This window comes from Orcinus orca, chromosome 8, assembly GCF_937001465.1.
Source record: "Orcinus orca chromosome 8, mOrcOrc1.1, whole genome shotgun sequence".
Classification (NCBI taxonomy): domain Eukaryota; kingdom Metazoa; phylum Chordata; class Mammalia; order Artiodactyla; family Delphinidae; genus Orcinus; species Orcinus orca.
In genome coordinates this window covers 1016346-1084467 of record NC_064566.1, presented here as the reverse complement: position 1 = coordinate 1084467, position 68122 = coordinate 1016346, and the positions used below count along the sequence as shown (strand labels likewise).

The 68122-nt window shown below is 59.7% G+C and overlaps 3 protein-coding genes across 8 annotated transcripts in view; all 3 read left to right on the top strand.

The window, feature by feature from the left end:
- The window catches only part of DUSP8 (dual specificity phosphatase 8), a 16920-nt gene extending 11793 nt beyond the window's left edge, over window positions 1-5127 (top strand). For both annotated transcript variants that reach the window (XM_049714018.1, XM_049714019.1), the window contains exons 4-7: window positions 369-535; window positions 1039-1198; window positions 1322-1445; window positions 1694-5127. In XM_049714018.1, the coding sequence (XP_049569975.1) occupies window positions 369-535; window positions 1039-1198; window positions 1322-1445; window positions 1694-2738 (1496 nt within the window). In that variant the 3' untranslated portion in view covers window positions 2739-5127. The remainder of the gene's footprint in view (window positions 1-368; window positions 536-1038; window positions 1199-1321; window positions 1446-1693) is intronic.
- Window positions 3770-5127, top strand: LOC105748422 (uncharacterized). The gene is given in 4 exon segments (XM_033402560.2): window positions 3770-4166; window positions 4169-4283; window positions 4285-4457; window positions 4460-5127. Coding segments are annotated over 4 exon segments (915 nt in total). The 3' UTR covers window positions 4690-5127.
- An 11901-nt stretch (window positions 5128-17028) lies between these two features.
- Window positions 17029-67787, top strand: MOB2 (MOB kinase activator 2). 5 transcript variants are annotated; one of them, XM_049714044.1, is made up of 5 exons: window positions 17029-17054; window positions 57776-57936; window positions 58682-58775; window positions 66344-66468; window positions 66942-67787. In XM_049714044.1, exons 1-5 carry the CDS (start codon window positions 17044-17046, stop codon window positions 67244-67246), a joined length of 696 nt encoding a protein of 231 aa, XP_049570001.1. In that variant the 5' UTR covers window positions 17029-17043; the 3' UTR covers window positions 67247-67787. The 5 variants fall into 5 exon arrangements, with proteins under 5 accessions (XP_049570001.1, XP_012391541.1, XP_033258462.1 ...); XM_012536087.3 differs by lacking the exon at window positions 17029-17054 and adding an exon at window positions 17951-18098; XM_033402571.1 differs by lacking the exon at window positions 17029-17054 and adding an exon at window positions 18525-18543.
- Window positions 67788-68122: the final 335 nt, after the last annotated feature.

The following is a 68122-nucleotide window of genomic DNA, read 5'->3' as shown; positions in this document are numbered from 1 at the left end:
CAGGAAGACCCCCGTGGCCTCTGAGCCCGCCCCTCTGTGGGCCCTGCACGTGCAGGGCCCATCATTTTTATGGGCCCTGACTTTTATGGGCATCACAGCGGCGTCCTCAGCGAGGCCAGCCCCTGATTAGTGTGAGGAGGAATTAGCGCAGAGGCAGGTGATGTAAATGTGCCGGCCCACGCCCCCGCTGCAATGAGAATGGCCTTCCAGTACCAGCACGGAGACCAGGTGCTCAGGCCAGAGGCTCGCCGATTGGGCTGGGCGTCCGGGTGGGTGTGGCTGAGCCGCGGTGGTGGGTGGGTGGCCTGGCTCCCCTGCCCCAGCCGGCCCACCCCGTGACGCATGTCTCTCCGCTTCTCCTCCTGCAGGGGGCTTTGCCACCTTCTCCTCCTGCTTCCCCGGCCTCTGTGAGGGCAAGCCTGCTGCCCTGCTGCCCATGAGCCTCTCCCAGCCCTGCCTGCCCGTGCCCAGCGTGGGCCTGACCCGCATCCTGCCTCACCTCTACCTGGGCTCCCAGAAGGATGTCCTGAACAAGGTGCGTGCACCGCCGGAGTCCGAAGCAGCTCCTAGGCTGGTCTGGGGGAATGACGGATGCACACAGGTGTGGGGGAAGCACGGGTTGGGGGCGCGGGAGGACCCAAGGGGGCCTGGCAGGACCAGAGCAGGGCTCGGGCAGGGCCTGGCCAGGCTGGGTGGAGAGGCAACTCCCTGCCCCTTTGGCAGTGCAGCCCACATGCCAAACTGCTGATGTCACTGGGCCCCTGGCCAGCCCTGAAAGAACCCCGTGTTTTAAAAATGGTGACGAGGGAAGAGGGTAAAGCCACCGCCCAGGCAGCCCAGCCATAAAATTCCTGGGAGCCTACGGCAGGCCAGGCCACAGGTGGGGCTCTCAGGGCCCGCCAGCCTCCTCACCACCCCCTCCCCAACTCTCCCCTCCTCCCCGCATGGGGCCTGCAGGCTCCCACCACAAGAGCATCCCAGCTTTCGGGCCTCCTGCCCAGCCGCACCCCCTTGCAACCTGTTCTCCCACCCTCCCAGGACCTGATGACCCAAAACGGAATAAGCTACGTCCTCAACGCCAGCAACTCCTGCCCCAAGCCTGACTTCATCTGTGAGAGCCGCTTCCTGCGCATTCCCATCAATGACAACTACTGTGAAAAGCTGCTGCCCTGGCTGGACAAGTCCATCGAGTTCATCGGTGAGGTGGACAGCACCCTCCTGCCCAGTCCCGGGGGAGGGCTGGAAGCAGGGGGCCAGGGGTCCTGAACCTGGGGTCGGGGAGGACTGCAGCCCCAGCCCTCACCTGGCCCCCCGCCCTCAGATAAAGCCAAGCTGTCCAGCTGCCAGGTCATCGTCCACTGTCTGGCCGGCATCTCCCGCTCCGCTACCATCGCCATCGCTTACATCATGAAGACCATGGGCATGTCCTCCGACGACGCCTACAGGTAGCCCCTCCTTCCCGCCTGGGCCTGGCCCCTCCCCTCTCGACCACTAGCCACTGGATGGGCCCAGCAGTGAAGGGCACCCCCCTTTGGCTGCCCCAGCTGCAGATGGGGGCCTGAGCCTAGCCCTGGCACACTTGGGTCTGCACGTCAGCTCTGTGCCCCGGAGTGGGCAGTGGGGGCAGGGGAGAGTCAGGTGGGCAGCCTGGCCTGGCGGGAGCCCCACCCCCACTGAGCGGCTCTCACCCCAGGTTCGTGAAGGACCGTCGCCCGTCCATTTCGCCCAACTTCAATTTCCTGGGCCAGCTGCTGGAGTACGAACGCAGCCTGAAGCTGCTGGCCGCCCTGCAGGGCGACGGGGCATCCCACCCTGGGACCCCAGAGCCCCTCCCGGGCCCTGCCGCCCCACTGCCGCCGCTGCCACCACCTACCTCAGAGAGTGCTGCCACCGCGAGCGCAGCGGCCATCACCACCAGGGAGGGCGCACAGGTGGGGGGTGGGGAGACCCCCACCCCCGCCCCCGCCCCGGCCACCAGCGCGCTGCAGCAGGGCCTGCGTGGCCTGCACCTCTCCTCTGACCGCCTCCAGGACACCAACCGCCTCAAGCGCTCCTTCTCGCTGGACATCAAGTCGGCCTACGCGCCGAGCCGGCAGCCCGAAGACCCCGGGCCCCCCGACCCCGGGGAGGCCTCCAAACTCTGCAAACTGGACAGCCCATCGGGGGGCGTGCTGAGCCTGCCCTCCCCCAGCCCCGACAGCCCGGACGCGCCGCCTGAGCCACGCCCCAGGCTCCGCCGGCGGCCCCGGCCCCTGGCCGGCTCCCCGGCGCCCGGCCTCGGCCTGAACTTCGGTGACGCCGCCCGGCAGACTCCGCGGCTCGGCCTCTCGGCCCTGTCGGCGCCCGGGCTGCCCGGCCCTAGCCAGCCGGCCGGCCCTGGCGGCTGGGCGCCACCGCTCGACTCCCCGGGCACACCGTCCCCCGACGGGCCCTGGTGCTGCAGCCCCGAGGGCGCGCAGGGCGCGGGCGGTGCGCGGTTCGCACCCTTCGGCCGGGCCAGCGGGCCGGGCGCGGGAGGCGGCGACCTGCGGCGGCGGGAGACGGCGAGGCCCGAGGCCCGGGACGCGAGGACCGGCTGGCCCGACGAGCCGGCCCCGGAGACACAGTTCAAGCGCCGCAGCTGCCAGATGGAGTTTGAGGAGGGCATGGTGGAGGGGCGCGCGCGCGGCGAGGAACGGGCCGCCCTGGGCAAGCAGGCCAGCTTCTCGGGCAGTGCGGAGGTCATCGAGGTGTCCTGACCGCGGCCGGGAGCGGCCCCTCCGCGGGGACCCGGCGCCCCCAGCCCTTCCGCTGCCCTCCCTCGGCTGGGCCCGCTATAAATACATATTATATATAATGCAATGAAAGGTAAATGGTTTTACTGCGATTTTTATCGAGAAGTAAATATTTCCATTTTTTATTTATTTAAGCTGTTCATTCTGGCAATGACTTGGCAACAGTGCGGGCGGTCCTCGGAGCTCTATTTTTACTGTCTGGTATTTAAACTGAAGCCCACGTTTCTAAGCAATATGAGGCCACCTTCAGTTGCAAGCTGGGGTGCCAGGCCTGGGGTTCCCCCCTCCCCCCTCCCCCAGGAAACACTGCTGACCGTTGCAAAGAGGCTGCTGAGCTTTCGTGCACTTTTTACATAAGGGGAAAAAAAGATGAAAAAACCTTTGCCACAAACTGAGCCGCAGAACCTCCCTGCCCCTCCCCCGCCCCACGACCTCCTCTCCTCCCTCTTCCTTCTCTGCTCCTTTCTGGGCACTTCACCAAAGCCATAGGTGGGAGGAGGTGTCCCGGGAGCGGAGGAGGCACCGCCAGCCCCCCGGCCACCTCCAGGCGCCAGGTCTCGGTGCCCTAGAGGGCACCCCCACCGCCCATGCCCCCGGGCCCGTTGCCTGGCAGGTGTTGGGGGCCCAGGGTGTTCAGAGGACTGGGGTCTGGAAGAGGGGAAGAGCGCGGTGAAGGGGGCTCCCGAGTGTCAGATGACATGGGTCCACAGGGCAGGGATGCAGGTGGAATGCCCCCACCCCTGCCCGAGGGGAGGCTGCTGCCCTCTCCTCCGCTTTGGGGGTGCCCCCTAGCGCCAGCTGCCAGTGGGAGAGCCAGCAGGAGGGGGAGCTTGGCCCCTGGGGGGTGGCAGGCTGGAGGAGCTGGGCCGCCAGTGCTGGCTCGGCTGGTCAGAGGGGGCAGATAGATTTAGGGGCTTGTTCTGCAGGTGGAGGTCCCTCCAGGAGGAGTGGCTGCCTTGCAGAGGGAGGGGGCAGTCAGCGCCTGGCAGACCCTTATGCCTCCGGGGGTGGGGGCCTTAGCCTGGGAGGGCCGCCTCCACGTAAATATCCCTGATGTGAGCAGATGCAGGAGGTGTCCCCCACGTCTGCCCAACCTCCATAGGGGCCTCGGAGGAGAGAGACCCCTGTACACCCCTCTCCTCTCCTCTGAAGCCTCCCCGGTATCTTCAAGGTGACATGCCAGTCCCTACTCCCAGGTGGCTTTTTGACCCAGGTGGGCCAGCCTGGGGGTGAGGGCAGGAGCAAAGCCCCAGCTACCCCTCCTCGGTCAGTGGGACCCAAGGCTTTGGGAGGCAGGAGTGGGTGTCCCCCAACCTTCAGATGTCCTAGAGTGTCCAGGAGTGGGGGCTGGTCACCTTGGGGAGAGGCCAGGGGCTTGGCAGAAGGGGTGGCCTGGGCAGGACTGAGTCCTCAGGCAGGCGTTGCGGGGCGGGGGGGGGGGGGGGGCGTGCCTGCCCCCAGCTGCCCTCTAGCTGTTTCTTCTACTTGTTCTTCTTTTGACCCCCGCCTTATGTCCCGTCATCCCCCCTTTGAACAAAATTTCTGTTCCTGTTCCCTGTGTCCCCACCCCGTCCCCCAAGAGCATAAGCTATCATTGTTGTATTTGCAATCTATGGACTAGAGGTTTAACTATTTATTACTATTGGTTAATTATTATTATTATTATTGATCATGTAAATTTGCCTCCTGTCTATCGCGTTGTGTTCCTGAGGTGACCCCGGGTGTGGAGGATGCACTGGTCCCCACTCCGCGCCCTACCCCTAAGCTGTCCAGGAGACAGTGCTCAGGGCCGCTGGTTGGGCCCCACCACCCTGGGAGCGGGTCCCACGGCCCGTTCTCCCCGCCCTCCGTCCTTGTCCAGGGCTGGAGCCGCTGTGGCTTCTGTCCTGGGGCGCATGGGGGCTGTTGCTCATGAGACGCTGGTCGAAGTGAGCAGCTGTGATGAGAGAAGGTCCCGTCTCGGCCGCCCCCTGCCCCCCGTGCTGGCGGCACTGGGCACCGGGCAAGAGCCCCTCCCTGGTCACTTCCACCCACTGTCCCAGGCAGGGAGGGGAGGGGGCAGGGCCCCAGCTCTCTCCAAGTCTCTCTTGGCCCTCCCACCCCTCCTGCCGGCCCAGTGCCCCGGCATCAGGGGTCCCCCAGAATGGACCCGGCCCCCTCCTATTATTTGCTGGAAAGTCCAGCAGAGGAGAGGTGGCAGGTCCCCCCGCATGGCTCCCGGTCCCTCTGGACGGGGCTGCCCCACCTCAGAACCCCTTCCCAGCGCGGCCGCTCTCTCATCCCTGTCCTGTCCCCTTCTTTTGTATTTGGAAACGACGTGTTGTAATAAATCCTGAGATGGATGTTTTCTCCACGCCTCCGGCTGCCTCCTTCTTTGGGCTGGTGGGCGGTGGTGTAGAGGGGCTTCCTGGGGCCAGGAGGCTGGGGTGTGGGGCCTGGAGAGTCAGACTGCCCCCGACTCACTGCTCAGAGCCCCGAACCCAGAACCCAGTGGGCCTGCTGTGGCGGAGGGGCAGGTGTACGATGTAGCGCAGCCTTTTTTGCTGTTTCAGGCTACTGACAATTTAAATAACTTAGAACCGTATAAAATGGAGGCTCAGTTTTCCCCTCAGCTGCCCCCACCCCACTCTCCAGAAATAACCACAGCTCCCTGCACACCTCCGTGTGTGTGCACGCGTGAGCAGCGTGTGGGTACACGCACGTACGTACCACACCACAGCTTGCCTTCCCAACAGAAATGGGGGTCTAGCTATACAGAGTGTCTACAACTGGCTTTTACGCTGTTGTTTAAATTACTCGTTGAAGGTTCAAGGCCCAAAGGCACACAAGGGTACCTGGTGGGAAGTACTGGTGTGTGTCCCCAGCCACCGGCTTCCTCTCCCTGGCACCAGCGCCCCCCTGCAGGCCTCCCTCCCTCACTGCCAGGGCTGCAGAGACTGCAGTGTCAGTGCGGCGGGGCTGAGGCTCCCCGGCCCACGTGTGTTTACAGCTGCAGCTCTGAGCGTCCGTGCCGTGCTCTCATGGGACACATTGTAGACCTGACTCCTCTGGGCCATTCCAAAGTGTGCCCGGCCGTTACTGTAACGACGGCTCTGACACGCTGAGCGCTAGCTCTGTGCCAGGTGCCACTCTCAGCATTTCCGGGGACCCTCACCTCCCAAGTCTCTGGGCAGCCTCCCCAGCAGGTCTGTGCCCTCAGCCCCAGCGTCCTCTGGCTAATGCAGTGCAACCTCCCCGCAGGGGGTCTGACCCTTCCGGAGGTTTGGCCTGCTTATCCTGGGGACCCTCCCCCTCTGCAAGCAGGCAGGTAGCCCAAACCAGGGACACCGGCCAGACCTGTGTCTGTGCATGTGTGTGTGGCCACACACACGTGTTATATGAGCACACACACGCGTGTGTAGTAAAATGTGTGGTCTCAAGAAGCAAGAGAACGTGCAAGGGCCAGGCCGGGAGGGTCCTTGGAGCCTGCACCCGCAGGAGTCCTCAAAGAGGCCGAAAGCTAGAAACACTGACTGCCTCTCTGGCAAGGCTATTTTTAGCTTGAGAACATCTATTTATAACTCTGGCAGCCCCCTGGAGTCAATGAAAGGAGGACTGGAAAAAGCTGACGGCCGTTTGGAGCAGCACCTAACCCTGAGGGAGGTGGGGTACCCAGCAGGGGCCCTGGGGCCAGCGGAGGACTCCGAATCCCCCAGGCTCCCAGGGGTCAACTTGCCCAAGTGCTGAACAAGCCAGGTAGTGAGGCTAGATCTGAACCCTGGGGGCTGGCCTCCCCCCTGCTCTCGACCACCACAGTCTGGTCCCCACCACACCAGGTCTCCTAGATGCTAGGCACCCCTGCTTCTGCCTCTGTGTCTCCCCCCTAGGCCAAGGGCTTTAGGCACCTGATGGCTTTGGGATGCGGGGGTGGGGGTAGATGGGTGGCATGGGATTGTCTGCGGCTGGTCTCAGCCTATAGACAGCGATGCCATGGGCTAGGGATGCCCACGGCCCCTGGGCCTGGGCCTGTCTTACTTGTGGGCGCCCCCATAAGTAGGACACACATCGCGGCAACGACCATCAGGGAACTTTGCAAAAACAAGGTTAACTACCAGGCCTGGGCAGTACGCCTGGGGTCACACAGAGAGGTCACCGGTAGAGAGAGACAGAGTGTGGGCCTGGGCTTCTGCTTGTATTGGGTTCGAGTGGGGGGTGCCTAGGGTTTCGCGGGTTCACTCTTTATTGGTAAATTAAGACATAAGAGTGGGAATAAGGGAAGGGAAACACGGGGTCACACAAGGGGTCAGTTATCTAGGTCACCCAGGGCTTTCTTCATGGGGACCCTCACGGTGGGGCGGCCTGGCTCTTTAGCTGTGTAGTTGGCATTGTGTTTATTCCAGATAGATGCCTTTTTTTTTTTTTTTTTTTTTTTGCGGCACGCAGGCCACTGTTGTGGCCTCTCCCGTTGCGGAGCACAGGCTCCGGACGCGCAGGCTCAGCGGCCATGGCTCACGGGCCCAGCCGCTCCGCAGCATGTGGGATCCTCCCGAACCAGGGCGCAAACCCGTGTCCCCTGTGTCGGCAGTCGGACTCCCAACCACTGAGCCACCAGGGAAGCCCCAGATAGATGTCGTTGAAATGAATGCCTCAGCATGAAATTTGATGCCTCAGCAATCAAAAGCTTAGTGTTACAATCAAAAAAGCTAATTATCAGGCATTTACACTACAGGGGTGGGTGGATGGGTGAGTGGGTAGATAAATGAGTGGTGAGTGGATGGGAGGGAGAGCGGATGGATGGATGGATGGATGGATGGATGGGTGATTAAGGAGTGGATGGGTGAATAGGGGTATATGGATGGCTGGGTAGGCGGTAGAGGGATGGGTAAATGGGAGGAAGGCAGGGAGGGAGGGGAAGAAGGTGGGTGAGTAGTAACCTTCCATCACACCTAGTGCACCTCTATTAGTCGGCCGTATATTAAAGCTGTGTGCTTACCTCCAGCCTCCCACTGGACCATAGGCATCCTGTCCTTGCTAAAGAAGGTGCCCAGTGGGGCTTCTCTGGTGGCGCAGTGGTTGAGAGTCTGCCTGCCGATGCAGGGGACAGGGGTTCGTGTCCCGGTATGGGAAGATCCCACGTGCCGTGGAGCGGCTGGGCCCGTGAGCCGTGGCCGCTGAGCCTGCGTGTCTGGAGCCTGTGCTCCGCAACGGGAGAGGTCACAGCAGTGAGAGGCCCGCGTACTGAAAAAAAAAAAAAAGAAGGTGTCCAGTGAACGTTCAATGAATAAACCATAAACTACCAGTGTCGGAGCTGCACACCACTGTAGAGACCCAGTCAACCCTCTTCAAGACCCAACTTCTCCAATGTCCCCCAGAGGGTCAGGGTCGGCCTCAGTGGCCCCTGAGGCCCCGTCTAGCTCAGACCCTGCTTCTGTGGATGGATCTGTCGAGGCACTGCTGGGGCTCAGAACTGCTGGGGCTCAGAGCAGGGCGAGAGCGAAGAGGGTCGGTTCTCAGTAAGGCTGTGGGGGGTGGCTTGGCCTCCGGAGGCCAAGCTGCATGTGGAGAGGTTGGGGCATGTGTAGGGAGAGGGCAGAGGTGGGACTGTGCCCTGCTGGGAAGCTGACCACCTCTGGCCAAGGGATGGGAAGGGACGCATGGCTCTGCGTGGCTCTGGACGGCAGGTAGGCTGGGGGTGGGGTTCATCTCTTCTGCAGAAAAGTGGTCCATCCTGAGCAGGGGAGAGGCCCTCTGCCATCCAGGAGAAGCCATGGAGGCTTCGAGGTCTGAAGAATGGAAATGGGGAGTTGGTGTCCCATTCTCCCAGAAAGGGAGGGGGCTGGGTGCTGGGCAGACAATTGGGGGTGGGGCTGACTCCCAGCAGGGCTTCTTGTGGGTGCCTAGCCCACCCAGTCAGTGGGGGCTCATGAGGCTGAGCCCCCAGAGAAACCTCATCGTTTTTGGCAGGGGCAGGGGTGTCGAGACTAGTAAAAGGCAGTCCCAGGACCTGCTTCTGGCCCAGGGGTTGGGGGTCTCCAGACATGGGGTCTTTTTGAAAGAGTGGTGGGGGCCTGATTATGTGGTGATGGTTTTAGAAGGGAGAAGGGGTTGGGGGCAAGAAAGAAGCGGCTCCCCCTGAGGACGGGACCAAAGTTGGTCTTGGGCAGAAGGGAGGGAAAGATGCTGCCATAGGCGACCAGTTCCCAGAGCAAGAGCTGGGGAGGGGGGCGGGGAGGACAAGTGAAACCCCGCCCCCACCCCCCCACCCCACCCCCCCACCCCCCCCGCCAAAGACAGGAAAGCTGCGGGTCAGGGTAATGCCAGGGCCAGGCTTGGCCAATTCTAGGCAGGTCCCTGGGGGAGCTCCCTCCAGGCTTTCAAACTTCCCGGCCTGGGGAACTGCGGGGGGGAGGGGCTGGGGAGGGGGAGGCCTCCGGGAGGCTGCGGCAGGCGGACCTCGGTTTCTCAGTCTCTGTGCAAACACCACATGTGAGACCAGAGCTGCGAAGGCCTTTCCTCAGGGCAGCCCAGCCGGGCAACTCTGGGAACAGAGGGAAAGCTGCCCCTTTCGCCGTCATTTAAGTGAGGTACCACGCCCACCCTACGCAGCACGTGCGCTCCCGGGACTCCTCGCCGGCGCCTCAACCCCAACCAGGGCACGCTCCCCGCTTGCACACCTGGGGCCTCCGCGGGGTCCCAGCAGGGCAGGTGACTGTCCGGGATGGCGGTGTTGGCACCATGGGCATCCGGGCGGGCGGAAGCCAGACTCAGCCTGACGCAATTGGCGGACGTAGCTATAAATAGCGAAGGAGAGCTTGAAATAGACGTGGGGGGAAGGGAGAGGGTGGGTGGTGAGGGGCCGGAGTCCTGGAGAGCGGCGGGAGGAGAAAGGGTCTGAGCGCCAGACACCAAGGGAGGAAACAAAGCCCCACTTTAGAGCGCGCCCGTCCGGTGGGTGTTCACGCCCGGAAACATTTGCGGAAGCAGGGTGAAGCCCAGGCAGCCCAATGCCCACATTGGCGGGGGAGGGCGGGGGTCTGGGACAGGATGGTGACCAGTGCCGGCCACAGCTCACGGCCTGGCTCTCAGCCTTCGGCTCCCAGGTGACCTGAGGGCAGAGCGGCCCCTCCTCCCGATGCCTCCCAGGACCGGCAGAAATGAGATTTCGTTCCTCTGCCCCTTCCCCAGTCAAGCCCCTGGCGCTGGAGACCCCTCCAACCACCCCCCCCGCCCCCCACGCACACACACTCCGCAGGGACCCGGCATCAAGGGAAACTAGGCCTGGCAGGAAGGAGGCTCCGCCCCCTGCACCTTTATCTGAACCGTCTACCAGAACCTCCCTGGCTCAGCGGCATTGCCCACCTGCCCCAGGACACGCTGCAGCTTATGGGGGTCCCACGTATCTCGGGCTCTGGACATCTAGGCCGATACTGGGCAACCACAGGCCTGCAGGACTAAGACCCCACGTGGGCCCAGAGGTGGAAGAGAGAACCCCAGGCTCCCTCCCCGAGTATCTCCCCCCCACCCCCGCCCCTGCAAGTGATTTCACACCTAGTTTCAGACCGCACTCTCTCTGAGGTTCCCCCACCCAGGCGCCAGTCCCTCCGCTCCTGGCCTCTGCTGGGGGTCTGCCATGGGGAGCTGGGTGGCAGGCGTTAGGGCAGATCAGGAACAGAGGGTGGCGCGGGAGCTGCTGATAAGGCCCTTCCCCGTGAGGCAACCCTAACAGGAAACTCCAGGAAGGGCAGGATTTGGGGTCGAAGGACGGGCTGGGGGAGGGTACGGTCGGGGGCCTCACCTCACCCAGCCGGTGGCTGGCTGCCCTGCTCCTCCCCGAGGGGAAGGATGCGGCTGCACCGCCAGTGGGGGGACCGTGGGCGCGGCCCCACCGGCCAGTGCGGGGCTGTCCCGCTGGGCGGCGACGTCAGCCCAGGTGTAGGGGCGCCCAGAGCCTCTTGGCTGGGGCGGGAGCAGCCGGCCTCTGGGCCCTCCGGAAGCGCCCCCATCACACTCCGGCCCCTGAGGTCCCCCTCCTGGGAGCCCAGACCCCACCCGACCGGCGCGCACAGCCGGGCCAGCCCCGGGCTCCCGGGACCGGGAGGCTGGGTGTGGTGGGTGCTCCGCGCGCTCGCACTGAGCTCACGCCGGAAGGCCGCGCCCACCCCCGGACGCCGCTAGCCGGGCCCGCCGCGACGTCCTTCATCCTCAAAGCGCCGCTGCCCCTGGGCTCCCGCCCCTCCGCGCGCCCCGGGCCGCGAGTGGAGGGGGGCGCGGTGAGCACCTGCTTCGCGCCAAGCCCGAGGGCATCGCGCCCCAGCCCCCGGTCCGGCCCCAGGTGGGCAAACACCTGCCGGGCGGGGACGAGGCGAGCGCCCTTCCCTGCGTCCCGGGCCGAGCCACACGAGAGTAGGCCTGCCCGCTCAGGGGGCGCACGGTGAGCTCCTCTCTGGCCTCGGGCTCCCACCCCGCGCTCCCGGAGCCGGGCGAGCAGCCCGGCAGCGCCACCTGCTGCCCGCGCTCGGGGAGGGGCGGCCGGTTCGCGGGCCGGGACCCCCAGCCTCCACACATCCCGGGGGCCCTGCTGGCTGGGAGGAAAGCGTGGCTTGGGAGTTCGGGTCTTCAGCGGTCTCCAGCGCCACGGCTCCTTGCCCCCACCCTCCTTCTGAGGCCTCGCCCTTGGCCCATCTGCAGCCTTACCTGCTCCGGGCCTCCCAGCCCCACCGCCACACCCTCAGAGACACCTCTGCCGTCAACAGCCACAGCTGTGTCTCCAGCCAGATCTCACCCTTGGCCTTCAGACCCGGAAAGGCCCAGGTGCTGGGTGCCATCTCCAGTCTAGCTGGCATCTCGTCTCCCTCCCCTGCCCCTTGCCCACACGCCCTCCCCTCCCTTCCCCCCCTCACCCCACGGCCCTCCAGTGAGCAGCACAGGCTGTGGCTCTTGCCTGTTGCTTCAGTTCCACTCCCTGCACCCTCATCGGGATGGTGACGCCCACGTCCAGGCCTCCAGCCTCTGGTCTCCTCCAGCGGCCCCCACCGCACTCACCTCCACTGAGCGGAGCACCCTCCTTCTGCAAGTCCTTCTCTCTCCCTGGAAGGTGCCCCTGCCCTGGTCTGCAAGTGTGTCCATGCTCCCCCAGTCTTAGGTGCATGGCCTCACTCAAATCCCCCCCATTGCTGAGCAGATATAGACACTTGTCCCCCTCCGTTGGGGGTCTGCCTCTGCCCCCACTGCCCAGCAGGGCGTGGCACTGAGAGTCCCTGATCTCTGCCTTCATGTTCGCGTGACATTCTCCTGTGTGTGTGTCTGTGTCCAAATATCCCGCTTGTAAGGACACCGGTCATATTGGACTAGGGCCCACCCTCATGACCTTATCTTAACTAATTTCATTTGGAAAGACCCTATTGCCAAGTAAGGTCACCTTCTGGGGCACTGGGGGTCAGGACTTTGGCATATCATTTTGGGCGGGACACAGTGCAGCCCATGGCGGGTGTCAGCAGGTAGACGTGCACACTTCAGGATGACCAGGAAGCCCCTCAGACCTTGCTCACGGCACTGCTCAGCAACCTGCTCTGGGAACAAGGCTTTATGGCTGCAGAGCCGGCCTCCCCCGCTGACTAAATGGGGTCTTCGCAGATCAGAGCAGGCACCAGGTTGATCAGTAAAAGCCACTAGGTGGGGCTTCCCTGGTGGCGCAGTGGTTGAGAGTCTGCCTGCTGATGCAGGGGACACGTGTTCGTGCCCCGGTCCGGGAAGATCCCACATGCCGCGGAGCGGCTGGGCCCGTGAGCCATGGCCGCTGAGCCTGTGCGTCCGGAGCCTGCGCGTGCGGAGCCTGTGCTCCGCAACGGGAGAGGCCACAGAGTGAGAGGCCCGCGTGCTGCAAAAAAAAAAAAAAGCCACTAGGCGCATCTGGAGACCCCCGATCTCGTAGCCCCCTCCCATTGGATGGAGAAGGGTGAGCCAAAGCAGGCTCGCGGCAGGGCTGGGAGGACAGCCCAGTCTCCTGGCTCTTTCCTGGGCCTGCTCGTTTCACGGCTACCAGCCAGGGGCCATGGGCCTGGCCATGGGTTAGGGGTGCTTAGCCTGTCCTGCCCCAGCCAATCCAGGGACTCGAGCTGGGGAAGGCTGGATGGAACAGGGCAGAGGCTGGGGGGGAGGGGAGAGGCCAGGGGCCACCGGCATTAAGCATTAGCATGGCCCCTGGCCAGTGGTAAGTGCCCCAGAAGTAATCCCAGGTGACAGTGATTCCTGTTGTCTCTATGGATACCTGGCCCTGAGCAGCAGTGCCCACCCCCTCAGGGCCTAAGCCAAATGCCCCCCAGAGGGGGCAGGGGGAGGGGCACTGGAGCCTGAAGGCAGCTCGGCCCTCCTGCCACCGCCAGACAGAAGGGCCGCGGGCTGCTCCCACGGGTGACGTCCTCCACCGTTCCCAAGTCCCAGGGAGGAGAGCCCCTCTGTGAGGCAGAAGGTAGCGGGAAGACGGCAGGCTTAGGAACAGAGGGTTCTGGAATCCCAGCTCTCCGCTTGCTCACTGGGGGACCCTGGACAAGCTCCTGTCCCGCTAGGAGCCCTGGTCTCCTCCCTGCAGTCACTGCCCAGAAGGGCGTGAGGCTGAAGTGAAGGCGCGTGTGTAGGGCAGCCAGCCCGGCAGCGGGGTCTGCAGGAGGGCGTTCTCTGCAGCATTGGCTGGAGGCTTGGAAGGACCGATGCCTTGGGAGGACCTTGCAGCTCCCAGGGGCTTGGCTTTCTGAGGTGCCTTCCCCAAAGCACACCCCCAGGCTTGTCTGAGACAAGCAATGCTGACCCTCTGCAGCGGGAGGCCAGCCCTCTCTGCTGCCCTCGTGCTGCTGTCACTCACCCTCAGCCTCACTGGGGACTGTCCCACACGAGAACCAGCTCAGGAGGCAAGAGGGAGCCACTGTTCTCCAGCCTCCGAGGTGTAGGAGAAAGTGTATCCTTCCGGCCAGGCAGCCCGGCACTGGGAAGGATGCTCTGGACCTCCGACTGGCCACGTCCCCCATCGGCTGTTGGACACAAGGGAAGGCAGCCAGAGGCGGGCCCTCTGCCCACAGCATGGGCAGTGAGTGGGCCCATGGGACGGACAGACAGGGTCAGGCCGGAGACAGTGAAAGCGAAGGAGGACCCAGCAGGGCGCGCCTTGCGCCCGGGGTCACTGTTGAGAGTCAGCTTTCTCCGCGAAGACTTGCCATGTGGTCACTGTTATCCTGGAAGCCTCATCCTCCGCCCCACAATGGAAGACAACTCCTTCTGGAGGATTCCTGCAGGTCCCCAGTCTACAGCAAAGCATAATTGGGAAAACCAAGCCCCTCGTTTCCCTGCCCAGGAACTCCCTGCTGGCACACAGCTCCAGGCGCCCCTCTGGGCAGAATCTGGGCAGAAGGCGGGTGGCTGGTGGAAAGGACAAGGTTGAGGGTTGGCGTCTGCATCAGTGTCCTGTGGCTGCTGTAACGAAGGACCACAACTGAGTGGCCTACGGCAACAGAAATTTGTTGTCTCACCGTTCTGGAGGCCGGAAACCAAAATCTTTGGTGTCAGCGGGGCTGGTTCCTTCTGAGGGCTTTGAGGGAAGGCTCTGGCCCACGCCTCTCCTTGGCCTGTGTCTCTTCACACCATCTTCCCTCTGTGATCAAATTGCCCCTTTTTATAAGGACACCGTTGGACTAGGTGCCCATGCTATTTGCATTACAACCTTATCTTACCTAATTCAATCTGCAATCTCTCCGTTTCCAAGTAAGGTCCCATTCTGAGGTACCGGGGGGTTATGACTTCAACATACCTCTTTTGAGGGGTTGGGGGGGCACAATTCAAGCTGTAACAGCCAGAACGCCTTGTCCCCGTCGTTGGCGTCCTCATTCTCCAGAGCGCTTAGCACTGCCTAAAGTATTATATGCCTTGATTGTTTTCGTTGACTGTGTACTCCCATTAGTCTGTAAGCTCTGTGGGGGTTACTTCCTGTCCGTCTTGTCTGCCGTTGCATTCCGAGCACCTACGGAGGGCCTGGCACATGGTTGGCACACAATACTTATTTGCCAAGTAGATGGATGAATGGAAAGAGGACTGAGTGGAACACTCTGCAGTTCCACCTCCCTGCCAAAGTAGTAAGACCACAAGCAGAACTGAACCTCCAGGGAAGTCACAGAGGTTGGTGCCGCCACCAGAGAACTGCAAGGCGCAGAGGGCCTGTCACGTTCCAGTTTCACTCATACGTGTTGTCTGTGCAGGAGATGGAGGCTGTCGGTGACTGACAGTGGGTTATTGCAAGTTTAAGGCCCTGATTATGTGGATAGCTACAGCTGGCCTTCCAGATGTGGTATCCTTCCTGGAACCAGTCAGTACAACAGTCCCCACCCTACCCCCACACCAAGAGCACCAGGAACGGTGAGCTGTCCTTTGCCAGGGTTAGGGGTGCACCTCCACCATCTCACTGCAGGGTCACATCAGCACTTACTCCCTCCACCATGGTTTAGTCCACACAGAGTCTGATTATGTCAGGATGCCACACCGTTCCATCACATGGACGATGTCCCGTTGATAGGCTGCAGAACCCAGGACTTAGTGATATTCTAGACACTAAAATAACATACGTGGTTGCCAAAGGGATAGACCCCATGAAAATTTGGGAACTTGCCACACCTAAGTGAAATTTTAGAGGTTCAGTAATCTGGACATCCCCTCCAAAGTGAAGGACACCTTGAGCACCTCAACACTGGGAAGAACACACACATTTTGATGGATATATCTATCAGCAATTGTCTTTAGCTTCAAGTAACAGAAACTGGAAAGAACAGCGACTTGAGATTTTTTCAATTAAAGAAGTCCAGAGGTAAGAAGTTCAGGATTGCTGTGGAGGTTCCAGAGTTTCAGCAAGAACTCAAATTCTTTCCATCTTTCTGCTCTGCCGTCATTAGCATGCCTCATGGTCCCAGATGGCTGCAGAAGCTCTAGCCGTCATTTTCCTATTCTTGGCAGGAGCTAGGAGACTGGGCCAGGTTGGGGTGGGGAGGAAAGACAAAAAGGATTTCCTGGAAGCCACCCAACAACTTCCACTTCCATCTCATTGGCCACCCTGTCTACATGGGAAGCTGGGAAAAAGAAGGAGGAGGGGGAGGAGGAAGGGAGAAGAAAAGCTATGAACATTGGGCAGGTAACGTATCATCTCTGACCAGTGCTCACTGAGGGTGCTAGTCTCATCTAGTTCGCAAGAGACCTGAGGGTTTGCCAGCTTTGAATGTGCTCCAGACTGAGGAGAAGATTTAGCTGAGGCTGCAGCACATGCAGTTCTACCAGTTGGCACTTATGACTCAATGGATCCAGTGGTGCTTGGTGGAGATCGTGGAGCTCTAGTGGGTGAACGAGATAGGAGGGCCCCAGGGTCTTGGAGCAAAGCCACATCCTCTTACAAAATAAACCATGATTCTTTGAGATGTGAGTTTTGACTTGCCACTGGGCTCCACTTCAGACCGTACATAAGACCACGGGACGTCTCATGACTGTGTGATCTGAATGGCCCATTATGGACTGGGTGACACAAAGCCATAAAGTGGGGTGTACCCAGCGGTAAACCACCATCGGGGGAAGGGGGATGGACCTTCAGCACAGGTAAGCAGCCTGTGCAGGGGGATCACACTCCCAATACGCTGAGTCATAGCTCCCTGCTTCCCCATCTTCAGCCTACACCTGTGACCTTATGAAGTTTCTTAGGGCACTATTATTCCCATTCCACTAATAAAGAACTTGAGTCACAGGGACATTAAACAATTTCTCCAAGTCACCCAGCCAGTAAGTGGAAGAGCAGGGACCCGAGGCCCAGGCTACCGCGGGGACGTGGGATGGGGGGCTGGGGGGGGCGGGTCGCGGGGCAGGAAGATGGATGCAATCTGGGGGGTGGCCCAAAGCTCGGGTAACAGTTTAGGGAAGATTACAGCAGCCGGATGCAGGCAGGGTCCCCAGGGGCTCATACTCCTCGGGGAAGAATGGTCTGGGTCACTGTTCTAGGTAGAGATGCAACCTGCAGATGGCCGGCCACAGGCAAAGTCCTAACTACCCTGGCCACTTATCCAGCTGTGGAGACGAAGGCCCTGGCCCATATCTGCGTGCTTTTCCTCCCCGAGATGGGACATGCGACAGGACTTCCCCTCGTCCCTCTGTCTTTCCTCATTATTTCTTCTCAGGTGGCTGGTGGTCAAGTGCGCAATTTTCCCCCACAAGCTCCGTGATCAGCAAGGCACCAGAGGGAGAGAGGCAACCTCCGCACAGGGGGCAGCAGCTGATGAGACTCAGGTGGGGCCGTAGGGTGGGGCGGGACCAGGGCCGAGGGCAGCGGCACTGGGCGGGGACGCAGCGTGTCATCCGTCCCAAGCGTCCCATGTGTCCCAAGCACCGTCTCCTCCATTCTTGATCTCAGCCAGCGGCTTCCACCACCGATGTGGTCCCTGGACAGGCACCCGTCCCTCCAGGCATCTGCCCTGTAGGGCAGCCAAAGCCCAGCGCCTGCCCCAGGCTCTCTCCTTCCTTGGGGAAGGAGCCGCCCCACAGACCTCTGTTTGTCTCGTTGACTGTCCCCGCGTCCAGGGCCCCATGGCTGCCAGGAGGATGGATGGAGGGGTGTCGCGGGCTGGTCTCCGCCGCCGGGACGGGCAGAGAGTGGGGCTCAGGTCACGGGAAAGGCCGCCGGGATGCGAGGGCGCGGGGCTCAGAGGGTCTCGCTCCCTTGGCCGAGCCGGGAGCGCCCAACACCGTGCCGGTCCTGTCCCCGAAAACTTCCCCTGCTGCCAGCTGACGGCTCAGCCTGACATGCGAAGCTTACTGAGCCTGGAGAGAAGCCAGTGGCCGAGGCGACCCGAGGAGGGGGGAGGGGCTGCGGCGTTCTGGAGACATGGGGCGGCCAGGGCGTAGGGGGCAGTATGGGGAGCAGGGAGACAGCGAGATGGGAGGGGACATCCCGGACGTGGGGAGACATCCAGGGTGTGAGGGGACAGTGGGGTGTGAGGGGACATCCCGGGGTGTGAGGGGACAGCGGCTTGTGTGGGGACATCCTGGGGTGTGAGGGGACATACCGGGGTGTCAGGGGACATCCCCGCGCAGGCTCCAGTAGGTGGGTGGGGGACAGGGCTGTAGGGGGGGGGGGGGGGGGCGACAGGGGCGGCCCGGACTACGTTTCCCAGCAGGCAGCGCGCTCACGTCACTTCCGGCGGCGCCCGCGGCGCGCGTGTGGGAGTGAGCGAGCGAGTGTTTACTTCCGGCCGCCGCCGCCGCGAGCTGAGGGCCGAGAGAGTCGGGCGGCGGGCGCGGCGGTCCCCGCGCAGCCATGGACTGGCTCATGGGGTGAGTCGGGCGGCGGGGCGGCGGGGTGGCGAGGCTGGCGGGCCGGGCCGCGGGAGGGGCCGCGGGGCGCGCCGCGGGCTGCACCGGTCAAGGGCGGCGGGCCGGGCGGCGCGGGCCGGGCCGGCGAGGGGCGTCCCCGGGTTGGGCGCGGGGCCGGGGCTCCCTGGAGCGGGGTCGGGGCCGGGCCGGGAGCGGGGCCGCGTCCGGCCTGCAGTCGGCGCCCGCGCGGCGTGTCGCGTCCCGGGAGCCGACCCCGTGCAGGCGGCCACACCTCGCCTCTGGCTGTCGGGCGGCGGGGGAGGTCGGACGGAGGCTGCTCTCGCCGGTCGCCGCGGCGAACTTGCTTCGGGAAGAGATAACTTTGACGCCGGCAGAGAACAACCCCTTGAAAAACGAGGGAAAAGAAGCAAAACAACCCAACTCTGCCAGCGTCCGCCGGGGCGAGGTCGGCGGGGCCGGGGTGCGATCGGCGTCTCCGCGGGCGGCTGCCGCAGGGCGGGGTAGGAAGGAAGCATCAGCACCGGAGCCTGGGCTGGGCTCTCCCTCTCGTCGGCGTGTGTGTTGGGCTTGCTGGAAGTTAGATAAACGTATAGAACGTCACGTCGTCTTCAATAAGTTATTCTCCCTAAAAACATCATTTTTTTCCTGTTCTTTCTCTTTTTATTTTTTACTTTTTGAGGATCGAGAGGGGCTGACACTTTTCACCCAGTAACGTGGTCCGCCATCCGATCTGTGCCCAGCTCTGGTTTGTATAGCACCCCTCTGGAGTTAGGTTAGTTACTCCGGGAGCTTGGGGTGGGAGTGAGGGAGCGGTTGCTGTGTGCTTGGCCTCGACCGGTGGAAGGGCTTGTCTAGACACTGAAGTTCGGGAAGGGAGGTGAAAGGTCCGATGTACGTTTCATGTCAGTGTCTGTCAGGCCCTTTCGGGGTGTAGGCAGAGTGGAGGGTGCTGTCGGCGTAGTCAAGGCCATGAATGAGACCCACCCTTCCTGGCAGGTTGGGTGGAGTTTAGTGAAGGGGGAGACCAGACAGCGTGAAGGGTGAATAAAGAGGCCAAAGAGTTGCTGAGTGTGACGGGGTAGACCTGGAGCCAGAGTGCAGGGCTGAGCGTGGCATGTGGGTGATGCAGGCGGCTAGCCGCGGGGCAGGGCCGCTCACCTGGCTTCTTGCAGAGGCAGCACTGCCGTCGCAGCCCCACTGCTTGTTAGCAGTGTGACTCTAGGTGGTTACTAATTCTCCAGACCTGCTTTTAAAAAGTCATCTGTAGGGTGGAAGTCATGGTCCTTGCAGCATGGTGTTGTGGAAGGGTCCACTAAAGCCTTTACCACAGTGCCTGGCATTGGTGGATGCTGGTTACTGTGAGTAAGGAGAGATGCTTGTAGGAGGCCTTCGTAACCCACGGGCACCAAGAGTCGAGGGCAGGCAGCTGTGTTTGCTTTAATTTGAGCCATAGATGCTTGCTTTCTGTGTTTATCAGGAGCGACTGCTTTGGAGGCTGCCTGGCCTCCCGTGAGCCGGTTTCAGGGGAGTAGGCTGTTGATTGGCTGAGTTGAGTTAGCAGGGCTTAGGGTCGGAGGGACCAGCCCGATCAGCTGGGCTGCCGAGGGGGCAGCTGATTGTATTTTGTCTGTGTGTGGTTATTATGTGCTCATGCCCATAAGAAGCAGGCACTCTGTGCCTGGAAACTGACCAGCAGTCCGTTTTTTTAACTGCCTGAGGTCTGTGCTTTATGGACTGTATTGTCATCATTGTGAACAACCAGAAGTTTACCACAGCTAGGCTTAGAAGGGTCTGGTTCTCCAGGCGCTTGTCAGGACTGTCTGGGTAAGATCAGCGGAGCACTTACCTCCCTGTGGGGGGGAGGCCGGGCCCAGTGTTGGAGGAAGACAGCTTTGAAAGGGACAGGCTTGGAGCTGCTGCTTCTGTGGTCTCTGGGGAGGGAAGGAGCCGACTGGATGTAAAGTAGGCAGTAGGCAGTTCTGAAAGGGAACTAGAGATCTCCAGAAAGGGGTTAGGATGGAGTTTGCTTATCTTCGTGCATGTGTTTTTAAACTTGGTGGATTGCATATCAGACTTGGTGAATCATGAATTCTTTAACATTTCCTTAACTATGAACCACCCCCCTTAAAAAAAAAAAGTGGAACAATCTCAGTAGTCAAGTTCTGATCTTCTCGAGAGCATGTTTCCAGGGTGGTGTCTGAGTATGCTAGAGCTGGGAGGGCCCGGGTGGCCCTCTGTCCCTCCCACAAGTTTACTGAGCATCTGCTGTGAAGTATGAGGATGCAGAGGCCTGGACTTCACAGCTGCAGAGGGAGTGAGCAGCAGAGACCCCAGCTCTCCCACTCTGGTCCACCTGCCACTCCACCTGGCCCCTCTTGTGAGGAGAGCCACCCGGCGGCGCGTGAAGGGCCTGGCTCCTGCCCGACGCCCTTTACATGCTTAATGCTAGGACTTCAGTTAATCCTTTAGCCAGGTTTCAGCCTGGAAGAATTGAGGAGATGTGTGATTTTTTTTTTTACTGTTTCTTGATATTTTTATTAATTCACATCATTCCGTGTCAACCGGTTTGTTTGGAATAGAGTTCTCATGTTTTTAATGTTTTTTGTTCTTTTGAGAAGCAGTTTCTCTGCATTTGTCCATCACGGGGACAAAGTATGGACTCAGCTGTAGGCAAACGGTGCGTCCTCCTCCTCGTCTTCTGATCACTGTTATGACCAGAAGAGTGGGTTACAGATGTTCGAGTGAGACCACACCTTCCCTGTCACTGAAAGGGCCTTGCTGAGTAATGCTGGCAGCCTTATCTTCAGCTCTCCCTGCCGTGTGTGAGGAAAGGGAGGCCTGCAGGAAACCTGCTCAGGGAAGCTAGAAAGAAAGCCAGCATGTTACGACTTGCTGCTGGACTTTGCTGGCGCTCATCTGCAGGAGAGTTTTGCGACGAGCAGCTCGCATCCGTCGTCTTACTGTATGTTTCCTCTGCTTGGCGTTGAGCACCAAGGTGTGTGGTAATTTTTTTCCTCTTTTTTTACAAAAGTAATTTCTAACTTGAAAAGGGTTGCACTTCTTGTGTAGGTCACCTCTGGGGTCCTTGGCTCTACCCATTCTGGACAGCAGCTGACAGGGTGGCACCCTTGCCCAGAGCAGAAGCTGCATGAGCTGGGGCAGCGCAGAGTGTGGGAGTGTGGAGAGAACTTTTGTCCTGTCCTCAGCTGGCAGTGGCAGCCATCTGTGAGTGGACGATAGGCGTGTGGTTTACATTTTACCCGACAAAGCTGGGTCCAGAAGCTTCCCAGCCAGCATCTGGGAATATAGAAGAGGAAACACACTTCCTCTGCTCCTGACTGGTGGGGGCCTACGGGGTGAAGTTTGCAGGGACCTGCCCGCCCGCGCCCTCTAGCCCAGCCCGCACCCTGCGAGCCCCTTGCTGGGGCCGCTTGGGCCTTGACGTCAGCACCTCCTTTCCTCCCCGGCGGCAGATTGAGGTGGCGTGAGGCGCAGGGTAGGGCTTCCTGGCTCTGGCCAGAGGAGACAGGCCTCCCGGCCTGGCGATTCACTCCACAGGGCGGTGGAGTTGGCGCTCTCGGGCAGCGCCCAGGGTGTGCTATGCGGTCGGGGGCTTTCGGGCCTGATGGGTCTGCCGGCAGGAATCTTGCACTCAGGTGAAGGGGATCCAACCCCGTGGATGCCACCTCTGCGGGCATTTGAACCGGGTGTTGATGACTTTCCCTTGGCACTTGGCCTCTGGGGAGGGTGTTGCGGTGGCTGGCAGTCAAATCCCGTATGAGGGCACCCAGGCTGAGCTTGCTCGATTCTCTAGGGTTTGGGGTTTTTTTTAACAGTCTCCTTGAGGTATAATTTACCTACCATAAAGTTTACTTGCTTTAAGCGTACAATTAAGTAATTTTTAGTAAAATTACAGAGTTGACCATCACCACAGTTTAGTTTGAGAATGTTCACCTCACCCCCGAAAGAAATCTCATGTTCAGGGTGCCCCGTTCCCTCCCTGACCCTAGGCAATCACTGATTTACTTTCCATCTCTACAGATTTGCCTATTCTGGGCATTTCGTGTGGAAATGGAACGGAATCACAACACGTGGTCTTCTGTGACCAGTTCACTTAGCTTAATGTTGTGAAAGTTCGTCGGTGGTGTTGCTGGTGTCAGCTGTCCTTTCTGTGGCCAAATGGTATTCCGTGGTGTGGAGATAGGCGTGTGTTGCCTCTCCACGGACACCTGGATTGTTCCTGCTTTTTGCTGATCCTGAAAGATGCTGCTGTGACCCAGCCTCTTCCAGACGTGAGCCGGACCACTTCCTGCCGCGAGACCTCCAGTCCCGACTGCGTTCACCGTCTGTCCTGGGCCAGACCCCGAGCTCAGGATCAGTGTCGCCGCCGGAGAAGACAGTCCGCGCTCTGTCAGGCTGGGCAGCAGGAGCAAATGATGTGGCGGCAGAGGGCGGGCCGGGAGGGCGGCTCGGGAGGGTGCACAGGAGTTTTCCAAGCAGAAAGGAGGAAAGGTCGCGGCCCAGGAAGGAGGAACGGCACGTGCAAAGGCATAGAGGCACGAGGAGAAAAACTGCGGCCAGTGGGCCCCGGAACCTGTGGTTGCAGGGCACACGCAGGAGCAGCTGCTTTCCAGGCAGGCAGTCACTGTGGCCTGGGTGTGTGGCAGTGCTCGCCTGGGGCTAGGGAGCCCTTGCAGAATGAGCCCCACGTGCCTGAACACCCTTGGCAACGCGTCATTTCTCATTTGTCCTCCTGCTTGGGGTGTCTGCAGGGAACCCTGCACAAGTGTCCCCGGGGACCCACCTGAGCACCGCAGGGAGGCTCTGCGGCGTGGGCAGGGCCCGGGGCAGCCGCAGTGCCCTGTTCCAGCCTCTGTCCTGGCTTCTCACCCCCAGGTGTCACTGTCTACTGGGCTCACCGAGGCCTCTTCTCAGGATGCTGGGAAAGCCGGGCGGCACTGGGGCGCTGGCTGCTGGACTTGTTGTCCAGAGCTCATGGTGGCCTGGGAGGGGTTCGCTCGAGTGGGCGCTGGAGGCGGCCTCTGTGTCGATGTTCTCACTGTCCCAGCCTGTCCCACATTGTCCTTGCTGTGGTCCTGGAAACTTAGACGCACCCAAGCACACGTTCTTGATTTTGTCAGGGACGGGCCTACGTGGCCTGGGAGGGAGGCCGAGCCCAGGCATAGGTGTGCTCGGCGGGGCACACTCCGTGCCTGTGTTGGGCGCGTCGGCCCCGCAGGCTGGTCTGGGAGCTGGTCTCAGTGCCCAACGGTGACTTCTGTGCGTGTCCCCCGCCAGCAGTGGCCGTGTCCGGAAGAGGCGGTGGCGCGGGCTGTTCCCAGCTGACTTGGCTGGAGGGCCTGCCGTTCTTTGTCTTCCTCGTGTTTGTTTTTCTTTCTGCACAGGATTTCTCCCGGCCCGGGTACCCCCGGTGGTGTGCAGGGCTGTTCTGTGGGATGGAGCCTGGGGACATGGGACTAGGAACAGTTGGAACCGGAGGATAGAATGCGGATACTTAAGGAGAAGACAAGGAGGTCGTTGGTGGGTGACTGGGCCACGTGTGACCCGTGGTCCTGTTTGAGCGGAGCCGTGTGGCTTTGGGCTGTGGCCATGTTCTCCTCGTCACCTGGTTTTCTTCTCTTTGAAGAAGTTTCCTTTGCACGGTCACCTGCTGTGGAATATGCGTGCGTCCTCCCTGCAGTGGTTGGCATGTGTGTCCTGGGATGATGCCGCACGGGGGCGCAGAGCTCCCACGGAGGGATCCTGGCCATGCCGGGAAGCAGGGTGGAAGCCGGTGGGTGGGTGCTCGAGAGCCATTTTAGTAGGGCTTCTGGAGTGTCTTTGAAAAGGTGCCGTTTGAGCTGAGACCTGGGGAGGTGAGAGATGGGAACAGGGCTCGGGGGCTGGATGGTTTGGGTTTGAACCCCGACTACAGCTTCACGAGTCATCCTGTTTTACCTCCCCAAGCCTCAGTTTCATTGTCTGTGAAATGGGCGTAGCAGTAACCTTCCCAGCAGGTGGTGGTGGGATTTTATGAGGTGTCCACCGTGGAGAAGGCCCTCTGTCCCCTCAGAGTGAGGTAGGGCTTACCTGGCAAGGCAGTGCCTGCATGAAAAGTGAGTGCAAGGGCTCCGCACCCTGCGGCCCCCAGGCCGCCTTGTCACTGTCACCTCTGCCCTGCCATTGGAGTGCTGCTGTGGCAAGGACCCAGCCCTGTGTCCCGATGCATGGCTGCCCTTAGCCCCGCAGCCCAGGCTTATGCAGTAGGTCTGGCTCTCGGGGTGACTTGTGTGGAAGGCGGGGGGTCGAGGGGTCAGGGGCTTGGCGCCCTGGAGGCCGCTTGACCCCGTTCCCTGCCGATGGCGCCTTCCATCTGTAACCTGCCTGCTCCCGGTCCCCTGGTCGTGCCACACACCCCTTCCCCCGCCAGGTGCCAGTGCTGAGTGTCGCTCTGGGGCTGATCCCGGGGTGGCGGGAAGGGCGCGGCCTGAACTGGCTCACCCGGTCCGCTCTCCCGCCCCCCAGGTGCTGCGGGAGCTCCCCGGCCACCCCTCGCGTCTCCCCTCCCGCCGAGATGGCGAAGCTCGGTATGGAAGGTGGAAGGTGCTAGGTGCTGTGGCCACCTGCTGTCGGTCCACGCCTTCTGCACTGAGAGTCTGTCCCGGGCTGCTAGAGGGCCATGTGCAGAGGGCGCAGGCCTGGCCTGCCAGGCTGGCTCTCCAGCAGCTCTGTCCTCCTCAGATCCCACACTCGTATCCCCTTGTTGGTGCGGTCCAGCTCTGGTCGTGACAGGCCCCTCTGGCCTGTTCCCCGGGTTCCTCAGGACTGAGGGTTGCAGAGGGGCATAGAGGAAGCGGTTATCACCTGTCCCAGCTGCTCCTTAGTGAGACGCTTCCAAAACAAATAGGCCTCTGGGCGGTGGCGTTTTTATTCCACGGGGTGGGGCTGCCTGCCTCTTCCTGCCAGCCTGCAGGCTGATGGGAGCCGCAGACCCCCGGGCAGAGACTCTTCCTGCAGGCTTCTCAGAAGTGATGCTGGGCCTTGTCTCCCATGGGGAGGGCGTTCTCAGGGCGCGCCGGGGGCTGCAGAGGAGGCCTCCACGCTGGGTTCTCCAGCTGAGTGTGGACTCCTCCTCCCCTACTTCCATGCTGGCTCGGCAGGTGTCACGGCCCGAGCAGGTCCTCAGCGTGGCCCGGGGGACACCCTCGAGGAGGAAGAGTGTCTGGAGGCGTGGGGCTGCCCCCACCCTGGCCCTCACCGCCTCAGCCAAGGCTTCTGAGTGGAAGGAAAACGTGGAACCCTTATGACAGGGGCTTCACCGCCCGCTCAGAGCCCTCCGTGCTCTTCGGTGGTTTGGGTCAGGCCTGGCGTCGGGGCAGCGCTCCCTGCCGGGCCCTTTCCCTGCACCCCTGTGGCCGCTTAACCCGGCTTGGCTTCCTTGGCTGCTCATCAAAACAGCCCCGTGACTGGTTTACAAGGACTCTTCTGATTCAACGGACGGAGACGCTGGCCCAGTGGCCCCCGGGCAGGGAGGGGGACGGAGGTACCGGGACGTGATGTTTACTGAGTGGGGTCCCCCCAGCCCAGCAGGCGGACGGGAGACAGCCGGGCGCCCCCACCGCCGCAGCTTTATCTCGGCGGGGCCTTCCTGACAGCTGGGGGGGGCTGCGAGCGGAGGCGTGTTGAGTGGGGTGGACAGGAGGACCCAGCTCGTGGCCTTCACAAGGTCCCTCACCCTGCCACCCATGCCCCGTAGGAGTGGGAGGGAGCCAGTTTCCTTGCCGCGGCGGGTGGAGGGCACGGTCCCACACGATCCAGAGGCCCCTGACACAGGCTGGGGGGCCGCCAGTGAGGACAGGCGAGGTTGGCGTTCTTCATATGTCCCCGTGTGCATTAGTGCTGGTCGGGACCGGAGGAGAGGTGGGCGTAGCGGGCACTCGGCCCCTGCACTCTGCTGGCCTCGGCAGGCGGGGGAAGACGGCGCTTTCGGGGTGTCGTCAGCTGGAAACTGAGTCTCTGGCTGCTCAGAGAGGGGGACCTGAGGCGTTGAGTTCTCTTCTCAGACTGTTTTCTGTGGCCCCGCGTTGATGCTGCGAAGGGACCCAGAGACACTGAGCCTGGCGGCACTGAGTTGCTTTCCTCGCCTACCGGGCTGTGCCCGTGAAGGGCCAGTGCTGACTCGTGCCCACTTTTGGCTCCAGGGCCTGGTGCGTTGGCAGCTCGGGACCTGGTCCCTACGTCAGGTGAGGGACCCTCCCGTTGCCCTCCCCACGAGCGGGCTGCCTGCCAGTGGGTCTCCACCTGGAGTGGTCTCACCTTCCAGGGACGCTGGGCAGGGCCTGGAGGTGTGGTGGGGCATTGCTGCTGCCCCTAGTGGGTGGGGGCCGGGGTGCTGCCGGCATCCTGCAGTGCAGTTGAGGAAGGCTGCCGGTCAGTCTGCGTCTCCTCGCGGGAGGGCTGGGGCGGGAGCTGCTCGTGTGCGCGGGCCGTGCGTGCTTCCGTAGTGCTCAGTGGTCTAGCTTCTTATGACTGGGGTGAGTTCTTTCTACTTTAACGATATTAAATCCCAAGTATTAAGATGATAGAACTTGTTCTTAAAGAGACAGCTAAGAGCAGAGAGAGGAACTGGGAGTTGCTAGAACCCAGTCAGGGGGGGCTGTCTCACCGGCCCCTCCCGGCTAGCTGTGCTTCCCTTGGGCATGCGTTCTGCTGGCAGATATGGGGACGGTAGGTGCAGCTGTGCTGGGAACCTGACCAGGGAACCCAGACGGGTCGGCGCTGTCTGTGCAGCAGGAGGCCCGAGTGAGCAGTGGGACAGCGAGTTGCATGTGCGTGTGTCTGGGCCAGGAGAGCCCCGGGACCTGTGTGTGCGCCTCTGGGCTGCGGCCTGCGCAGGGCCGTAGGGACAGACAAGAGCTTGTGCGCCCTGCCCTTTTCCTTCCTGGCCGCGTGTGAGCCCACACACGTGCACACACACACACAAGCATGGGGACTGTGCGCGCCATTTAGTTGATTCTGTCGGGAAAGACATTCCATCCGTGCTGCCATCACGACGTGTTCAGGAGGCCCTTGCTGGTCGGGGCCGTGTGTGGTTCCCGAGGCCGTGGAGAAGATGGCAGGCGGTGGGCGCAGGGGTGACACGGAGAGCTTGGAGCAGTGTCGTCCTCCAAGAAGCCCAGGTGAGCTTGGGATGCCCCCAGGCCCCTCTCGGGAGCTCTGCACGGCAGGAGTTCAGGGCTGAGCCGTCCCAAGCGAGCGAGCAGCTGCAGCCTGGCGTCGCCGACCCTGCGGAACACCCACCCGCACCACCCTCTTCCCAGTCCCACTGCCCTTGTTCTCTCTTAGCTGTTGAAGGTGATGAATGAACAGAAAAGGAGTCACAAGAAGAAAATCCAGGCCTTGGATCCCCCCCCGGGCTGCCCTGCCTTTCACTCCTCCCCGCAGGGCTGGCGTCCTCTCAGAGGAACTTCTTGCTGAGAGTGTGGGGCGGGTCACGCTTGGTGACTTTCCTTCTGTGTCCTGGATGAGCTGCGTGGCATCCAGGGGCCGGAGGGGCTTCAGCGGGCGTGCAGGGCTGAGCCTGCCCATCTTCCTGAGAATCACCGACACGGGGTGTGCACTGGGGACCGCTGGGGCCGCGGCTTTTTCGCAGGACAGGGCTCACTCCCTGCCACGAGAGGAGTGTTTTCTGTTGGCCGAGGGTCCTGTGCCCTGCTCACCCGACGAAACATGTGGCAGGTGCTTCCCTTTTGGGGTGTTCGTCTTCCCTCCCAGACCCACAGGTAGCTTCGCTCCCTCGGCACGGGAGCAGGCAGGCAGGCACCAGGGCACCCCGAGCCAGGCTGTGGGCAGCTGGCCGCGGGGCATCAGCCCTGCAGGGTCCGGTCCCAGGAAGGGGTGCCGGCGAGGAGGGCTGAGCACCCACTCTGTGTGCCGTCTGCAGGTCAGGTGATCTTGGGGTCACGATTGCTTTCTGAGCCCGGGCACCCGGATCAGGGGAGGGGGCTCCCAGCCCCTGCCCTGCAGACTGGTTTTGGCTGGGATGTGTTTTCTGGGAGATGCCTGCTGTGTGGCAGGTGTTCTTGTGACCGCGGTCAGGTTTACTAGCTTCAGGGACGCAGACGTGCTCATGCCCCACAGAGCGTTAAAAGCACCGAGGGCATGCGTTGGTGGTCTCGCGGGTCGCGCCCGTCATCACGCAGGCTGTCCTTGCTGCCTCCCTGCCCGGCCTGCTCCCTGCCTCCGAAGCAGGGCGTCGGATTGGGTCTGGGTTGCCACCTGCAGCGGGCCCTGGGTCTCGGGGTGCTGTTTGCAGAGCGCTGCACCGCCCCACATCTGCTCTGCGCTGTCCGAGTGAGACCCCGGCGCTTCTCTGGACGTGGGCACTGCAGCAGAGACTGAGAAATGCCTTGTGATAAAAACCCTTGTTTTCTAGTACATTCTCGTGTTCCTGCTGGAAGGCCTCCTACCTTTTTGGCCGAAGAAGTGCAGGGCTCAGCTGAGTTCTGTCAGGAGCTCCCGGCATTTATAATTCATGTGAAAATAAATGTGTCCTCTTGTCATGACCTTGCTGGCTTTCATGCACTTCCTCCCAGGCCAGCCTAGTGCATCTGGGTTTTTTTTTTTTTTTTTTTTTTTTTTTTTTGCGGTACGCGGGCCTCTCACCGCCGTGGCCTCTTCCGTTGCGGAGCACAGGCTCCGGACGCGCAGGCTCAGCGACCATGGCTCACGGGCCCAGCCGCTCCGCGGCATGTGGGATCTTCCCGGACTGGGGCACGAACCCGCGTCCCCTGCATCGGCAGGCGGACTTTTAACCACTGCGCCACCAGGGAAGCGCCAGCTGGGGTTTAAGGATGCGTGATTGTCAGCCCCACGAGGCAGGAACGATCCGTACATCCTTGCTCGTGTGAAGCCGTGGCGGGGTTGGGGGGGAGCTGTGCTTCCTCTTGGGGTGCTTTGTTTTTTTCTTGTGTGTCACCTCCTCATGGGACCTGTGGTTGTAGGTGGGAGCGTTGGTGGTTTGCCGGCCCCTAAGTCTGAACTGTCACCAGGACAGCAGTGGGGCCTGGTGTTCATGGCAGATGTCCCCTCTCTCCTGAGATGGCTCCACGCCAGGGCGCAGCGCCGCCACCCTGATGGTGGAGCCTGTGCCCCTGGGGGCGTCAGTGGAGCTCATGTCCCATTCACGCAAGATCCAGGGCCTGCCCAGACACCAAGCTGGAGTCCCTCCCTGCCTCGCCCCACCGGGGCCCCCCGTGGCCGTCCACACAGCACGGGGTTGGGGGGACGTGCACGGCGCCGACCTGGAAGCAGGTCTGTGCCCCCCGGAAGCCCTCCCTTCTCTGCTCCGCTCGGGGACTGGGGCGATTCCAGTTTACCTCCCAGCTGGAGACCTCCCTGGGCTGCACGTGTGCTCCGTGCGACCTGCGTGGTCGTTTTCTGGGTGGAGCAGCTCTGCTGTGTGCCGGGGGCGTGGGGTTGGAGTGGCAGGGGCCCGAGGGGTCTGCTGTCGGTATCCGCCCTGCCTTGGGTCCACCTCCTCCTGCGTGCGGGTCCTCCCTGCTCCCATCAGCACAGGCAGGACCCGTGGGGACAGGGCTGGCCGAGGGCCGGTGTTGGTGGCAGTGCATGTGGTGGTCAGAGACACTGCCTCTGCCATCTCACAGACTGGCCTCCGGTCCCCCGTCCACCACCAGCTGTGTGACCTTGGCTGCTGTGTCAGGTCTCCAAGCCTCAGGCGATCCCCGTGTGTGGGGGCCTTGGCACCTCGCTGGCGGGTGGCGGTGTCCTGGTGTCTGTTCCTGTCGTGCCTGCCGCGGTGACTGTGTGGTGGGAACAGGCACTGCTGTGAGGGACATGGTGGCTGCGTCTCCATGGTGCCCTCGCCCTGCGTTTACCCACGGTGGGGGGGATGTCAGGGCTGGGCACACAGCTGTGCTTCCACAGCATACGTGGACCTTCAGGAATCAGCGCCTGTGGCGCTACAGGGGGACGATGACGGTGCTGGGCTTGGGCTGGCTGTCCCCAGGGGAGGGAGGCCACGGGACTGGACGGTGGGGTGGGGGTGTAGTGAGGGAGCTGCCCCACCCTGTGACTCTTCCCAGAGCCCGGGGAACTATGGGACCACAGGTCACTGGTCTTTGAGTCGGCTCTGATAGTTCAGGTGTAGGATCAGGACACTGCATCTGCAGATGTCCCCAGCTTTCTGCTGATTCGCTGTAGTTGGGGGTCACAGGATCCTCCTGGTCACACAGCAGATGGGAGAGCAGTGGTAATCACGGGCCCCTGCTGGCCTCCGGGAGCTGGGTGTACCTGCCAGGAGCAGTTCACAGGCACCACTGCACTGCGCTTTTCCATCTCTCATCTCTTTCCCAGAAGTCCGGGTCACTTGGTTTCTAACAAAAACAATAAAATGTCCCCTAAAATGACGTTTGGAGGGTCTGCGGTGGAGACTGCACTGTTTGGCCTGTGCGCCTGGTCCTAGAGCCTGACTGCTCACACACCCCACGGTCCTGGCTGCAGGGCCTGATTCAGAAGCCAGTTGTGGGTGGTGTGACCACATGAGGGTCACAACTTCACTGGGCTCCCTCCAGGCAGGCCCATGGTTCCCTGGGCTGACCCAGCTCCAGGGCCACAGGCTCTTCTAGACCCGGGCACCCGTGGGTGGAGTTGGGGAGCGTGTCTTTGTCTTTGGCTCAGATCTTCTGCAAACCACCAGAGTACTGACCGTGTTGTACTCCTGCTTAAAAGACCCTCTGGACCTCCTTGCCTAAGGGATGAAGTCCCCATTTCCTTCCATCCCTGACCCCCAACCCATGGGTGCCCGTTGCACTGCAGCCTGCTCAGGCCTCTGATGTATCCTCTTCAGCCAAGACCCCTGGCCTGTGCTCACGCTGCCTCCTCGGCCTGGAGAGCCTCCCGTCTGCCTGCCTGACTCCTGTGTGGCTTTCTGGCCATGGGCTCCTAGAACATTTGACCTCCACCTTCAGGGCCCAGTCACAAATGGGGGCAAGGATGGAGCTTCCCAGCTATCTTCTTAAAGATGCTTGCCTGTCTGTTAGAAAGAGAAATTAAGAAAATGATCCCATTTGCAGTAACATCAAAAAGAGTAAAATATTTATGAATAAACTAAGCAGGTGAAAGATCTGTATGCTGAAAACTGTAAGACATTGATGAAAGAAATTGAAGAAGACATAAAAGATATTTTATGTTCATGGATTGGAAGAATTAATATTGTTAAAATGTCCATACTACTCAAAGCACAAGCTACAGATTCAGTGTAATCACTATCAAAATTCCAATGGCATTTTTCACAGAAATATAAAAAATAATTCTAAAATTTGTATGGAGCCACAAAAGACCCCAAAGCAATCTTGAGAGAGAAGAACAAAATTGGAGGGATCACCGTCAGTTATTTCAAACTATATTATAAAGCTACAGTAATCAAAACAGTATGGTATTAGCATAAGAACAGACATAAAGATCAATGGAACAGAAGACAGAGCCCAGAAATGAACCCATGTGTATATGGTCAACTAATTTACAACAAAGGAGCCAAGAATATACAGTGGGGAGAGGACAGTCTCTTTAATAAACGGTACTGGGAAAACTTGACATCCACATTGAAAAGAATTAAACTGGACCACTTTCTTATGCCACACACAAAAATGAACTCAAAATGGATTAAAGATTTGAACATAAGACCTGAAACCGTAATACTTATAGAAGAAAACATAGGCAGTATGTTGACATTGGTCTTTGTGATGATTTTTTTTGCATCTGACACCAAAAGTAAAGGCAACAAAAGCAAAAATAAACTAGTGGGACTACATTAAACTAAAACCATCTGCATGGCAAAGGAGACCATCAACAAATGAAAAGACAGCCTAGGGAATGGGAGAAAATATTGGCAAACCACACGTGATAAGAAGTTAATATCCAAAATATCCAAGGAGCTAAAATGTACAAAAGACCTAAATAGACATTTCTCCAAAGAAGATACACAGATGGCCAAGAGGTATATGAAAAGATGCTCAACATCGCCAGTCATCAGGAAAACGCAAATCAAAACCACAAAGTGATACTACCTCACAGCCGTCAGAATGGCCATCGTCAGAAAGAGAAGAGGCATCAAGAGTTGGCGTGCTTGTAGAGAGAGGGGAAGCCTCGTGCACTGCTGGTGGGAGTGTAAATTGGTGCAGCCACTGCGGAAAACAGCATGGAGGCGCCTCAAGAAACTGCAAATGGAATTACTGTATGATGAGCAGCCTCACTTCTGGGAGTGTATCTGAAGGAAATCATCACCTTGAAGAGATTTCTGTACTTCTACATGCATTGCAGCACTATTCGCAATTGCCAAGGTATGGAAATAACCTAAGTGTCCATCGATGGATGAATGGATAAAGAAAACATGGTACGTGTGTATGTATATATAGATCCTTCAAGAGGGAAAAGGCCGGCCACCCGGGGACACATAGTGCACACGTCACTGACAGAAGGCACATCCAGACCCTGTCAGATCACAGAGAAATGGGCAAGAGGCTCCGCGAACGTACAGCTCCCAGGTCTCGCCCTGGTCAGAGGAAGGGGCCCGGCCACGCTGCTCATGGCCATGGGCGAGGGGCAGCCCAGGGCTCAGGGTCGCCTATCTCTGCTGACTTCACGTAACTGGACAACCAGACCTACGTAGATAGTCTTTCCTTTTAACCCTTTTACACTTAGTCTGCACACGTTTAGGTTGCACCCTTCCCGAGCTGTGGGCCGAAGCCCCACTCACGTTGAGGCACACGTGCACCTTCAGCTCCTGAGGCGCCAGGCGGTGTGGACAGAAGGGGGAGAACACGGTGCCAGGAGAAGCCCGGCCGCTGCCTCTGGGGCCAGAGGCAGAGAAGCTGCAAAACGAGAGGGGCCCCAGATAAGCGTCGGCTGAGTGACTGGCATGGCCCACGTCTCTTACTGAAGGATTTTGAAAGCAGCCTTTGTTAATGAAAATCAGCAAGACCCTTCCTTTTCATCTCTGCTGATTCTGGAGTATTTAGTTGAAGTTGCCTAAAAAGAAGGCCCACTCTCCCCACTGCTGTCTGCAGGCTTTGCCCTTGCTCCGTGTCGCTGGCCGGTCATGCCAGAGCCCCTCTGCCTGGTTGTGATGTCGGGGATGCCAGCATCCGCTGGGATTTCTGGACAGGCTTTGCTCCAGTCAGTGTCCTTTTCCATCAGACCTCGCGTGAACACCTGGGCTCTGGTGGCCCTCCCGATAGAAATCTGCTCTGTGTCATGGTGGGGCCCACACTAGTGCCCGTGGCGTGCCCCTCCCAGATTTCCAGAATGTGCTGGGCCCACTTGTAGCTTCTCCCTCTGTTCCATGTCCAGTGTCTTCTTCGTGCCACAGTCTGTCTTCATCCACTCCTCCACTGGGGTGGCTGGAGGCCGCCCAGGAAGACCCCCCGTCCCCAGTCTCCTGTGCTACCGCAGTGTTCTGGCCTCCCTCCAGCCTCTGTTCCTTCTGTCGGCTCCCCTTGCTGACCACCCCTTTGGAGGCAGGGCAGCGAGGTCTTGGGTCTGTGAACCAGGGTCTCCTGTGGCCGGTCTGGGGGGGGCGGTGCCCGGTGCCACGTGCATCTCAGCCCCCTCTGCTGGCGTCTCCTGGCCTCTTGCTAGCATCCCAGAGAGGCGGCGGGGCCCTTCCTGCACGCCAGCCTGCCCGTGGCCAGAGTGCCCGGCAAGACAGGTCTGCCTGGCCATCTGCCTTGGAGGAGCCCCTGCGAGGCACCTTGTGAGGCGAGTAGCTGGACACCCAGCGCAAGGTTCCTGGGTCAGGTGTTAGAGGGGATCCCCAGGCTGCCTTCTTGTGTATCCCATGTGGCTGTAAGGACCCAGCACTGCAGAGCTTCTTGTGAGCCAGTGGGGTCTGAGGGCATGAAAGCAGCCACTTTGTAAAGGGGACCGTGGCATGTAGTGGGCACCATGGCAGCTCAGGACACTGTGACCCTGCCCCCTCTCGCTCGCTTACCCACACTGGGTAACTGGGGATTCTGGGGAGAGGGAAGTAAACCCTTAGCCCCATCAGAGCTGACGGACAGATGAGCAAGGCCCCGTGGGACAGCTGACCACTTCCTCTTGCGCTCCAAGCATCCTCTGGGCCCGCAGAGGGCCCATCCTCGCATATGGCCCATTCTCTGCCCACAGAGGTGATGGGAGAGAGGTGATGCCAGGCTCTCACAGTGGCCATAGGCAGGCCGGGAGCTTGGTCTAGGAGACATCTGACACAGACCTCTCTGTGTGCTAGCCAGGAAACGTCCCTTCTCAGAGCTCACAGCCTTTGCGTGGTCCCCACTCGCCTCCAAGGTCAGAGCTGGGCACTCACTTTTCTTTACTTTGTGTCTCATTTTCTCTTCATTGGGTGAGAGGGAGAGAATAGGTGTGAGCCTTCACCTTTCTGAGGTGTGGACGCACTGATGAAGGCTGCGTGCCAGTGTAACCCGTGTGAGTGTATCATAGTTTACCTGAGGTGGTTGTTTCCTGTGAGGTGGTCATAAACACCGTTGTGGGTCCATCTCTCTTTGCTACTTGTTTTTTTTTTTTTTGCGGTACGCGGGCCTCTCACTGTTGTGGCCTCTCCCGTTGCGGAACACAGGCTCCGGATGTGCAGGCCCAGCGGCCATGGCTCACGGGCCCAGCCGCTCCGCGGCATGTGGGATCTTCCCGGACCGGGGCACGAACCCGTGTCCCCTGCATCGGCAGGCGGACTCTCAACCACTGCGCCACCAGGGAAGCCCGCTACTTGTTTTGTAGGAAGCCCGTTGGGGGCCCTCCCTTGATGCTACATCTTGTCACACGCTTTCTGTTACCGGCTGCCTGCTGGGTGGCCCAGGCCCTGCCCTGGCTGGCACTGTCTGTCCTTTATGGTCCTCCATTTGATGGGTGACGTGTCAGTCCACTCTCACCGTGTTTCTTCTTAGTGGGGCTGAGCCTGTTTTGATGTCTTTTATTACCTTTTATGAGCTTTCCTCTGTGAACTGCTCGGCACAGTCTCGGGATGCTGTTCAGGTGCGCGTGCTGTGCTCACTGCCGGGAAAGGGACTTTTTCTTCCCGTGCTTCCCGCGCAGAGGGACTTCCCTCCGGTGCCAGGAGCTGGTGCCACACTCAGATGTAGTAAGACCTTGGAAGCAGCTGGGCTTGGCGTCTTCTCTTTGCACAGCAGGGAGATTTCACTTTTCTACCCGCAGACACGCTTGCCGGGGCTCTTCTTTCTCTCACCGCGTCAGTTCCGTTCATTTGGAAAATGCTCCCTCCCATCGTGTGCCCGAGGCTCCCGTGCTCTCCTGGCCAGGCCCAGGGTGCCCAGGAGCCAGTCGGCCTCCGGCCCGAGCCCCACGCTCTGCGAGTGGGGACACGCTGGACTGGTGGGCAGCTGCCATTTCACAGACGGAAGGAGGCACAGAGTCGGGCAGCTGCCCCGTCCCGAGGCCGGGAAGTGACGGCCCCCCTCTCTACTCGGAGCCCACCGAGCCTGCTCTCGAGGCCTCTGGGCTGTGTCTAGGGGCCCCCAGGAGGAGGACCGACCCACCTGTCGGCCCTGGGCTCTCTCTCCAACACAGGCTCTGGGCCGGGGGTGGGGGGCGGTGGGGGGCACGTGGAGCACCTTGCCGGACTTGCTGGAGGAGAGAGGGGGGCTCCGCAGGTTGAAAGCGCCGCTTTTTCTCCCCGCGTGTGGCTCCTGCGTCCACCAGAGGGCGCGCCGGGCGCGCCGGAGGCCGCCAGCGGGGCCTGGGGCCCGGGGCGGGGCTTGCGGCCACTGGCCACCGGGAGAGAGGAGAGGCGCGAGCTGGAGCGCACGGGCACTGAGTGGTCCCTCCTACTGCCGGCCGCCCCTCACGTCCGCGCGGGCTGCTGGCTGCTGCCGGTCCGCTGGGTGGCCCGTATCATACGGCGGACCGGCAGCGGCCGGTGGGCTTGGCTGGAACCGCCCGATCGCCTGGGAAGGTGGGAGCTGCGGCCGGACGCCGGGCCTGCACGTGATTCCCACTCCCACCTGCGCGGGGGCGGGGGGCGCCCCGCCTCATCCCCTCCGATGCTGGGCGACCTCAGTGTTTCAATCTCTGAGTGTCTGGAAGGTGAAACAGGTGTTTTGTTGTCTCAGGTGGTCCGCCGCTGGCCTGTTCATTTTACCCTGCTTCCCGCTCCCCCGCCCCATGCTGGGATTTTGTTTGAGGGATTCTAGACAGCCTGTGCCCACTCCGTCTGGTGGCACCCGTCAGGGTGACGGACCTCAGGGGAATGTGTCCATTTTGTGCCCGTGTTTGGTTCCTTGCTTAGCTCTGAGCTCTGGGGAGGCCCAGCTCTGGGCCCACCGCCACTGTCTGGCTGTGTTTGAGCACCTTTCTAAGGGGCCGCCAAGAGGAAGGTCTGCATTTTGCTGCTCGCTGACCTTGAGTGAAGTGTTTACTTCTCAGGGTCCTCATGAAAACAGCAACCCCACACGGAGCTTACTTTCTACTTGGCCATTCTGCCATGATGGCCTGAGGCCTGGGACAGGGGCACTGCCAGGGCCAGGGACTCTGCCTGTGGCCCCAGCAGAGGGGGTGGGGACCTCTCTGAGACACACAGGCCTTCTCCAAGGGGTGTCAGAATCTCGAGAGAGGATAGGGTGTGGCTGGTGGCAGTGCGGTCCCACAAACGCGAGGTGCCGTGTGCACCAGGGCTCGCCGGGGGCCCCCCTTTTTGAGCAGGCCTCCCGTGTGCCGCGCCCTCCCTGTGCAGGCAGGAGCCTGGGCCAGCAGCCTTGGCCGGGCTCCGGGTGGAGAGTCCGGTGGGCGACAGATATGTCCTTTGTCCTTGACCTCTGGCACATCTCCACAGAGACAGTGGTGTCCGTTTGGAAGCCTTGGGCTGGGACTTGGGTTATATCCCATGGCCTTGGACAGGGTGCAACTCACCCTCAGTGTTGGGTCAAGGGGTTTTCCTTATTTTATTTTATTTTTTTAAAAGAGAAAGGTGAGTATATGATTCAATTTTTTAAAATTTTATTTATTTATTTATTTATTTTTGGCTGTGTTGGGTCTTCGTTTCTGTGCGTGGGCTTTCTCTAGTTGCGGTGAGCGGGGGCCACTCCTCACTGCGGTACGTGGGCCTCTCACTGTCGTGGTCTCTCCTGTTGTGGAACACAAGCTCCAGACGCACAGGCTCAGTAGTTGTGGCTCACAGGCCCAGTTGCTCCGCGGCATGTGGGATCCTCCCAGACCAAGGCTCGAACCCGTGTCCCCTGCATTGGCAGGCAGACTCTCAACCACTGCGCTACCAGGGAAGCCCCCAAGGGGTTTTCTGACTCCCTGGCATCGGAAGGTGGGGGACGAAGGGAGGGGTTATCCTGAGGTGCTGCCTGGGGTGGGGGGTTGGGCAGGGGCTGAGCTGTGCCGGGAGACTGTCTAGATGAGGCCAGCCAGCCTCGCAGGCAGGGCAGGGCCTGCCTCTGTGAATCTGCCTTAGCTGGGTGGGAAGCCCTGCCCACAGACGGGCACAGGAGGTGTGGGCATCAATTGGTAGCTGAGTGTGGGGGCCGTCAGGAAGGGGAGAGCCCAGGGGGCCCTTGACGGAAGGGGAGCCGGGGGCCACCTGCCAGTATCCTGTGTGGCGCTTGGCCCTGATGCCTGAGTAGGCTGGGCTGGACTTGTGTGTGGAACCTACCCCCTGCCCAGGCCCACTGGAATGAGAGCTGAGGGTTCTGGAAAGGCAGAGACCCACGGGAACAGAGGTGGGAGAAAACAGCAGACAGAGGAGGAAGTTGGAAAGCTGGTGAGCAAGTGGACGCAGGCTTGAGGAAGCTGGAACCTGAGCGAGCTGGGAAGTTTCTCCTGAGGAGCCTCAGGATGGCTTCCGGATCTGTGGGACCTCGGAGCCTCCGAAGGAGCCGGTTGCAGGTCTGGAGGTGCGCAGGAGAAGCAGCTAGACACCGTGCTCCCTCCCACCTACCTTGAATCTGAGGGTTACTGTCCGGAGAGCACAAGTCCAGCACTGCACCAGGGCCGCCAGCGTGCAGGTGAAGCCTTGAGGACATCCCGCAACCACAGTGATGAGCTTCCCCAGCCCAGTCTTGGACCCCAAGACCTGGCAACCGCAGTCCACTCTCCAGGTAGAAGAGTGCCTGGAGTCTGACCCGCCCAAGAGAAAAGACCTGCAGACGCTGACAGTGGGGAGCCGACGGACAGCACCCGTGCTACCTGCTACAGGGAGGCACACGGTCCCCCAGTGACATGCCCTGAGTGCCGCCCGCGCACTTCAGTGCCACCTTTAAGTATGAGTGGGTGGCCAGGGCCACCAGGTGTTTTGTGGAACGTGTGAACAGGAACGGCAGAGACCAAAACCTAAAGAAAAAGAGGGAGCAGACTCTGAACAACCAAGTAAAATGGGGCTGTCGTTAGTTTCCTCAGAGACTTACAGACCATGGAGAACCCCGGCAGGTAAGAACTGACTGGTACAAAGAAGGAACATCCAGAGAATTAAAAAGAACGCTTGCAGGTTAGAGGTGCGATAGCAAATTAAAAACCTGGTAAAGGGATAGGAGATAAAATTTGGGTGTATTTCCCAGCAAGTAGAACAAAAAGTCAGGTATGGACACCGGGAGTGCAAGAGTAAAGACATTAGAGCATCAGTGCAGGGGGCTCTGCGGCCACAAGGGAGTTCCAGAAAGAGCAGGAAACAGAAAGAGGGAATTTTAAGCAACTCAAAAATTTTCCAGAATCACAGGAAGTGAGTTCACCCCATGCCCCACACAGTGAATGCTCCCTGTTCCCACAGCAGGGGACACGGTTGTGACATTTCAGAGCACAAGGGATAAAGAAAGGATTTCAGAAGAGAGGAACAGAGAGGAACAAAACAAAACAAACCAGGAATCCGAACAAAATTCCAACCCGGAAACTAAAAAATAATCTTCAAGAGACTGTCAGAAAAGGACTTGCAACATGGACTTAATTTCACATCAGCCAAACGGTTAATCCTGCGTGAGGATAGAATAAAACTTGCATGTAAATTCTGAAAAAAATAGTGCATCTCATCAGCCCCCTTTCAGGAAACTTCTGAGGAGACCCAGTGCCGAAGGGAGAGGAAGGGGGTCTTCGGCCTTGGGAGGGACAGCAGCCCTGCAGAGGGCTGGGGAGCTACCTGGTCAGAGCTGGTCACCTCCGGGGGTGCAGGGAGGGGCTGCAGCTGAAGAGCCCCGGCTGAGACTTTCATTCCGGGCTCCCTGTCAGGAACCCACTCAGAAAATACTGAGGGTGGTTCAGGTTACTTCCGAGGCGTTGGATCCAATCCTATGTCTTGTTTGGGGCCTGTCCTTATACAGATCTTCCTCAACTTACCATGGGAACTACATCCTGACAAACCCATCCTAAGTTGAAAATATTGAAAGTTGAAAATGCGTTCAATACACCTGACCTCCTCGCCTACCTTAAATGTGCTCAGAACACACAAATTAGCTTACAGTTGGGCCAGATCATCTCACACAAAGCCTGTCGTATAATAAAGTGTTGAATGTCTCGTGTAATTGATTGAATATTGTACTGAAAGTGAAAAACAGATGGTTGTGTAGGTCCAGAATGGTTGTGGGTCAGGTTCACCCTTGTGATTGCGGGCTGACTGGGGGCTGCACTGCTGCCCGGTCTCACTGCTGGGAAAAGGTCAAAATGCCAAATTCCAAGTACAGTTTCTACTGAACGTGATTTCCCTTTGCACCGTCATCAAGTCAAAAAAATCACAACTCGAACCATAAGTCAGGGATGTCTGTATTCTTAATTTTCCCAATTAATAATCCCTGGCTTCAGTTTTTAGACACGCCACATTAAACCTAACTCCGTGTGGTCGGCGTGCCGTGCCTGGGGTGGCTGTCAGCTCGCAGACACACGTGTCCACGTTGCTTCCCCAGCATCTTTCCGTCCTTCCTCATCCTACGTGCAGTGCTTACTTTTTAAAGACATTTTTTGGGAAAAGGCATGACCAGTGGAGGGAAGCTCACCCATAATCCTGTATTTCATCATGGAGTGAGTTCTGATGACGTCGGTCACCTGGACCCTGGGCGCAGGCAACCACCTTTGTGAACACCTTTGTGTTCACCTGGCAGGCGCAGGTCACAGGCTGGACATCCTCTAGGCCTGTCTTGGTAGCGATCAGCCCCGCTCTTGTCTCCGAAGTTACGGGATTGCATTGGAAAAGCGTGTGGGTGTGCGCGCGTGTGTGCGCGCACGCGCGTGCGTGTGTGAGTAATATGAGTGGTGTTGAGGTGTAATTTACGTTCCACGGCGTCCTCCGAGTTGAAGTGCGCCCCTCGATGAGGATGGATTCTCGTGGGCAATGGCGTTCCCTTCGAGGCACTGCCTCCCCGTGCCCTCCTGCCGCTCCTCTGCTTTCTGGACCGGTTCTGCCTCTGCTCTGTGGTCACCGGCAGCCATGCGGCAGCTCCTTCTCTCGATTGCAGGGCAGACTCTGTTGTGTGGCGGCGCCAACTTGCAGTGGTGGGCGCTGCCGTCTGCACCCCTGTCCCGCGAGCGCCTCTTCCCTGCGGCTCCTCTGGCCTGAGCGCTGCCCTCCTGCCAGCCGGGCCTCCCCTGGAGGAATCTGAGGTCTGGGCTGCAGCATATCTCGCTCTGGCTTTCCTCTGACTTTCTGACACTCCCACGTCGGATGCCTTCCCTCTAATTTAGAGAAGAAAACAGATCTCCAGTCGGAGGCGAATATGCCATGGGGACTGCTTGACTGCCGGCCGCCCTTTGACCTTGGTGAGCCGGGTGTCCAGAGGAAGAGTCTCCTCCTTCTCCTGTGTGACCGACTGCGTCCCCTTGTTTCTCCCATATAAAACCCCCAGGTCCAGGCCCTCCCCAGGCCTGATGGCCGCAGTGGGAAGTGGACAACGCAGGACACCAGCCCGGCAGGGTGGCTGGAGCTCTTTGATGATCGTTGACCCTCACGGCCTTCTGAGTGCCGTGACCCAGGCGCGGCCAGGTTTGTAAGCATGCCGTGAAGCTGCTCAGCTGGCTCAGCGCATCTTATGCTCATGTGGGGCATGTGGACGTCTTCAGGTCTGCAGCTCTGACAGTCGCCGCGAGTTCTCCCCGGACCCCTGACGGGTGGCGTTCCTGGCGGTGGTGAGGGGACAGCCTGGGGCCCGCGGGTGGGGGGCTGTGGGCAGGAACTCATTCTCCGCCTCCACTGGGCTCCTAGCCTGACCTCTCTTGGGGTCCTTCCCTCTCTGGAAACTTCCTACAGCCCTTCCATGTGCAGTGGACCTCTTCCATCTCTCTCTGACGTTTTTCTCAGGAAAGACTGTTTCTTGATTGGATTTTAGTGTTTTGGTTGGGGGAGATTCCCAGTGTTGGTGCCGGAGTGCCTGCGGGGACAGGCCTGTGCGGGGACAGGCGCAGGCGTCTCCCTTCTGCGTGCACTCTGAGCCTCCTTCCTGTGGACTGAGCCTGGGCTAAATCTTGCCTCCGAGCCTTTTATACCAGCGGGGAGGGCGGGGCGACTTGGCAGGACCCACATCACCCTTTATCACCCTTTACTTAGGCGGCCTGGGCTCCGTGCCAGCTTGGCTTGTGAAGACTGGGCGGGGGGGGCAACAGTGTCCCAGTCCCTGGCCATGAGCTGGCCTCTCTGTGGGCGTGGAGCGCACTGGGGAGCGTTGCTCCTGGTGCCCCCAGGCCCTCGCTGGTCACCACCTGGCTCTGCGTCTGCTCGTCTGGCAGCCAGCGCTGCAGGGGTCAGACGTGGCTACTGTGCAGTCTGGGCGCCCCTGTGGTCGGTGGTGGCCAGGGGCCCAGCAGACCGACTAGGCTCCACCAGCCACTCCCACTGGGTGGCATTTGGCTGGACTTGAACCTGAAATGCCACCATGACGTGTGGGGCATTTCTCTGCCTTGTAACTTTGTGCTGCTCTCCTGGCCCTGAGCCCTGCAGGGGTGCAGCCTGCCTCCCCCCTTCCCTTTCCAGGCGCTCTTCCTGCCTGGCCTCCGCCCTGCTCCAGCATCTGGGCGTTTCCACGCTCACCCTGGCAGCCGGGCTCCAGGCCGGCGCTTGACCTCCACCCTGACCCCACAGGGTGCTGTGCAGGGGTGTTGGACAGGTGTGTGAGGGATGTAGGGTTAGCCCTGGAGGGCGATGGGCCGGAGCCCGGCCCCGTTCTCCCCCAGCGCCAGCAGACCTAGCCGCACTCAGACTGGGAAGGGGCGAGCCCAGCAGGGGCTTTCTCACACCGGAGGGGAGAAGGTACAGCAGCCCTTTCTCCTCTCTGGTATGAGGCGTGGTGGCAGTTTCCTGGGAGCGGTGGTGGTTTCGGGGCTTCCAACTGCAGCCGCTTCCTCTGCCGAGCAGGGCTGAGAGGGAGGCGCGGATCCGGCCCTTGCAAGTCGGACTCACCCACCTGCCTCCTGAGCAGCTGCCTGGGCTGTTTGCGACGAGCCGCTGAGGGCCCTGTGCTCTGCCGGGGCAGCTGAGCTTTAGCCAGGCATAGAAATAAGCTTCCTTCCCTTCCAGAGGTGCCTGTCCCCTCGGGGGAGGGGGTTGGTGTTAAGAGCAGAGGGTCTGGAGCAGGTGGCCTGCGTCAGATCTGGACTTTGCCTCGGCTGTGCCTCCGTTTCCTCCACTGCAGGATGGGGACGTCAGGGTTCAAGTGAGTGAACACTGGGAAGTCATCGGAACCCTCGGGGAGGCCACAGGAATGGAGTTGGGGCACCGAGGCCCAGGAGTTGGGATTCCGGGAGGTCATTTCCTGTCTGTCGTTGCTGGTGCACGTGCACGGGGCTCCCGGGCCAGCGCGGTCTCGGGAAGCAGAGCGAGGCTCTTGCCACCCGCCTCGGGATGTAGCAGGTCCACTCGCAAGCAGGGGGAGGTGAGGAGATGGCCTCAGCCCGCTGTGGGAGGGGCTCCTCCTTCCTCCTCTGTCCCCTGGGTGGTGTGGGATGAAGACCTCTGTCCCTGCACCAGAGGGTGTCGCTGCAGAAACCCTTCCACTCCTGCCTCTCCCACCACTGCCGCGTGTGTCCTGAGTGCTCTTCCGTTGGTCCCAAGCTGGTTTCTTGGAGTGGAACTCTAGTTTTCCCCTCTGAGATCCAGCGTGGTTACCCCATGGAGTGGTGACCCCACGGAGTGGCGACGCCATGGGGTAGCATTGGCTGCGACATTGGCAAGACGTCCCAGCACTTCTGACTGAAGTCACAGAAGCACCTTTTTCAGTCACTCCCCGGGACCTTTCCACTCGTGAGAACAGTGACTTTACCCCAGCAGTTTTCCCATACTCCAGGGCACGAGCTGGCTAGGCTCTTTGGGGCATCTGGATGTGGCCCCAGCGTGGGTGGGTGGCAGTGGGGGATGGGCTCAGGAGCCTGCGGGGGGAGGGGCGGACACTGTCTGCAGGCCGGTGCGCTCCAGGTGCTGAGGAGAGAGACAGGGCAGGCCCGTGAGAAGATAGCCTCTGTGTGGCCGTTCCAGTCCCCTAAAACCTTTGCCTACTTTTTCATTTTTGAAAACATAGACGAAGCTATTTGTTACCATGAAATGGATCAGTCCTACAAAAAGGAGTTGAGAAAGTGGTAGTCAGCCCGGTAAGTGCCGTCTAGTGTAGAAATAAGACATCCCAACACGGTTGTCTTCTTTTTCTTTCCTGTGTTCCTAAAGTGAATCATTCATTGCAACATAACACATGCAGAGAAAGCACAACTCCGAGTGCACGTGTGTGCGCGGGTTTCAGGTTAGCGCACCACGCCCTGCCCATGTCACAGAACCGGCAAGGAGGCAGCACGCAGAGGCCCTGCGACCCTCCTGTCCTCGCCTGACATCTGGCACCTGGTTGCCCTTGGGTGTTCTGTGAATGGAATCCCGTGCCAGTGGCCCTGGGGCGGTGGCTTCTTTCGCTCTCCGCAGGCCTGCGGCACTCGCTGCTGGTGCGCCAGCAGGAGTCCTGCTCTCTTGTTGGTGTGTTTGCCTCTGGTCAGCTTTTACGAGGTGTAATTTACATTCCACTGAATCTAAAATGTAAGCTTTGTTGAATTTCAACAGAGGTGCGTAGCCTCTGACCACCCACAGGGACAGTATAGAACACTGGATGTCCCCTCAACACCCCCTTGGGCCTTGCAACCACTGACCTGCCTCCTGCCTTCTGTTCTGGCTAAAATCCGTCTAGAGGGCTCCCCGAGCGTCTGGCGTGTGGGGTCTGCCCCTTCTGAGCCTGCTGCTTTGAGGCTCACCCAGGTGCTGTGCGTAGCTGCACTTTCTTCCTTTTGTGGCTGAGAAGTGGGCTCTTTCACAAATAAGACAGTTGGCTCAGCCGGAGGCCATTTCCGCTGTTCCCCACATGTTCGCAGATCATGAATCGCGCTGCTGTGGGCACTGACGGTGTCTTCGTGTGCCCGACGCCTTCGTCCTTGCTGCAGAAAGGAGAAGAGTTGCTGGGTGGCTGGGGAAGGGCATGTGTGGCTCTGGAAGACTTTCGCCCTGTCCTCTCCACCCCCTCCAGCGGCTCTGGTTTCTGCACGTCCCGCTCAGCCCTTGTTAGCCTCCGTGGTCGGACTTCGGCCATCCTGGTGGGTGTGGGGTGTAGCTTCTCTGGGGAAATGTCTATTACAGTCTCTTGTCCATTTTTCAGTTGTTGCATTTTGAGAGCGCTTTGTCTGTTGGGGACAGAAGTCCTGTATCAGTGTGTGATTTGCAGACCTCCTCTCCCAGGCTGTGGCTTGTCTTTCCATTTTCTTACTAGTGTTTCTTGGGGTACAAACATTGTTACTGTTGATGCTGTCCAGCTCCCCGTCACCTTCCGTGGACTGTGCCCTTGGCGACTTGCTCTGTTACGTGCAAGGACTGAGCGTTCGTTCCCGCTGCTTCCGAACAGAATTCCCAGTTTGGCACATGGCCCTTTCTGCGTGTCTGGGGCTGGCCTCCTGGAGGGGTCAGGGGCAGGCAGGCAGGGTGCCTGGGTGGACGTGAGCACCTGAGTCTGTGTCTGCCTCCTTTACTGGAGCTCACGCGTGTAAAAGAGGTGCAACTGGGAGGGCGAGGAGAGACGCATTCTGACACCAGCCACGTACCTGTGAAGGAGTGGGAGGGCCGTGGCCCCCGGCTGCATGAGCTTGTTCACGGTACCGTCAGGGGCCGGCGGGGCAAGCCTGGGGTGGGGGGCAGGGGCACTGGGGGTGGCCAGGGGAGGAAGGGTGGGAAGAAAGGGCACCATTGCCCGGCAGCTGTACTCGCAACTCACACGTGTGCTCATAAACACGCACATACACTCACAACACAGACTTACCCACATAGATGCACATACCTCACACACATGCTTGTAAGTACACACATCCACTCACAGCACACACAACACACGCTCACATAGACACACACACAACTCACGCATTCATACCCATTCGCATGTACACACATGTATACATGACTCACACACATACAGATACACACACACACCACTTTATTTTGTTTTTAAAAACGCTAGTTTTTCCCCCAGTTTTTTTTTAATAAATTTATTTATTTATTCTATTTTTGGCTGAGTTGGGTCTTCGTTGCTGTGCGCGGGCTTCCTCTAGTTGCGGCGAGCATAGGCTACTCTTGGTTGCGGTGCACGGGCTTCTCATTGCGGTGGCTTCTCGTTGCGGAGCACGGGCTCTAGGTGCGTAGGCTTCAGCAGTTGTGGCACACAGGCTTAGCTGCTCCACGGCATGTGGGATTTCCTGGACCAGAGCTCGAACCCGTGTCCCCTGCGTTGGCAGGCAGATTCTTAACCACTGCGCCCCCAGGGACGTCCCCAGGGTACCTTTTGTCTCAGATATTTTAGTTTCCATATCTACAAGTTCAATTTAGATCTTCAAAAAAAAAAACCACGTTTTTTTTTTTAAATCTCCTTATCACGTGTCCAGTGTTTCTCTTGTCTCTGGAACAGATGGGATACAGTCATGGTGACGTTTTAACACCACTGTCTTCTGACTGTGTCATTGAGCCATTTTGGGGTCCTTTTTGATCGACTGCTTTGATTCCTAGTAATGGATTGTTCTCCTCCTTTCCTGAGGTTGGATGCAAGGCCTTGGGGTCTTTGCCTTGTTCGGTGCTGGTTGTTTTTGTGTGTCTGTGTTCCTTGGACTCAGTTGGAAACGATTGAGTCTTTTCAGTTCTTGTGTTTGTTCTGTGTTGGTGGGATTATGGCGATGTTTCATTTCAGGCTGGTTTTTCTCACCACTGACACGGGACCTCTGGAGGTCTCCACCTGGTGCCACTCTGGCTGGTGGGGAAGGAGCTCTTTTTGGGCCCATGCGAACCTTGAGGAGGGTCCTGCAGATCCTTCTGGGTGGCTTGTCCCTCCCGCAGCAGTTCCTTGTACATGTGCCCTGTCCCGAGCTCAGCCAGGGACCCCACGGGGCCCCTCAGCACGTCTGCCGAGTTCTCCCTGCAGCGCTTTCCGCTCAGTGTCCTGTCCCCCTGGGGCGCTGCCCCCTGACCTCTGGCTGTTTGGCCTCTCAGACTCCCCGCTGAGACGCCTCAGCTGGGATCCCTCGGGGCCCTCCTGGGTCCCCTTCCTACCATGCTGATCCATCCAGGCGGGAGCAGGCCACTGCAGCGTCCCCTCGCCGGTTCCCGTCTTGCAGGGATCACCGCGCTCTGTTGCCTGACGTCCAGTGTCTTGAAAACTGTCATACATTTGTCCAGTGTCCTGTTGTTTGAAGCAGGAGGTAAAAACCAGTCCTCATTACTCCCTCTCTACTGGGAGTAGACGTCCCAACTGGCAGTTTTAGGGCTTTCTGGTTTAAAAGGTGCACAGGCTACAACGTGGATGAGCCTCGGGGACATCACGCCCAGCGAAATAAGCCAGTCACAGAAGGACGAATCCCGTCTGATTCCACTCACGTGGGGTCCCTGCAGGAGTCCCATCCACAGAGACGGGAAGCAGACGGTGGGGCCCGGGGCTGGGGGAGGGGAGGGGAGTGAGTGTTCATGGGGACAGAGCGTCCATTTGGGAGGATGGAGAAGTTCTGGAGGCGGATGGGGGTGATGGTTGCACAGCAGTGAATAATATACTTTATGCCCCTGAGCCGTGCACCTAAAAATGGTTGCAATAGTAAATTTTATGTCGTGTATTTTGCTACAATAAAAAGAGTATTTAGAAATGTTTGTTTTTTCAAGCAGCTGCCTTTGTGAAGCCCTCAGTCCCGCCGTCTTTTGGCTGTTGTCTCTTGGTTCCCTCACAGGAGCAGTGTTGAAATTAGCTGGAAACCCCTGCCGCTCCCCTTCCTCTTGCATCTTCTGAGTTACGTCGTGTCTGGTGCTCCTGTCATGCAGGGTTGGCTCTCCAGGTGGGATGTGCTTGGTGCTCACACCGCCCTCAGCAGGTGTCCTTAGAGCGTCGCGCGTGTCAGGTTCGCCTGGAGAGCTTCTTCACCCACATCCCGGCTTTTCTGCAGAGTTTCCGGTCAACCGGGCTGGTGAGCCTGAGAACTGGCATTTCCGACAGGCTCCCAGGTGATGCTGGTGATGCTGGCCCAGGAGCAGGTGGAGAAGCAGCCGTGTAACTGTGTGGAGGCCTCGTGGGCGCGGGAGCACGTGAGCTGCACGCCCCTCGCGGAGTGTCTGCCGCCTGCACAGCACTGTCGATGCTGGGGCAGGACGGGTCTTTGTGTGGGGCCTCCACCCACAAGACACCAAGAGCACCCCTCACTGGGAAACTGCAGACATTCTTACACATGCTTTTTCAGAACATAGAGGAGGAAATACTACCTAACTAATTCAGTGAGGCTAAAATAAGACAAGAACCTAACAAGAAAAGGACAATTGCAGAGCACTGTCCTCCGTGAACACAGGTGTAAAACTCCCTAAGAAAGCATTAGCAAAGCGAATCCGGCAAAAATACATAAAAAGAATAACAGGTCATAACCCAGAGAGGATGTTTTCCCAGAAGTCTAAGCTTAGCTGACCTTTGAAAATCAGTCAGTATAATTCACCACATTAACAGAATAAAGGAGAAAAAAATCTCAATTAGATGTAGAAACAGTGCATGACAAAATATTCACGTAAGCAATCAGCAAACCAGGAATAGAAGGGAATGTTCTCAAGTGGTAAAGGGCACCCGGAAAAAATCTAGAGCTCATATCAAATGTTCAATTGAAAGACTAGACTGAACATCTGGCCCTGCGATCAGGAACCAGGCAAGGATGCTGTCTCTCACGACTTCTGTTCAGCACTGTGCTGATGGTCTTAGCTGTGCCATGAGGCAAAAAACAGAGAGAGAGAGAGAGAGAAGAAGAAAAAGAAATAAAAGGTATAAGTATTGGAAAGGAAGAGGTAGTTTGTTTGGGAAATAACAGGGTCATATATACTTATAAAATTACAGGAAACTGCAAAAAGTCTGCTAGAGCTAAAGAAAAAAGGTGAATTTAGCAACATCTCAGGATACGGAATACAAGCTGTTTGGGCTCACAGCTCCTGTAGCTGCTCTTCTCCAACCTGTGGCCCTCAGCTCAGTGGTTGGCCAAATCCCCTTCCATCTTCTGTTTCCCATGGCACTGCCTTGCTCTTTCTTCTAGTCTAGACTTCATTTCAGGAACTTTCATTTGTGGTTCTTACTTTGAGTTCTTTTGTCTCTCTTTTCAAATCTTTCTTTTTTTTTTTTTGCGGTACGCAGGCCTCTCACCGTTGTGGCCTCTCCCGTTGCGGAGCACAGGCTCCGGACACGCAGGCTCAGCGGCCATGGCTCACGGGCCTAGCTGCTCTGCTGCATGTGGGATCTTCCCGGACCGGGGCACGAACCCGTGTCCCCTGCATCGGCAGGCGGACTCTCAACCGCTGCGCCACCAGGGAAGCCCTCAAATCTTTCTTTAAATCATTTTATTTCTGAGGTTTTCAAATTCCAGTTTATCGAGGTACAGTTTTCATCTGTTTTGTGTGTGTCTTTTTGGAGTGTTTTAGTTATTACTCTTCCTTATTCTTTTCTATTTTCATTGGACTCAACCTTGTAGCTTTTCCCACTTGCTCTTAAGTGCTCCACATTTTCCTGCACCTTCAACTAGGGTTCTGGGCCCGATGGCTTTGCTGCCTTCACAGCACGGGAGCCTCTTCTTCTGTGGTTTCACAAAGCCACTCAGAACCTCCAGGTTTATCACCATCAGTGGGGGAGGTCGGAATGATCCCCGGGGGTTGGATCAGAGATGGAGGCGTCAGGATGAACTCACGTCTAGCCTAATGTGGTTGCAGTGTACACGTGAGTGGGGATGTAAACATATAGATTGGCATGCACACCCGTCTCCTTGCTCTGTCAGCTGAGAGGGTCTAGGAAAACGACATCCCAGCAGCAGTGGCATGACCAGGTCAGTTCTCGGTCTTTATTTTTATCTATTCATTTTTTAAAATTTATTTATTTTTGGCTGTGTTGGGTCTTCATTGCTGTGCATGGGCTTTCTGTAGTTGGGGTGAGTGGGGGCTACTCCTTGTTGCGGTGTACCGGCTTCTCATTGCAGTGGCTTCTCTTTGTTGCAGAGCACGGGCTCTAGGTACGCAGGCTTCCATAGTTGTGGCACATGGGCTCAGTAGTTGTGGCTTGCGGGCTCTAGAGCGCAGGGTCAGTAGTTGTGGCGCACGGGCTTAGTTGCTCCGCGGCATGTGGAATCTTCCCAGACCAGGGCTCGAACCCGTGGTCCCCTGCATTGGCAGGTGGACTCTTAACCACTGCACCACCAGGGAAGTCCCAGGTCTCGGTCTTTAATTTTCTCCAATAGAGGGACCCAGGGCTTCTTGAAGAAGTGGCTGGTTGTGGGACCAGGGCAGGGAATATAACAAGATGAGCCTAGAGGCACCTTCTGCTCAGTTATTCCAACTGCCCAGAGGCTGTGTCCTCCCAACCCAGGGCCTCCAAGTCTCACTCGCTCACTGGGTGAGCGCGGTGCCTGGGTTCCTGCCCTGGTCCTCACGTGCAGCCGGGACTCTGTCGGCGTCCCCAGCTTTGCCCGGGCAGTCAGCCTGCCCCACTACACGTCAGGTAGTCCTCTCGGTGGCTTTGGAGTTGCCGCCGCACAGAGCTGGCCTGAGCCTGGACGGATGGTTGGCCGGGCCCTCTGTGGGACACAGCGTCGGGGACAGAAGCCTGGGCTGAGGCCGGGGTGCTGTGCTGCCGCTGGACGGGGCTTCTGGACAAGCGTGGCCGTGCTGCCCCCATTGGCAGCTGTCCCCATGGTCAGCCAGAGATGAGGGCTGCGGAGAGCGTCGTCCTCTTTCACACGTTTGCTTCTGCAGTCCCTGGTGGTCTCCTGTGTGTGGCCCAGCTGTAAAGGAGGCCTCGGCCACACAGCTTCTTGTGCCCCCTCGGGAGGCCTCTGGCCGTGTCCGTTGGGATCTCCACCGCCCACTGCCTACGGCAGCTCGGCTCCTGCTTGGGGCGCCCCGGCCTTGTCTTCCCAAGGCTGTGGATGCAGACACCACACGCCCGCGTCTGCACTCTGCAGGTGCATGGTCAGCCGTTCCCTGCAGCCCAGCTGGGGCGCCCGCCCAGCCCCGCCTGCTCAGAGAGCTTTCCCGGCCACATCGGAAGGGCCCTCGTGCCACGGCGGGGCCTCACTGACGGGTCCTCTCTGGGCTATGCCTGTCCCCTCGGCAGTGGCCTCGCCCCACGCTGCGCCCGCACGGCGCCACTTTGAAAAGGCGATTGAGACACTCCCTCGTGTAACCAGACTTGGCCGGCCTCCGCCTGTAAAAGGAGCAGCTGTTTGTCCCTGCCCGGCCAGAGCCCGTCTTCCTCCCCCGCTGTCCTCATTGGCTGGCGTGGCTGGCTCCGAGTCAGGGCGAGTCAGGGCTGCTCGGAGGGCAGGGCGGCGGGGAGCAGCGCCGGTGCCGGGGCTCCCACTTTCCCAGCCTGCTTCCGCGCTGCCCATCATGCTGGGAGACCACAGCAGTGTCCCCACAGACCGGGCTCTGCTCAGCCAGCCCCCGAAGACCGGGCTCAGCTGCAAGATGGTGCTTCAAGCAGTCGGCAAAGTGCTCAGGTGAACGTGGCAGGGACGGCAGGGCTGTGTGACTGTCCCTAGTCCCTGCCCCAGGGTTCAATCTCGGGAGGAGTGGCCGTAGTTGTCCTCTGGGTCAAGTTGCCGTGGTGTGCAGACCCCTCCGGTGGGACTGGGGGGCTGGTGGGCCCCGGGCAGGCACGGCCCCACCTGTGGATGCCTGGGAACCAGCTGGACATGGTCAGAACTGTGTTTGGAGTGAGGTTCTCCCTAGAGTCCTGTGCTTCCTGCTGTTTGGTGGGGGGGGCCTGAAAGGGAAGTGTTTGGCCCAGAGGGTCTGGGTAAGAACAGGGGGCGCCCATGACCGGTGTCCGTCTTTCTGATGAACCACGTGTCAGACCGCAGCAGACCTGCCTCGTGCCCTCCCGAGCCTGCTGGACAGAGCCTTCGCTGCCCCCGGCGTCTGGCCTCTGGTCCCCGGGCAGGATGACCAGTCTGTCCACCAGCGGCCTTATCTAGAGAACTGCCCTGGGCCTTGTCTGCTGTAGGGGCGTTACCAGAAAAGCAGGTTCTGACCTCTTTTCTCACCTCTTTTTCTGACCTGCTGCAGCAGAGCCTCCGGTGTCCCACACGAGGGGTTTGGAGAAACTCCAGCGCCTCTTCTGTCTCAGGGTGGAAGCGTCTGTTTCAGGCATTCGGGAGAGCACTGGGGGGCCCTGCTCAGCCCAGCTGGGAGGGGAGGGGGCCCAGGGTAGGCTCCTGGCGGGGTCAGGAGCGCTGTCCCTCCTCACCCAGGATGTGTCACAGTTTAGACTGAAATCAGGTTTCCTTCAATGTAATAATCTTGTATTTGCCTGTGATTTGGGTGGGTCCTAACTTTTAAGTGAAAGTATCTTTTGCTTTTCTAATCCTGTCTTTAATTGCAACCAAGCTAAGCAGGCCTCTTGGTCAGGGTCTGGGGTGAGGGCCAAGTGTGGCTGGTGGTGGGACCAGCAGTGAGCTCTATGACCTGTGTCTCCGGCTTCCTATGGTTTGCACCCTCCTCTCCCACAGGGGCCGCCCTCTGCCACCCAGGGAGGACTCACGGGGAGTCTGCCCTGCGATGTAAAGGTGTGGGGCAAGCTGGCAGTGCCCCCTCCAGGTCGTTGGTTCAGATCAGGAACGGTGACGTCCCCACAGCGAGTGGGGGCCGGTGCGTGCCTGTGTGCACATGGCATGGTGGGAGGGGCCCGGATGCCGAAACAGGCTCCAAGGAGGACAGGAAGGCAGGGCCAGCCCTCTGAGCTGTCTGCGAGAAGGAGGCCAAGACCGTCCCCCTGGGGGATCCGAGAAGACTTCCCAGTGAAGGTGGCGGTCCAGCCAGGTGTTAGAAGAAGAGCAGCTTATTAGCTCATGGGTAGGGGAGGATGCGGGCTCTGAGCAGCGTGGCCGCCTCGTGGCTGCGGTTCTGGACGGAGCAGTGCCCCGAGCACCTGGTGTGCATGGACGGTGGGTCTCGGGTGTCTGCAGCCCTCGCTCGTCTGCCCCGGTGGCTTCCCTCTCAACGGGCCTCTTATTTTGTAGGGGACGTGGCTTCCCTCTCAACTGGCCTCTTATTTTGTAGGGGACGCGCGACTGTGAAAGTGCGCTTTGTTTGGGTGCTGACTGCCAGGCTGTTAAACGAGAGGTGACCTGCGTGTCTCTCTCCACAGCGTCTGCCTCGTGCAGCCCGTGGGGATTTGACAGGGGTTCTGTGGGGGTCTTCCCAGCCCTCAGCCTCTGAGTTTCTGCTCTGGGAAGGGGCTGGTCACCAGGGCCAGTTAGGACCGGTGAGAACATGGTCCAGGCGGCGGGGTGGGGTGGGGGGGTGTCTCTAAGTGTCAGAGTGCGGTTTTCCCAGTCCCACTGCATAGAACTTGGGGGCTTGGGAGGGTGGGCATCCCTGTTTGTGGGCTCCTCCTTTCTAAGACCACCTGTGGCACCGCCCAGTGTTCCATGGGGCCTTTCTGTGGGACCTTCCCGGCATCTGTGTTTTACTCTGAGTCCACATTCACACATCTGCAGGAGCCTCATAACCCCACTCCCCACCCCAGACCTTCGACCCCCTCTGTCCCGCAAGGCTGACTCCAGGCCGCCCCACCTCCAGACTTGCCCACCCTCCTTCAGGCCTCCAGGCTCCCTTGACTTCCTGCAGGTGCCCCCTGCTGAATCTGCCCTGCATCCCCCTCCTGGTGAGAACCTTGGCCGCTCTGGCATCTGTGCCAGCATCTGGGGAGCACTGCGAGCCAGGCACTGGCTGGGGGGGCTGGGGGGGAGGACAGCAGTGTGGGCGGGGCCCTGAGGAGAGAGGGGAGCCTCCCCCACCTGCCCGTCTCGTCCCCTGATCCAGCGCCACCTCACTGGCTGCAGCCAAGCCGGCTCTGCCTGGAGACCACCGGCCCCTTGCCCAGCACTAACGATGCCTGGAGGATTCATTTGTTTGTAAAACCCGGAAGCTGCTTGCTACCCCCTGGAGGGCAGGACCGTGCCGACCAAGGCGTCCTTGTGGTGGCCCCCAGGGGTGGCCGTGCCTGGGGTCTGGAGTCTGGGCCAGCCGAGTTGCCTTTGGCTGGAGACAGTGAACTGAGCTCAAGGCGTGGGCCTTCGGCGTTCGGTGGGTTCCCTCGGCCGCCGCCCACCCCAGCACTCGGGGCTGTGTGCAGGCGGGGCCCGCGGTGCATCCACGTTCCTTGGGTTGGACCCCTCCCACACGCTCCAGCCATCTCACCCGGTGGGCTGGGCTGCATGGCCATCTGTGTCTGGCCCAAGCCACACTGAGCCGAGGGGCCATCCCAGGGGACTGGGCGGAGTGACCTTGGGCGGGGTCGTGTAGACAGGAATGTGCCAGGCCAGGCACACTGGCGGAGGGACCCAGCTGGGTCCACGCCTCGGGTGTGGGGACCCTGCCCCCCCGCCGCAGTAAAGGCCTCAGGAGCAGGGGAGGCTGAGGGGTGAGGCTGTGTGGGCGTCCACTGGGGAGACCGTCAGAAGGTGTTTCCTGCGGAGCCGCGCCCCCTCCCAGGTGTTTGGTGTCGGCCGGGTGGGACTCGGCCTCGGAGCCCACAGTAAGACGGGGGTGGGGGGTTCTCCGTGTGTGCCCACAGCCGTATTCTTTCTCCCAGGAGGGCGCGGTGGACCCTGGGTGGGCTGAGGCCTGGCATCCACCCTCCTGCCCGCGGCCCAGGGGTTCCACAGTTGTCCCTCCACACCGGGGCCATGCCCAGCCTTCCCTTTTGCGGATTTGTGGGAGCCCCAGCTGGTAAGAGGGTGCCTGGCCCTAGGCTGGACAGGGCCCGTTTAGGAGCCTGGTGCCTCTGGGCGGAGAGTCCCGTCCTCTCTGCTGACACGGCCTCAGGGACCGAGGATGGGTGCCGCCGCTATGTCACACAGCAGCCTGTCCCACTTCCAAGGTCACCATGTGTCGTCTGAAACTCTGTGCTCTAAGGGGCCGAGCTTCTTGGCCAGGAGCCTTCACCTCTCTAGAAAGGACAGAACTTGGGGTGGTGGCACTCAGGTGTGGCAGGCCCTTCCACGTCCCCAGACTCGCCCCAGGCCGGCTTGTCACTCAGTCCTGCCACCACCTGGTCAATGGCCGTCGTCTCCTGGGGGAGGGTGTGAAGGAAGACTCGAGGACAGGGCAGAGAGGTCCGGGCTGGCCGACCTGGCAGGAGAGCCGTTCCCAGCCGTGCTGGGTCTGGGGGCCCTAGGCCAGTGCTGGGTGATGAGGCGGGGCCTGGGGACCCCGGGGCGCTCCTGCCTGTTGGTTGTAGGAGGGCAGGTGCGGACGGAGGAGTGAGGCGGGGCGAGGAGGTGGAGGCCTCTGACCACACAGATCATGGCCCAGAGCCCCCTACACCTGTGGCACGGAGCAGAAACCCAGGTCCTCCTGGGGCTGCCCCCCCCCCGCCCCTCTGAGAACCAAACATGGAGGGTGCCCTCAGCCGGAGGGGCTCTCGGTCTCCCTGGAAGGGACGTGTGGGCACGAGGACACCACACCCTCAGCACAATGGCACCCTGGCGCAGGCCTGTGCCCGAGGCCCCGTGACGCCCCTCCGTGACGGCCGCTTCCTGCTGCCGCTCTGCCCGTGGTCGCTCATGTAAAGGCCACCCGGCCGCTGTTGCTGCCGTGTGTTCCCTGAGCGCGGGGCGAGGAGGCGGGTCTGGCAGTGGCTTCACAGCCCAGCCCCCGCTCATCCCACCCTCACGTGTGGTGGCGGCAGCCTCTACACCCAGACACTGAGGCTCCGAGTGGGTGGCTGGCCCAGGCCAGGTGTGCACTGTGGTGGGGGACGGGCAGGTACACGCTTGGAGCACAGGCGAGGGGGTCGGTTAAGCCTGGCCGGGCTTGTAGCTGGGAATCTGCCCAGCGGATGGACACTCAGGGGTGACCAGAGCAGAAGTTGGCTTGAGGTTGGAGGTGCATCCTGTGTGCTTGGGGCTGTGGACATGGGGGCCTTCCAAGCGAGTGCAGGCTTTCTGACGGGTGGCACGTGGCTCAGCACAGACCCAGGGTCAGGAAAGCACCCCACCCACCCATCTCCGGGGAGCCCAGGGCGCCCTCAGCCCTTCTGGGGCCCTGTCCCCCTCTGTGTACACTGGGAGCGGCTGCAGGGCCCCCACAGCCCGTGCCCACACTTGTCCCCAGTGAACAGCCCCACCTGCCCGCCGTGGGGACCCCCAGAGTGCCCCCTGCTTGTGGTTGTGTTTGTGCGGTGTTCACACCCGCGCTCCAGCTCCAGCCCCCCCCCGGGCCCGTCCCCAGGACACTGTGGCCCCTGCCCAGCACTGGCCACTGCCGGCGCTGCACCCAGAGGCCAGGCACACATTGCCTTTTAAGGCAAAGATCTGCTGTGAGAAGCTGAAGGGAAAACATTTCCCTGGCATTCAGGGAGCATTTTTCCTTCCTGTTTCTCTTAAATAAACCACTAGCAACTTTTCAAAGCAGAAGGGAAAAAACGGCAAGGTCAGGAGCTGCAGACCTTTCATCCCGTGTGACACCCCCCGTGCCGCCAAATGTGGGCCTCAGCGGGGCTGGCGGGGGTGGGAGGGACACAGAGCCCTTGGGACAGAGGACGGCAGTGTCTAGTTTGCGCCCTGTGCGGGGCCGCAGTGTTTTCACCCAGGCGCCGGAGACAGCGACGGGAGCGCCTCTCCTTCTGCGGGCACTGGAGACCACGGGGGTATGAGCTGGTAGGACTCAGCCGCGAGCCCCAGCCCCCGGGCCCAGGTCCTCGGCCCGCCCACCCTCCCCTGCAAGGCAGCGTCCCTCCGGCCTGTGGCTGCCCCTTGGGGTGGGAGGCCGCACTGGGCTTTGTGCCGGCCCTCAATCTCCCTCGATCATCCTCTGTCCCAGGTGGTCCCTCCTTGAGAGTCTCCAGCCGGAAGTGGCCTCTTCTGGTCAGTGAGACTCAGGACGTTTTGACTGATTTGCAGTTTGTTTTCTGGAAATTGTGATGCCTGCCGCTAAAGATTTCAGTCGTTCAAGTAAAAGAAGCAAGAGACTAATCCGCGCTCTTAGGGGTTTTCTCCTTCCGTTTTTCACCCCACGCCGGCCCAAGAACCCAGTCTTAACCTTGAAACGTCGTGGGCCTACAGGTGCGGGAGGGAGCAGCCTTGCTCCACACTGGCTGACGTGGGGCGGCGGCGCCTGGAAGGCAGCCCCTCGGCACACCACTCACTTCGCCCAGCTCGGGCTCCAGCCTGTGGCAGACACGGTGACTCGGGCTGGCGTCCCGGCCGCAGGCTCTGGGCCACTCTGTTGGGCAGTTTTCCTCCTTAGGGGATGCGCCATCTCCTTGGCCTGCCTGGGCCGCACACACCGTGGCCCCGGCTCCGGCCTTGGGGGCAGCTGGCGGGAGGCTGGTTCTGGGGCCGCCGCCTTCTCCGCCGAGGTGGGGCTGAGGCTCCCTCAGCCCCAAAGAGCTTTGCTTCACGGGTTAGGTACTGACACTCTCTGTAGGAGAACAAAGACGTTGCAAAAATACGTATTCGTGCATGTAAAAATAGCCGTAACAGGCCCATCCTGTGCTCTATGACAGCATGTTTTTAATGGAAAAGAACTGTTTTCCTGACCAAGAAAGATTTAGTGAAAAGTGGCCATTTCATCAAATCTCTGTAACATCTGCTCACGCCTACTTCTGTCTCTGCCTGGAACCTGCACCGTGCACTACTTGGGAGAGAGCACAGGCCAGCGGGCAGGTGTCAGGCGGGTGAGCCATGAGCTCGTGATGACAGGAGGCCTCAGTGGGGTGGCCTGGGGCGTCGGCATACAGTGGGTGCTCAGTAAGGGCGGGCTGCTGGATCATCTGCGCAGCAGGACGCATGGTGGGACTGCACAGAGGCTCACGGCCTGGCCAAGTGGTGCGCATCCCTGTGTCCCTGCAGCGGGACCCCAGGCCCAGGTGGGGGCCAAGAGGGGCTGCAGGGCCGCAGTGTCACGTGTGGCAGGTGAGCCGGCTGGTGTGGCCACCACCCCACACCCTTCGATGGTCCCGGAGCTCCCTGCCCGCCCTGGGTTCCAGGTTTGGGCCCTGGGCCCCTGACGGTGGCAAGGGAGGGCACGGGCGCAGGGCAGCTTCCTCCCACGCCTGGGCCCACAGGAGCAGAAGCACCCGAGGCGTCCCCCGGCATTGCTCGTCTCCCGGGCCGGCCCGCAGCCTCCACGCCTGCATCTGCCGTGACCCCGCGCTCCCTTGTCTCTGCAGGAAGTCCAAAGCCAAGCCCAACGGGAAGAAGCCCGTCGCCGAGGAGAAGAAGGTGTACCTGGAGCCGGAGTACACCAAGTCCAGGATCACCGACTTCGGGTTCAAGGAGCTGGTGGTGCTGCCCCGGGAGATCGACCTCAATGAGTGGCTGGCCAGCAACAGTGCGTGGGGGCGGGCTGGCAGGGCCAGGAGGGCAGCCCCCCGTTTCCCGCAGGACCCCCCGGAGCTGGTGCTCAGCACCGCCCCCCCAACCACCCGTGTCAGCTGGAAGCCGAGGCCTGGGGTGACCAGCCCTGCCAGGCACTCAGGGTCCCCTCAGATGCGGGGACTCAGTGCAGGTCCTGGTCGCACCGGGGGACAGGACACCAGGGCCAGGGGGGCACCGTGGGACAGGAGCATGGCTGCAAGGCCGGCAGTGCTGTGGTGGCGGGAAGGCCATGGCCTATGGGAAGGGTGGCGGACTCACCCCCGCCTGCCGGACAGGCTCAGGGTTCGTGGGATGCCCCATGCAGGGCAAGGCGCCAGCTCTCCTCCTGAGAGCGGTAGGCTTTGTGGCCGTGAGCTGGTGCTGCCGCCTGCCTTAGCGGTGTCCCCGATCAGCTGGTGACCATAGAGCAGGGTGTGGTCAAGGGGCTGGGGTGGGAGGTTTGCTGCCCCACCCCTCGTGGAGGGGACTCTGTCTCAGTCCTCGGGCACCCTGCCCCGCTCAGCACCGTCTGGTCCGTGCCGCCCGCTCCCGAGGATGATGCTGCGCTGGGGCCTCGGTCTCTGGTCTGAGATAAGCACAGCCCCCACAGCAGGGGCCCGAGGAGAGGGGCTCTGGTCCCCCCGGGCCTGCAGGACGCTGCAGACGCAGAGTGGCGCCCCGGTGTCGTTTTCACGCCCGGCCTTTCTCTTCCCTTCCAGCCACGACGTTCTTCCACCACGTCAACCTCCAGTACAGCACCATCTCAGAGTTCTGCACGGGGGAGGCGTGCCAGACGATGGCCGTGTGCAACACGTGAGTCACTGCCTGGTGCGGCCCTGTCCTGGGGGCTCGGGCAGGCTGTGGCCGTGCCCCCGGCCGCTGCACTCCGTCTTCTCAGACCCCACGCTCGCGGCCTCCGCTCGAGGTCTCCCAGTGGCTCAGTGCCTTCCTCAGCAGGGTCCTCGCCAGGCTGCACCTCCTGTCCTCACAGGCCCGGGGCCTGGCAGGGCGACGGGAAGCAGAGCCCTGCAGAGGTTGGGACCCCAGTGGTGTGGGTCCCTCCAGGGCACGGGTGCTGGGAGCCAGCCAGGGGCTGACAGGACGCGTTCCTGGGGGCAAGGACATTTCCCCAGGACGTGCCCGCTGGGCTTCCTGAGACAGCAGGGCGTGCTTCTCTGCTGTGGCTCCTGGCCCTACCGGCTGATGGCTCTAACCCAGAGCTCCTGCTCTGTGTGGAGGCGGCCCTACCACACCCCACCCGCTGCTGGTCCGTGGAGCTGGTCCGTGGGGCTGGGCCGCCTTGGCACCTTCCCGTGAGGTGACGTCCTGCAGGCCTGGTGCAGGCTGTTCTCTTCTGGAAGCACGTGCCATTCGTTTCCTCAGTAAGCAGGCATCCCTGAGGGGCTCCAGGGTACCCCACTGCCTCTGTGGCAGCTCTTGGAGGCCACATGGATAGGAGAGCCACCACATGGCCCTGAGCTTGCCACCGGCCCAAGTAGCAGAAGCCACAGAAGAGGCCACAGGCAAGAGGCCAGGTCTGCAGGGGCTCATCCCGGGCGGGGTGTGGCTCGGGGGCACAGAAGCTCCTTTCTGACATCTCCTCTGCAGGCCAGGGGCTGATAGGAGCACATGTGAGCAGCGGGCCTCCACTAGTGGACACGTCAGTGCTGCCGTCCTGAGTTCACCCTGCCTGTAGGCTGCGGGCAGACCCAGCTCAGGCCCAGACATGTGGGCCCTCCTCTTGCTGAGAGCCCACCCAAAGCCTCAGCACAGGCAGAGGGTAGAGTTCCCCCGCCCTTCAGAGGGCACAAGTGCAGAAGACAGCTGCTCTTCACTCCTTACTCACCCAGCGAGACCCATTGATGGTATGCTCAGGTGTCACGTGTGTCCCCAGATAGCCACAGCCAGGCATGGCCCAGGGAGGATGGGGCAGTGCTGGGAGCAGGCTTGAGGTGAGCTTGGGCAGGAGAAGAGCATGGGACAGAGTGGCCTCTGTAGAGCAGACGTGGCCACAGCAGCTGGAAGTGGGCAGGGGCAGCGCTGCAGAGCCATGTGTGTGGCGTCCTGGGAGGACGTTTGCCAGCTGTGTGCCTGACCAGGCGGCATCACAGCTGGCCTGTGGGCTGGCGAGTGGGGAAGCCGGGGCCCCTCCGAGGCACCACTGCCCTTCCAGTATTGATGTGTTTGAGAAGAGGCTCCTTGAAAGAGCATAGGATTTGGTGTCAGGCAGATGTGTGTCTAGATGCTGGCTCTGCCATGTGAAACTTGGAAACCTGGGGATTTGGAGAATTCTACTGTTCATTCTTCTCATCTGTAACCTACTTTGTAGGGTTTTTGTAGATTTATATGAATTGATATGCATATAAATGCTTTCCTAGGAATCATTTGAGATCAAGGAATGGAAACACATGAATTAGTTTAATAGGAAAAGGGAGGCCCGTCAGGGTCCACAGAGCCACTTGCTCTCCCGGGACCATCCGGTCCACCCGGCGCCTGACATGGGGCTGAGCCCAGGCCAGAGGCCCTTCTCCACCCTGCTGGTGCCTGAAGGACAGAAACCAAAGGCTAATGTTGGAGTCCCAAAAGAAGAGGAGAAAGGGCCATGCCCAAAACATATTTGAAGAAATATGGCTGAAAACTTACCAAGGTTGGTCAAGACACAAAGGAAGCTTAGTGAACTCCAAGCAGCATAAACCCAGTGAATCCACCGCAAACACATAATCAGACTGCTGAAGAGGTTCTACACCTTCAGAGCATCAGAGCCAGCAGCGCCGCCCCTGTGCGGATGTGGTGCCGGCGGCTGCGGCTCTCCTTCCCCCGCTGGGGGCAGGAGGAGGCTCCAGAACACCATTCAGGTGCTGAAGGGAAAGAGCGGCCCCCCGGGAGTCCACGTAATGCTCCTCAAGAATGAAGGTGAAATAGAGACGCTTCTCAGAGGAAGGGGGGCCAAGAGGGTTAACTCACGGCAGCAGAGCTGCGCAGGGAGCTCTTCACACAGCAAGGAAGTGGCGCTAGAAGGGAAGGCGGGACAGCAGGCTTCGGGGAGAGCAAGGGACGGGAGATGTGATGGGCCGCTCCACTCTCCTTCAGCTCTTTAAAGCGTGTCTGGTGGGTGAGCAAAACCCATCACCCTGTCTGATGGGTCTTCAGCATGTGTGGACGGAACACTGAGACAGTAGTAGTGTCCTGGGGCAGCAGAGAGCCTGTGTGCTGGTCGGCTCTGTGATTCCACTTGTGGAGGTGATTCTTGGCTCCAGGTACAGCATGGAAAGGTCATATGCATTTTATAATCCTTTGAGCAGTCTCTTAAAAAAGTTACATAAGTGACATAGTCAAAATCATAATAGATAAATTAAAAGGAAATACTAAAACTAACGCAAAAGAAAGCAGGAAATACAAGGAGTGAAAACAAAGGGAACAAATAGTAAATGATGGTAAACTTAAATTCAGACAGATCAGTAATTACAGTGAATGTCAATGGTGTGAACGTGCCAGTGACAAGACAGATCATAAGAATGGATTTCAGTGTACACAAGAAATTCACTTTTTTTTTTTTTTTTTGCCGTGCCACGTGGCATGTGGGATCTTAGTTCCCCGACCAGGGGTTCGAACCTGCGCCCTCTACAGTGGAAGCGTGGAGTCTTAACCACTGGACCGCCAGGGAAGTCCCGAGAAATTCACTAACCTACATTGGTAGGTTAAAAGTGAAAGAATGTGAAAATACATACCAACAAAGATACACCAAATCAGAAGAAAACTAAAGTGGCTATGTTAATACCAAAGTAAACTTCAGAGCAAAAAGTAACTAGGGATAAAGAAGAAGATTGCGTTATTTACAGAAGAGTCAGTTCATCAAGAAGTACTGCCCTTGAATGTGTATGTACCAAACAGCAGGGCTTCTACACAAAGCAGATGGACAGAACCAAAGGGAGAAACACACAAAATCACATTATGGTTGGAGATTTCAACATTCCTCTCTTGGTAGTAGATGGAACTAGTAGGCAGAAAGTCAGCAAGAATCTGGAACTAAATAACACCATCAGCCAACTGGACTGAATTGACATTTACACAACACTCCACCCTCGGCAGTAAAATGCACATCCCTTTCAAGTGCACTGGGATTATTCATCAAAATAGTGTAGATCATATCCTGGCTCACAAAACAGACCTTAGCAAACTTTAAAGGATCGGAGTGATACAGAGCAAGTTTTCTGACCATAATTACATTAGAAATCAATAAGAGGACAAATCTCCAAACGTTTAGAAATTAACATACTTTTCAATAGTCCATGGGTCAGAGGGGAAGTCTCAAGGGAAATTAGGAAATGTTTTAAACTGAACGCAAATGAGAATGCAACATATCTGAACTTGTGGGGCGCAGCTAAAGCAAGGGTTAGAGGAAAGTTTATAGGATTAAACCCTTGTTTTAGAAGAAGATCTCAATTCAATCAAAGCTTCCATATTAAGAACCTAGAAAAAAGAAGAGCAAAAAAAAAAAAAAAACCCTAAATTGAGCAGAAGGAAAGAAATGGTAAAATAAGAACAGAAATCACTGACATTGATTTCTGCAAACAGTGGGAAAAGTTCATGAGACCGTAAGCTGACGCCTGAAAGGATTGGTGAGGTTGAGAACCTTTAGTAAAGCTAACAAAGGTAAAGAGAGAAAAGGTTCAGACGATCCGTATAAGGAATGGAAAGGGGACATGATGATAAACCCAGGAGATAAAGGAGAAACATCACCAAAATCTCCGCGTACATTAAATTTGACAGTTTAGACTAAATGGACCAATTCCTTGGAAAGCACAAAATACCGCAATTTACCCAAGATGGGTCATGCAGTGAGGCAAGAAAAGAAATAGCAGTCCTTCAAATTGGAGAAGAAGAAAATAAAACTGTATTCGCATACAACATGATTGTCTATGTAGGAAAAAAAAAACCCCAAGGATTCTAGCAAAAAGTCTAATGAATACATTAGCAAGGTCAGCACACAAAAATCAATCATAGTTTGTATACTGGCAGTGTACAATTGGAACACGAAATGGATAAGATTATATCATTTACAGTAGCTCCAAGCACAATGAAATACTTAGGTACAGACTTAAGGAAACATGCACAGGATCTTCATGCTGGAAACTACAAAATGCAGATGAGTGGAATCAAAGACTGGCGTGAATGAGAGGCGCACTGTGTTCACGGATGGGAAGACAACACACCAGAAGTGTAAATTCATTTATTGCAATCTCAGTTAAGATCCTAGCAGAGTTTTTATTGATAGAAACAAGCTGATTCTAAAATTTATATGGAATAGCAAAGTCACTGGAATAGCTACAGTGATTTTGAAAAAAGAACGGTCAAGTTGGAAGAGTCCCACAGCCTATTTTGAAGATTTACTATAAAACTGTGGTAATCAGGACAGCATGGTGGTGGTGAAGGAAGAGACACAGAGATCAGTGCAACAGAATAGAGTCCAGAAATGGACCCCCACAAACATGGCCCCTTTGATGTTTGACAGATACAAAAGGAATTCAATGGAGAAAGGACAGACTTTTCAACCAGAGCTGTTGGAAAACCCAGTCAGCTGCATGTCCTCTTCTGCCAGAATTAACTTGAAGTGAATTCTAGACATAAAACATGAAACTTCTAGAAGAAAACACAGGAGGAAACCTTCGTGATAGCGTTAGGCGAAGCGTTCTTGGTCGTTGACACGAGCCGCAGTCCATAGGCGAGAAAGAATCCGTAAACTGGGCTTCATCAAAATTTAGAACTTTTGCTCTGAGAAAGACACTGTTAGGAGAAAGGGAAGACAGACTGCAGAATAATCCCATATCCGAGAAAGGACTAGTGCACGGAATGGATAAAGAGCCCTCACAGCCCATCAGTAAGAAAATCTGGTCACAAGTGGACAAAGGACTTGGACAGATCATGGAAGAGGACCCAAGCAGGGCAGATGAGCACCTGCGAGGCTCTGCCTCATGAGCAGGTGGAGAAATACGAATTCAGACCACGCTGCAGGAGCGCCTGATAAAACGCGCCGGGTGCCGGTGAGGATGGAGGGGGTCCTGGCAGGATAGCCGCTCCGAGAACGTGTTGATGGTTTCTCAGGAAACAAGGCGTTCACCTACCGTGGGCCCAGCTGTCCCACTCCTGGGCGTCCACCCTGGAGAAACGAGAACTAGTGCTCATACAAACACCTGCCCGGGAGGGTTTTAACAGCCTGACCCGTAATTGCCCCAAACAGGAGGCCACACACATGTCCTTCGGCAGGTGAATGTCTGGACAGACTGGCGCGTCCACAAGGTGTCCATCTCAGTGGCATGGATCGCAGAGCCCGGCCCAGGACATCGCGTGGCGTTCCTGAGGACACGTCACTAGTGTGCTGGGGACTGACCAGCAGGCCGGGGGCCAGGGTGGGAGCTGTGCCCCGTTGTGGGTCCTCTATTTGGGTTAAAATGCATAAGACTGCATGCCCAAACCAGTCAGCTTTACTGTGTGACAGTTCAAAAATAAAATGAAAACGAAGAAGAGGAACGTTGAAAGCAGAGTGTTCCAGCTGTCACGCAGGCGGGGCGACCACAGTGCCCCGAAGGGGCTGGTCTCTCCGGGCCTGACATCATGAAAACGTTTCCCATTTTCTAGCTCCGGTGTTTTTTTCTGAGTGTGGCACCCGGGGCCAGTCGCATCCAGCACCAAGCAGGGTGGGGAATCGCTGGGGCCGGTGTCTGACCTCTGGCTGGGGCCCCTCCCGAGCTGGTCCGGGGACCCCAGGGGCTGTTGTGAGGAGAGGGACGATTCATTTGTCCTTTCACTGAGCATGTCCTCAGATGGTGCCGATGTCCGGGCCGGGGAAGGACGGGCAGCAGGGCCACCCTGTGGTGGGGAGGGCTCTGGATCCCTGCTGGGGACCGGCAGGGAGCTTGGCAAGCTTCTTGGGGCTTTGTCTGACCAACTCGGGGGCCTGGTGGGGCAGCCTCGTCTCCCTGCGGGGCCAGCAGTGCCTAGGGGCAGCCTGGGAGCAGGCGTGGCAGGGAGGGCTCTGCTGAGGTGGCACTGAAGTGTAGTCTGCCTGCTAGTGGGTGGGAGGAGCAGGGGTGGCAGTGGGCGGGGCCTGATACCCAGTGGCAGTCAGGGCTGTGTCCCCTTGTCCACTGAAGGTTGGCCTTTTTCCTGGTGGCCTGTCCATTTGTGTGTGGGCTGTTTTCCCTGTCTTGCAGCCTGACCCCCACCCAGCCCTGCCAGGGGCACAAATAAGCTAACCGGTCCTGGGGGCGGGGAAGAGCCTTGGTTCCTGCTAGAGGCAGTGGGGGGCAGGGGCGCGGCGGGCAGCAGGGCTGCCTTGAGGTCACGTGGGCAGGCTGTGCCTTTTTATTTTGGCTGGAGTCAGGCTGGCCACGAGAGATGGGGACCTGCTGTCCTGACGACAGGCCTGGCAAGGTGGTGGAGGTGGGTGAGCCCACGTGGCTGTCACCCAGGGGTGCTTAGTGAGCTCAGGAAATCAGGGCAGGGTGCTCAGAGCCAGCCTGGGGTGCTGGCCTGGGATAAGGTGGGATGGTGAGGTGTTGGGGGAACCTGGTCTAAGCCAGTTCTGAAGCCAAGTAACGTCATCTAAATGGGGGCGGGGATGCTGGGCGGAGGTCTCCATGAAGACCTGCTGGCTGGGGCAGGGTTGTGGCAGGGTTGGCGGCTAGGCCACGGAAGGGGGTGCTCTGGTCACTCGCTCGCTCACTGACAGATGCAGCCTGTGTCCCCCCAGCCCCCGCTGTGGGCTCTGGTGCAGCTCTTGGCGAGCCAGCCTTAAGGTACAGGGCCTGCTGTTGGGAAGACTGGAGCCCTTGGTGGGAGGGATGCTGGTGGCTGCAGGGGGAGCCCACCAGGGGTTTGTGTTTGTTCTGCTGGAGGATAGGTCATGTTTACATGAGCTAGGAGACGCGCTTGGTTTCACGGCTGGGCTTACGCAGTAAGAAGAACACCCAGGTGTCCACACCCCGAACAGCCTGGCCCAGGGCAGCCTGAGGACTGTCTGCCCGACACCCACCCCCGTGTACGGGGCAGGCTGAGGTCTTTGGGGGGCGTCCAGGGGCCAGATTCCCATGTACAGAGGCCTCCTCAGCACCCGGCCCAGGGCAAAGGTTTGACCTCTATTGGTGGCAGCCGGGATGCTACTGAGGCTCGAGGCCCAGCTGACAAGTCACAGCAGGGCCTCCGGGAAGGGGTAGGCACAGAGCGTGGACACATCTAACATAATGCGTAAAACAACACGCGTTCCTTTGAGAGAACGAAGCCTGAGGCCACGTGTAGAGCAGAAGGTGCGCGTTGGTTTCCTGATGCTGTGCACAGCCAGCTCTCCTGGCCGCGGGCGTCACCGCCCCCCTCTGTCCCCACAGACAGTACTACTGGTATGATGAGCGGGGCAAGAAGGTGAAGTGCACGGCCCCCCAGTACGTCGACTTTGTCATGAGCTCCGTGCAGAAGCTGGTGACCGACGAGGACGTGTTCCCCACAAAATACGGTGCGTGGCCCCTCCCACCCCAGGCTCTGGGACCTGCGGCCTCCACTACCCCGCCTCCCCCCATGGCCAGGCCCTCGAGGTCCCCTTGCCGGGGAGGGGGGGCTTGCAGCTGTCGAGCAGCACCCCCAGCTGTGTACAGCCCTGAGCAGGCCCGGCGGGGTCCCAGACCCATCCTGAGCTGCCCAGGGCAGCACCTGGCCGACAGGAGGTGCCCGTCTCCCGGGTCCCCCCTCCTCTGCGGCCCAGGCCACAGAGAGCGCCCCGGGCGCCTGTCCCGGCTTTAGGCCATGCGCGGCGGGGTCGCGGGCCCCTCGTCACAGAGGCACCCAGTACAGCTCGGCGAGCAGCCACCCTCGCGGCCCCGCCCCGGGTGCTGGGTCACTCAGGTGTTGCGGTGGGCGGCTCCGTGAGGGCTGCGGGGTCGGGGGGCGGCGCCGTGGGGCCAGGGCGGGCTGACGGCCCCCTCCCCGCAGGCCGCGAGTTCCCCAGCTCCTTCGAGTCCCTGGTGAAGAAGATCTGCAAGTACCTGTTCCACGTGCTGGCGCACATCTACTCGTCGCACTTCAAGGAGACCCTGGCGCTCGAGCTGCACGGACACTTGAACACGCTCTACGTGCATTTCATCCTCTTTGCCCGCGAGTTCAACCTGCTCGACCCCAAAGAGACGGCGGTCATGGACGACCTGACGGAGGTGCTGTGCGGCGGCGGCGGGGGCCGCGGGGGCGGGGACGGGGCGGGCGGGGCGGCGGGCGCACAGAACCACGTGAAGGAGAGGTGAGCCCGGCCGCCCGCGTGCGGAGAGGCGGCGCGCGGAGTGTGGGCGCGGGCGCTCTGTGCCGCCGGCACCGAGAACTTTGGGACTCCGCTCGTCTGCTCAGCAGACACTTAGGGACCGCCCCCGTCCAAGTCCCCTTCTGTGGGTCCGTCTCTCCCGGTCTTCTGCGCCTGCCCCGCCACCTGGCTCGGCCTCCGGGGAGACACGCGACAGGCGGGGCTCCTTCCCCCGAGGTGGGGACCGCAGGCTTCGCTTCCACCGTGTTTCGTCTTGGTTAGGGCTGGGGGTGGCCTTCTCCTCCTCTCTCCCGCTTGGTCTGGACCTCGGCTGTTGGTGGCTCAGGGCGGGTGGGGAGGGGGAGGCCGCAGAGCACCGAGCTGCGGCCCTGTCTCCCTGCGCTGCCCCCGCTGCCCAGGAGGGGCCCCCTGGGCTGCCCGGCTCGGATCCTGGTGCCCTGGCGGGCGGCTTGTGCGGAGACGCGGTCGGGGGCAGGGGGAGAGCCTGGCTTCCCTGTGCGGGTGTAATAAAAAGACTTCTCTCAGGTCAGCGCCTGCGTGTGTCCTCAGCGTCTCGGTGCCCTCTGGTCTGGCCACACACCCCTCTCCTCTGCCCTCCCCCGCCCCTCTGCGCCCCTGGGGCAGCGCCCTCCCCTGCAGCCCGGGCGGTGGAGCCCTCTCGCTGACCAAGGCTGTGCTGGCCAGGGGCAGGTGCCACCCTACTTGCAGGGGCCGACCACAGGCCCCCCTGCTGAACGTGTCTGCGGGGGACGGGGGCTGTGCTTTGTGTCTCGAGTCTCCAGGGGCCCTTGACCACTCACTCCCTGTGCTGTGCCCTCTCCACGCAGGCGGCAGGGACCCTAGAGGGTGGGCTGGAGTCGGC

Coding starts and splice junctions, on each gene's coding strand:
- MOB2 (XM_033402568.2), top strand. CDS start 50,986: ATGCTGGGAGACCACAGCAGTGTCCCCACAGACCGGGCTCTGCTCAGC. Junction 57,937..58,681: donor TGAGTGGCTGGCCAGCAACA/GTGCGTGGGGGC, acceptor CTTCCCTTCCAG/CCACGACGTTCTTCCACCAC. Junction 66,469..66,941: donor CGTGTTCCCCACAAAATACG/GTGCGTGGCCCC, acceptor CCCTCCCCGCAG/GCCGCGAGTTCCCCAGCTCC.